Source organism: Nicotiana tabacum, chromosome 23 (assembly GCF_000715075.1).
Source record: "Nicotiana tabacum cultivar K326 chromosome 23, ASM71507v2, whole genome shotgun sequence".
NCBI lineage: Eukaryota > Viridiplantae > Streptophyta > Magnoliopsida > Solanales > Solanaceae > Nicotiana > Nicotiana tabacum.
This window is the reverse complement of record NC_134102.1, coordinates 106079989-106152077: the sequence shown is the minus strand read 5'-3', so window position 1 is coordinate 106152077 and position 72089 is coordinate 106079989. Positions and strand designations below refer to the sequence as shown.

The window sequence follows — 72089 nt, the reverse complement described above, 5'->3', positions numbered from 1 at the left end:
AGCAGGAGATGATAGTCTGTGCCTGCTGAATAATATGAGCAACCCCTATCTCAAAGGAGTTGCGAAGTATTATTTATGTTGCACGGGGTGATCCTTTAAGCTAAAAATCTTAGGACCCCCTTCTTTTCTTTATGTATTTGTTATTTACACTTAGTCATTCAACATAGATCAATGTAATTGTATCTTTGTAATCATTAAGATTTGTGCTGATTCTCACGTGTTCTAATAAGACTCTTCGGCTTCTAAATTTTCCTTTATTTATTTGATCACCTAGCCTAATTACGTAATCCACATAATTTAAAGTTTGGCCGGGACCCACAATTTTGGACCTCGAAGAGTGCCTAACACCTTCTCTTTGAGGTAATTTGAGCCCTTACCCGATCTTTGATGACATAGACTAGTCAAACAGAGTTATTTGCAAATAGGTGCCCTAACGCACCTCAAAATCATTAGGTGGCGACTCTTCTCTTTTAATACCCATTTAAGAGAGTTTTCACACGTCGAAACCCACTTTCCCGAGAAAACGGTGCGCGACAGCATGGCGACTCTACTAGGGATATACTTAGGCTTTTACCATAATGAACTTGACTTATGTGGATTACTTTCTTTGTCTTAAACTGCTATTACATGCACATCCCTTCCCTTATTCTCCTTTATTTGCTATGACATGTATGATCTCTCTTCATCTCCTTCATCTTGTCTAAGACTGCTATATTATGATTCTCCCATCCCTATTTCCCTACCTGCTTCATTAAGTTCTCGCACATTTTCATGTCTAAGACTGATGTCTCTCTTTTGTCTTTCTTTTCTTTTCTCCTCATGTTCATTTTACTATTCTATTTACTGCTTTTACGTACTTTTATCATGCAAATACTTGGCAACGTGTTATTATTTTTGCATAAAGCATGCTCCGCATCATACTCCACTCGTGCCAATTATCAACATAGTGGCACTTGATGAGTGTCTGCGCTTTCCTGAAATCACCCTTTTAAATCGGAAAAGCTTATTTACGGTAGACTAGTCGATCAGCGGTGCAGTCGACGGTCCCGTGCCTTTTGTCACGACCCAATTTTCCCTTTGTTGGGTATCGTGATGTCACCTAGTCTTAGGGACTAGGTAAGCCTAACAATAATTAAAACAAAAACATTATTTAAATAGAATCTCATAAAAATTCCCAAAACCGGTGGTACAGGTCATAAGCTCTACAGAGTGTTTGCTAGAAAACTTCTAAATACAATTATCCAGAATTAAGGATAAACAGTGCAAACGGAAACTGGAAGGTGACTCCGAAGCCTGCGAACGTAGCAGCAGGTTTACCTTGAGTCTCCACAGCAACAGTCCACACAGCTAGCTAACGAACAAGTACCTGGATCTGCAAAAAAAAATGTACAGGAGAGTAGCATGAGCACACCACAGCAGTGCCCAGTAAGTATCAAGACTAACCTTGGTGGAGTAGTGACGAGGAACAGTCAAGACACCCACTGGTTTAATAAACTGGACAGATATAAGCACATGAATAACAGAAGTATGATGTATACATAAAGACCATGCAATATGGCTCACAATACTGTAATGACATTAAAGCAAGAAAACAACAAGTATCAGCGGAATATCATGGAAATGACACAGACAAAGTAAATGGAACACAACCTAAATCCGGAATCACGAATACAGCAAGGACAAGTAATAACTCAGTAATTACAACCGCTTTTACATCAAGTTTTAGTCAACAACTCCACGAGGTACCAAACCTCGGACAATTCACAACTCACGGGTCTCAATACCTGAACCCTAACACTTGGCATCCTATGCCCTCATAACACCTCATGACCATACTGACGACTCACGTGCCAATAGAGCCATTCTCACATAGAAGACAAGTAAACAAGGGTGAGCATCTATGCTCAACAATATCAAGAACACTTCTTATCCGTTAAGAGTGCTTAACTATGTGTATGCTTGTGCAAGTGTCCTACCATAGTCCATATCAGCAAATAAGCATAAGGAAAAAGAATGGACATCACGTAGAATATTTTCTCACAGCTTTCACAAGATAAAGCTCACATAGGTATGTATACCACTTCACAAATATCAACAACAAGAATGCCCCCAGGCCACAAATCATCACAAATCAATCCCTGACACAGCCCACCTTGTCTCGCCACGTGTGCAATAATAACATAAATGCTCGCCTTGTCTCGCCACACGTGCATAATAATATTCTCATCTTGTCTCGCGACATGCGCAACCCACACATATATATATATATATATCCCACCTTGTCATGCCGCATGTGCAAATATCAATAGTAACAACAACAATGGCAATAATACAAAGTACGACAAGTAAATCAACTCAAGAACTTTTACATCACAGGAAAATATGGGACCAAATCACAAGGAACAACCACAGTAAAGAATGATAGGCGTAAAGAGAACAACTCATATAAAGGGAAACTAAGGTGTATCAACGATCCCACAATATACATTTCAACAACAGGGAAACTAACACGAGTCAAATAATTCCAAATAAAACAAGTCGACTAAGATATAGGATATCTAAAACTTCTTTTAAGGTTGAGGAATTTCTAAGGATTTTCCACAATTTAATTAAAGATAAGCAGCGAAAAGATAATCATAACCTCAATTTCATACTGAACAAATTATAAGATGATACAATAATAATTTCAAATAAGGATAAGCAGTTATGAAAAGATAGCATGCCAATAAGGGAGGTAAAATCTTCAGTTAAGTCAAATAAGAGTCAAATAGGCAATAAGAGCGAATCCTGAAAGCAATAAATTTTAATTAAAGCATGTAGAGGCGAAACTAGTAATTAGGAAATTAATCATATCAAGAACAACTTCATTCTCAGTGAATATAAGGACCTATGGATCCTAAAAGGCCAACTTTCCACAAATAAGTCTGTGCACGCACTCGTCACCTCGTGCACACGGGCTACAATCAACATAGAAAACTCAAATCCTAAGGGGGAAATCCTCCACACAAGGTTAGGTAAGATACTTACCTCGAACCAAGCTCAAACAGTCCATAAGAATGCCCTTTCCTCAATTATCCGACTCTGAATGGTCCAAATCTAACCAAACACAATTGCATATCATGAATACAATGATAATAGACTCATCTAATTAATGAAATCAATATTTTAACAAAAATTCTGAAATTTTCCCTAAAAAGTCGACCCGGGCCCATGTCTCAGAATCGGGTAAACATTACAAAATATGAACACCCATTCACTCACGAGTCCAACCATATAAGAAATACTAAAATCCGACCGCAAATTCCCTTTCAAAACTCGAAATCTTTATTGAAGAAGTTCTTCCAATTTTTCCCAATTTCAACCCCAAAAATCCGAAACTAAATGGAGAAAACAACTATAGATTAATGCAATACAACCAAAAACGAGTTAGGAATCATTACCCCAAAGCTTCCTCTGAAAATCCCTTGAAAAATCGCCAAATTTCGAGCTCTCAAATCCAAAAATGAAGAATGAAACCAAACCCTCAAATTTCTCTTTTCTGCCCAGGCGTGACCGCACCTGCGCATAATTAGCCACATCTGCGCGACTGCAGGTGCGCACGTCCAAACCGCACCTGCGCTTTCCTCTCGCTTCTGTGCGCCAAAATCCGCTTCTGCAGAGCCGCTGATGCGCACAATTTCTCCGTGCATGCGGAGACTGTCAAGTCCAGCACTTCTCGCACATGCGCCTCAATCTTCGCATCTGCGGGCATCACAGATGAGGAATTTTCCTTGCACCTGCGACCCCTGGCACTCCTCCACTTTTCCGCTTCTGCGCTTGCGTCTCCGTACGTGCGCTCTCGCACCTGCGGTCTCTTCACCGCTGGTGCGAAAATACCAGAAGCCTGAAGACTTAGCAGTAACACAAATCAAACTTTTAGTCTGTTAAGCACCCAAAACTCACCCGAGGCCCCCGAGACCTCAACCAAACATACCAACCTATCCTAAAACACCATACGAACTTAGTCGAGCCCTCAAATCACATCAACTAACGTTGAAACTACGCATCGCACCATGAATTAAACATATAAATTTCAAATTTTTCAACTTCTAAAACCCATGCCGAAACCTATCAAATCAACCCGGAATGACATCAAATTTTGCAGGCAAGTCCCAAATAACATAACGGAGTTGTTCCAACTCTCGGAATCACATTCTGACCCCGATATCAAAAAGTCCACTTCCGGTCCAAATCTCCAAAAATTCGACTTTCACCATTTCAAGCCTAAATCAGCTACAGACCTCGAATTTACAGTTCGGACACTCTCCTAAGTCCAAAATCACCCAACGGAGCTAATGGAATCGACGGAACTCCATTTCAGAGTCGTCTTCACATAGTTCCGACTATGGTCAAAATCCTAAGACTTAATCTTCCGTTTTAGGGACTAAGTGTCCCAAATCACTCCGAAACAACCGGTAACCGAATTCAACCATGCACACAAGTCAATACACATAATATGAAGCTGATCAGGGCCTTATGCCACTGAACGAGACTTAAATTCTCAAAACGACCGGCTGGGTCGTTACATTCTTCCCCTCTTAAACAAATGTTCACCCTCGAACGTGCTAAGAATCGCCTCGAAGTCTTGAAATCACTTAAAGTACATACCCAACACACACCCGTGGGTGACCCCACGTCACCCCAAATCCGCATAAGCCTGACGACACCATCTCAACTATAATTTATCCTTTCTGCCAACACCGATAAGCTTTAGAGTCAAAATAATTCTCACCTTTCATTTATCTTCAAAAGACCCGATTCTAAATCCATAACCGGTATCAATCTCAACTAGCTGTAACAACTCATGCCTACATCCACAAGATACGGCCACACAACAAGACACACTACATATAGGCCCATATCCGTTAGCAACTCGTTTCAAACCTCCACAACGCTGACAATGATGCAAGAAACATGAAGACCTCATAACTATACACCCGAATCAATAAGTCACCATTAACACCACCGGGCACACACCCCGCAAGCCAAAACTCAAGAAGCACATAACGAAATTGACTAAATATGTAAAGAGAAACACATAAGATAAATATCAAACAAGCCCGACAGGAACAACTTCCTAACAATGCCCTACTACGAATCAATTCAAAAGGAAAAATCAAAGTACATGAACAAATCATGAGGATCTCATCCTGGTATAACCCTCCACCGTGGCACGCAGCCCGGCTCAAACATATCAAATCACATGGAGTTGCGAGGGTCTCACCCTCAACTCTGAATCACAAGTCGAATACACATCATACCAATGGAAATCTTCCACTAACTCAATTCTGCCAAAAAAACAATCTCAATACTTGCTAAACTCTCACCCCGGTAGAGTATCAAATCACAAATTATAACCAATTTACTCAGGAATCACATCAAACCTGCCATAATGGACAACATAAATTCACTTCTAGTCTCGTAAATAATGAATAGAAACAAACGATAGACACGGGCTACCACTCATGGAGTCTCCCAACATGGGTAAACACCTAAACATAATACTAAGTCATAAACTCACCCATAGGTGGGACAACAAGTAGGGGAACTCGCCCCGATAAGCAGGACCGAATAAAAATACGAATGGTGCCTCTCTGTAACAAATAAAAAGCATACTTGTATGACATCATCTGGCATAGTGGCCTCTAGCCTACTATGTGAAACACATCAACGGGTCGGGCCTTCCCCTCTTGGGCGCCCTCTACTCGCCTGAATACTCTGCTGTGACACGCATGTCTGGAGTCTAGGACAATCTCTCACCATGTGGAAGGTATCTTCACACTCGAAGCAACCTCTCTGCTGACGTGGCTGTGGGAACTGTGCAGTACGGGTACTCTGAAACCCATGAGCAACGGAAACACTGTGCGAAGCCTGAAGTACAAACTGAACTAGCTGACCCACAAAACCTCTACCATGTCGTACCCTGCCTCCAAAATAAGGACCAGTAGATCTCTCTGGTCTACGAGGCCTCCTTACCTCCCTGTCCTCTCTCTCCTGATCTCGCATGTACTCTCTATTGTGGCCTCGCCTATCTTCTCTCTCTTGGTCCCACATGCCCTCTACTCGGCGGGCGATCCCTACCACCTGCTGAAACGAAACATCTGACTCTAACTCACGAGCCATGCTGAACCGAATATCATGTCTGAGTCCCTCAATGAATCTACAGACACGCTCTCTAACTATGGCGACCAAAGCAGGTGCATGCCTGGACAAATCACTTAATCTCACGGCATACTCTGACACTGACATAGTGCCCTGGCGCAGCTGCTCAAACTCCACGCGCCATGCATCTCGAAGGGACTGAGGTACAAACTCTCTAAGGAACATCTCTGAAAACCGAACCCATGTAAGTGAAGCTAACTCGGCCGGGCTACCCAACATATGCCCGCCACCACTGGTACGCCGCTCCCCTGAGCTGGAATATAGTAAAAGCAACCCCGCTCGTCTTCACAATACCCATAGTACGGAGAATGCGGTGACACTCCTACAGAAAACCATGTGCACTCTCTGAAGTCAAACCACTAAATGTAGAAGGGTCATATTTCTTGAACCTTGCAAGTCTAAGCTACTCTTTCTCAGGTGCTGCTACTCTGACCACGGGCTGAACTGGGACTAAAGGATGTGTCGCCATGACACCTGGAACCTGACCAATATGAACTCGCTGCTCTTGGGTGTGGGCGGGGGGAGTCTGGGTTCCTCCCCCGATCTGTGAAGTAGCTGGTGCAATCGGAATCAACCCCGCCTGAGCCAATGTACCAAACATGCTCTGGAACTATGCTAAAGTCTCCTGAAGTCCAGGGGTAATAACAGGCGCCTCCGGTATTTGATCCCTAACTGGAACTACTGGCGGCTTCTCAGCTGCTGCTCTAGTAGGTGCTCTGGCTGCGACATTTACTCCTCGTCGGCCTCTGCCTCTGCCTCTAGCGGTACTTGCTCCAGGAGCAGTGTCGTCTATAACTGTAGCTCGTGTCCTTACCATCTATGAGAGAATGGAATGATAAAAGTTCAAACTCCAAGATCAATAAGCTCGCACGATAGGAATGAAAGAATTGAGATTGTCCTAAAAGTTTCGTAGAATGATAAGTACAGACGTCTCTGTACCGATCCGCAAGACTCTACCAAACTCGCTTCTGACCCGTAGCACCTATGAACCTAGAGCTTTGATACCAATTTGTCAAGACCCAATTTTCCCTCCGTTGGGTATCGTGATGGCACCTAGTCTTAGGGACTAGGTAAGCCTAACAATAATTAAAACAACAATATTATTTAAATAGAATCTCTTAAAAATTCCCAAAATCGGTGGTACAAGTCATAAGCTCTACAGAGTGTTTGCTAGAAAACTTCTAAATACAATTGTCCAGAAGTAAGGATAAACAGTGCAAAACGAAAACTGGAAGGTGACTCTGAAGCCTGCGAACGCAGCAGCAGGTTTACCTTGAGTCTCCACAACAACAATCCACACAGCTAGCTAACGAACAAGTACCTGGATCTGCACACAAAAAATGTGCAGAAGAGTAACATGAGCACACCACAGCGGTGCCCAGTAAGTATCAAGACTAACCTCGGTGGAGTAGTGACGAGGAACAGTCAAGACACCTACTGGTCTAATAAACTGAACAGATTTAAGCACATGAATAATAGAAGTATGATGTATACATAAAGACTATGCAATATGGCTCACAATACAGTAATGGCATTAAAGCTAGAAAACAACAAGTATCAGCGGAATATCATAGAAATGACGCAGACAAAGTAAATGGAACACAACCTAAATCCGGAATCATGAATACAGCAAGGACAAGTGATAACTCAGTAATTACAACCGCTTTTACATCAGGTTTTAGTCAACAACTCCATAAGGTACCGAACCTTGGACAATTCACAATTCATGGGTCTCAATACATGAACCCTAACACTTGGCATCCTATGCCCTCATAACACTTCATGACCACACTGATGACTCGCGTGCCAATAGAGCCATTCTGACATAGAAGACAAGTAAACAAGGGTGAGCATCTATGCTCAACAATATCAAGAACACTTCTTATCTGATAAGAGTGCTTAACTACGTGTATGCTTGTTCAAGTGTCCTACCATATTCCATATTAGCGAATAAGCATAAGGAAAACGAACGGACAACACGTCGAATATTTTCTCACAGCTTTCACAAGATAAAGCTCACACAGGTATGTATACTACTACACAAATATCAACAACAAGAATGCCTCCATGCCACAAATCATCACAAATCAATCCCTGACACAGCCCACCTTGTCTCGCCACGTGTGCAATAGTAACATAAATGCCCGCCTTGTCTCGCCACACGTGCATAATAATGTTCCCACCTTGGCTCGCCACATGCGCAACCCACACATATATATATCCCACCTTGTCACGCCGCATGTGCAAATATCAATAGTAACAATAGCACGGCAAAAACCGCGTGCAACCCCATAACAACAACCGCACGGCAGAAACCTCGTGCATCACAATAATAACAACCGCACGGCAGAAACCTCGTGCATCACCACAACAAATACAACAACAATAATGGCAATAATACAAAGTACGACAAGTCAATCAACTCAAGAACTTTTACAACACAGGAAAATGTGGGACCAAATCACAAGGAACAACCACAGTAAAGAATGATAGGCGTAAAGAGAACAACTCAACAAAGGGAAACTAAGGTGTATCAACGATCCCACAATATACATTTCAACAACAGGGAAACTAACACGAGTCAAATAATTCCAAATAAAACAAGTCGACTAAGATATAGGATATCTAAAACTTCTTTTAAGGTTGAGGAATTCTAAGGATTTTCAACAATTTAATTAAGGATAAGCAGCGGAAAGATAATCATAACCTGAATTTCAGACTGGACAATAAGATGATACAATAATAATTTCAAATAAGGATAAGCAGTTATGAAAAGATAGCATGACAATAGGGGAGGTAAAATCTTCAGTTAAGTCAAATAGGCAATAAGAGCGAATCCTGAAAGCAATAAATTTTAATTAAAGCATGTAGAGGCGAAACTAGTAATTAGGAACTTAATCATATCAAGAACAACTTCATACTCAGTGAATATAAGGACCTAAGGATCCTAAAAGGCCAACTTTCCACAAATAAGTCCATGCACGCACTCGTCACCTCGTGCACACGGGCTACAATCAACATAGAAGACTCAAATCCTAAGGGGGAAATCCCCCACACAAGGTTAGGCAAGATACTTACCTCGAACCAAGCTCAAACAGTCCATAAGAATGCCCTTTCCTCAATTATCCGACTCTGAATGGTCAAAATCTAACCAAATACATTTGCATATCATGAATACAATGATAATAGACTCATCTAATTAATGAAACCAATATTTTAACAAAACTTCCGAAATTTGCCCTAAAATGTCGACCCGGGCCCATGTCTCGGAATCGGGTAAAAATAACAAAATATGAACACCCATTCACTCACGAGTTCAACCATATAAGAAATACTCAAATCCGACCACAAATTCCCTTTCAAAACTCGAATTCTTTATTGAAGAAGTTCTTCCAATTTTTTCCAATTTCAACCCCAAAAATCTGAAACTAAATGGAGAAAACAACTATAGATTAATGCAATACAACCAAAAATTATTTAGGAATCATTACCCCAAAGCTTCCTCTGAACATCCCTTGAAAAATCACCAAATTTCGAGCTCTCAAGTCCAAAAACGAAGAATGAAACCAAACCCTCGAATTTCTCTTTTCTGCCCAGGCGTGACCGCACCTGCGCATAATTAGCCGCATCTACACGACCGCAGGTGCGCACGTCCAAACCGCACCTGCGCTTTCTTCTCACTTCTGCATGCAAAAATCCGCTTCTGGGGAGCCGCTGATGCGCACAATTTCTCCGCACTTGCGGAGACTGTCAAGTCCAGCACTCCTCGCACCTGTGACCCCTGGCACTCCTCCACTTTTCCACTTATGCGCTTTCCTCTCCGCACATGTGCTCTTGCACCTGCGGTCTCTTCACCGCAGGTACGGATATACCAGAAGCTTGAAGACTTAGCAGTAACACAAATCAAACTTTTAGTCTGTTAAGCACCCGAAACTCACCCGAGGCCCCCGGGATCTCAACCAAACAAACCAACTAATCCTAAAACATCATACGAACATAGTCGAGCCCTCAAATCACATCAACTAACATTGAAACTACGCATCACACCATGAATCAAACTTATAAATTTCAAATCTTTCAACTTCTAAAACCCATGTCGAAACCTATTAAATCAACCCAGAATGATGTCAAATTTTGCAAGCAAATACCAAATAACATAACAGAGCTGTTCCAACTCTAGAAATCGCATTCTGACCCCGATATCAAAAAGTCCACTTCCGGTCTGAATCTTTAAAAATTCGACTTTCGCCATTTCAAGCCTAAATCAGCGACAGACCTCGGATTTACAGTCCGGACACACTCCTAAGTCCAAAATCACCCAACAGAGCTAATGGAATTGACGAAACTCGATTCAGGAGTCATCTTCACATAGTTCCGACTACGGTCAAAATCCTAAGACTTAAGCTTTCATTTTAGGGACTAAGTGTCCCAAATCACTCCGAAACAATCGGTAACCTAATTCAACCATGCACGCAAGTCAATACACATAATATGAAGCTGCTCAGGGCCTTATGCCGCCGAACGAGACTTAAATTCTCAAAACGACCAGCCGGCTCGTTACACCTTTCCCTCTCAAGTTGTCCACTTGGGAGTACCAGTCTAGACACTTCTAGAAACCCTACTCCAATTTGAAATGTACATGCATCATGCTAAACCTAGTACGGGTTGAAGTGTTGTTAATGTAACAACCCGCTAATATGAGCCTTGTCCAAAGTCCAACGGGATTTCCACAGTCCCAATGGACACTATCATATTATGTGCATTACTTTGAGAAAATGTGCCAACGTGTTTATCATTATTGTGTAAGTAGTCAAATCTGGAGGGGGAAAGGGCTAACCTTTGTTTGTTTGCAGAAAATGAAGCACGAAATCCCCAGGTTCGGTATGGTCCAGAATATCCCGCCTTTGCTACTTGACTGGTAGAAAGACCTTGCGCTTTGTGACAAGAATCATGTAAGGAGAGTACTTGGTGACCTGCCATCTTTGTTGAATACTCAACCAAATAGGGAGTTGGTCGAGGCCACCACTATGTTCTGGGACGAGAAAAGAGTTGTTTTCCGATTTGGCAATATAGAAATGAATCCTCTCCTAGAAGAAATAGGAGGTTTCGCCAAGTTGCCATGGGATAGTCCAGGATTACTGGTACCAGAGAATCGTACTCCCCGTGGTTTTCTGAAAATGTTGGGTTTTAAGAGGAAGGACGAAATGCTCTGTCTAAAGAAATTATACATCCCTTTTGAGTTTCTCTACGAGTGATATGGGCATAGCAAGTCATATCGTCTTCACCATGATGAACTAGCCATTACTTCTTTAGGATGGGTACACCACCGAGTTTATGTGTTCATTGTCTGCTTCTTGGGGTTGTTGATAATTCCAATGGAAGGAGGAAGGATCCATACTCGCTTAGTCATGATCGCCCAGGACCTTAATGGATGGAATCGAAGGACAAACTTATGCTATCATCCCAATGATCTTAGCTAAAATGTACCACGCTCTAGATTGGTGCAAGCAGGGATTCGGACACTTTGAGGGCTGTAATCTATTGCTACAAGTCTGGCTACTGGAACACTTTCAGATGGGCGAGTATCGTCAACAACTTCTATGAAGGCCACTAAATGACTACATAGCCAACCATCACCCAAAGAAAATGACATTTGTTCTAGACAGGTTTGCAAAGCCTGGAAATGCTGAAAGTTGGGTGCGTTTCTTCAGCAATCTGACAGACGAACAGGTGCATTGGATGTTCGAATGGTTTCCTAGTAATGAGTTCATCATCAGATCGAAGGGGACTACTCACTTGGTGCTGATTGGCCTGCGAGGTATCCACCCTTACGCTCCTATAAGGGTAATGAGACAAACTGGAAGAAAACAAGTCATACCTCGGGTTTACAATATGGTCCAGTACAAGGCAAATTTCAAGGGAGATGTCATTCCGTTCAAGTTCGAAACGTAACACATGTGGAACTAAAAGATCATTGTGGAAGGGGAAACTATTGAGCCAGATAGGTATCACGACGGTCATATATACTACTATCTGTCATGGCTAGAAGACGGCGTAGTGGGGGACATCAAGCCGGGAGTCAATCTGAAGGATAGGGTCATAGATAAAGTGGCTGAGGCACAGGTTAAGTACAAGAGGCTACGCAAAAGGGTGTTCGAGTCCGATGCTAAACATCTGGAGCAACACAAAGTAAACATGGAAGCAATAAGGGAATGGAAAGAGATTGCCACTAAGTCAACAGAAAGATTGGAATGCCTGGAACAAGGACTGATGGATCTAGAAGGGAAGATGAGAAAGAGACTCTCGGATTGTCAATGCATGGACGACGATGAAGGAGGAAATCTAGCAAAAGCTTACTTACTGTTGGATATGCGCGACCTGGGAAATCTGATTGATGGGGTCAAAAGAGCCAAGCATGGAGAAGGTCCTTCAGGGACCCGGTAGATTAGGAGATGATGTCCTTTACTGCTTTCTAGCTTAGATTGGATTTCGATGTAATAAGGCTAAGTACCATTAGTAACTTTATTATATTATTGTTGATTTAGTGAAAGTTTGTTTTGGCTCATTTTCGCATTAATGAAATGAAGCAAATGTTGGCACCAATTTTCTCCAAGTCTATGTGTCGCTTAGGCCTACCTCAGGCACAATGGGGTGCCCAAATTAGGACGTGAATTATTACATGACTTTGCGAAACATGTTTAAATATTGCGAACACTCTTTTATTTCACCTAACTGACTTGGTTATCTTTTGCTTTTTTTTCTTTCTTTTTGATTACTCCCGTTCCCAAAGGTTGGTTCGTGCATACTGGCATCATCAGCATATCACACTAGCTCCAGAGGCCCTCCACATCCTCCTCCACCGAGCGACCAGAAAAGCAAAAGCAAGGGTAAAGGAAAAATGGATGATTTAAGTGGTATCCGGAAAAACAACGTTGTTGTGGCAGAAAATGTTGAAACTTCAGGTGGTAGAAGTACTTTGGGGAAGAATGAGTTGGTCTTATGTTTGGAGCAGAAAATCTTGGAACTACAGGGCGAGCTTGAGCGGGTCCAAAATTTGGCAAACCTCTCCCTTACTCTCAATGTTCCCGACATCAAACAGCAAAACCCGACTACCCAGAACCAAACACCACCACAAAATGCACAAAATCATAATCCACCGCCCATAATTCCAAATCCTCCCGCACAACACCAGTATCATAATCCCGCACCTCCCCAGAACCTTAACCCACCACCAGTGCAAACCCCTCAATAACATCACCAACATCCAGCTCAATACCCGCAAACCATCATTTATCACACTCTCCAAAATGCACCACAACCTACTCCCGATCCCCAAAACTCGACCAACGGCCACCCGTATACCCAAGTTTCAGGAACTCATCAAAGCAATCCGAAATATGTGGAAACCTTACCCCACACCCTACAGAAAACCCTATACATACCTAAACCAACTGAGAAGGACCTGCTCATTAGAACATGGAAGAGGAAGTCAAGAAGCTCACAGGGAGAGTCCAGAGTGTTGAAGATGGGAAAGGCATTGAAGGTCTAAACTATGAGGACATGTGTATTCAGCCGGATGTGGAATTGTCGGAGGGTTACAAACCTCCCAAGTTCGAAATGTTCGATGGTATTGGTGATCTGAAGGTGCATCTGAGAACATACTGCAACAAGCTTGTAAGAGTGGGTAAAAATGAACAAATCCACATGAAACTGTTCATGCGAAGCCTTACCAGAAATGCTTTGTCTTGGTATATCAATCAAAACCCAAAGAAGTGGGTTAATTGGGTGAGTATGGAATCAGATTTCATGGATAGGTTCAGGTTCAACACAGAAATGCGCCAGACATTTTCTACATTCAAAACCTCAAGAAGAAGCCGACAGAAACCTTCTGCGAGTATGCTACTCGTTGGAGATTAGAGGCCGCAAAGGTAAGGCCAGCACTCGAAGAAGAACAAATGAACAAGTTCTTTGTTAGAGCACAAGATCTGCAATATTATGAACTATTGATGGTCATCAAAAATCATAAGTTCTCAGACATCATCAAGTTAGGGGAAAGAATAGAAGAAGGAATCAAGAGCGGGATGGTAACTAATTTTGAGGCCCTGCAAGCCAAAAATAAAGCCTTGCAATCAAGAGGTATCTCAAAGAAGAAAGAAGTGAGTGTCGTGATGGTAGCCCAGGGCCCTAAGTCTCCCCTCACACACCAAACACCTCCACCCACATATCAACCTTCACCACCAAAATACCAATACCCTGCCACCACCTACCATACCGACAACACTCAACATGCATATTACCATTCACCTCCACTCGCCTGCCAAAACTACCCAAAGCCACGTCCAAATTTTGACTGCAGACCACCTAGACAATACACCCCAATTGCTGAACCCATAGCCCAACTGTATGAGAGACTGAAGGATGCTGGTTACGTCACCCTTATTCCTGTTATTGTTGTGGAAAATCCCTCCCAGTGGATCAACGCCCAAAAAAATATGTGCTTATCATTCAGGCATGAAGGGTCATACCATTGAGGAGTGTCGCATGTTGAAATACAAGATTTATACGCTGATCGACACTTAGGTTATACAAGCAAAGGAAGTTGCACCAAATATTCGCAATAACCCTCTCTCGGATCACATAGGTGAGGGAGTGAACGTGATAGAAACTAATGAGGAGTGGGATCAGGAAAGGTCCATTGGATGTATTCGAGAGGGAGATGCTCCTAAAACATCTTCGGTCACCCTTACGCCAGTTTTGGTACAAACCCAAGCCCCATTTGAAGTTGAGGTAGCTACACCCTTCACTATAATGGTAGCTCCCACACCATCTTACAAGTCTGATTCCATCCCTTGGGATTATGTTGCGGAAGCAAGGAGAAAGGGATGACTAGGACTGGCAGAATTTACACACCTGAGAATCTGGGAGGAATGAGCAAGGAAGCTGCACCTAAGCCGCCTGTTGTTGAGACTGGCACGGACGATCTCTGGAGGAAGATACAAGCAAGGGAGTACTCTGTTGTTGAGCACCTGAACAAGGCTCCTGCTCAGATATACATCTTATCACTGTTGCAAAACTCAGATGCGCACAAGAATGCTTTGATAAAGGTGATAAGTAAAGCTTATGTACCCGCCAACATCACTAGTGGAGAGATGGCTAACATGGTCGAACTGGTACTGGAGAGTCACAAAATCACTTTCCATGAAGATGAGTTACCACCAGAAGGATTGAGTCACAATAGGGCGTTGCACATCACAGTGAAATTCGAGGATAAGTTCATCACCAGGGTCTTGATAGATGGAGGTTCGAGTCTGAACATATGCCCACTGACCACTCTAAAGAGATTGGGTAAAGGCATGCGCGAGATAAGAATGGGAAGCATGAATGTGAAGGCGTTCGATGGATCTCAGAGAGCCACTATCGGAGAAATCAACCTCGATCTACAGATGGGTCCAACTTGGTTTGATGTGAAGTTCCAAGTGCTAGATATATCTGCCACTTACAATCTATTGTTGGGACGGCCATGGATACATGCAGCCGGGGTAGTGGCTTCAACTCTGCACCAGGCTGTGAAGTTCAAGTGGAATCATCAGGAGGTGATCATTCATGGAGATGGAAGCAACCCCATCTACACCAATCAGACCGCTTTAGTCATCGAGAACAGGAGAAAGTTGGGTGGAGAAACATATCACCACATTGAACAAGTGGACGCAATTGAAAAGGATCGATGGTGGAGCAAGAAGATAGAAAGTATATTATTGTGGACAGGATATGAACCAAGCAAGGCTCTTGGTAAAAAGCTTCATGGGATCACCAAACCCGTACAACCACAGTATCATGGCACGAATATGAATATACATGGCAAGAATATCAGGATTGGACACCACCATGGCGTGCCCCTTATTATCTGCTGGAACAACCTGTACCACCTTTGCACCAGACATTCCATCAGGCTGACATGATGTGGGGATCTGAGGAAGATGAGGTTTTGGCTGGCATGAGGAAGTTGTTTCTAGATGAAGAAGACATGGGCTGCAGTGCAATTGTTGAGGAGGAGGAGGACGACCTTACTATTCAGACAATGGAAGAGGGAGCTGCTCTCAAAAACTGGACTGCTGCACCGTCCTGGGCTCGCCGAGTTCCTAGGTAGCCTGGCAAATTAGCATGAATTATTTTCAATAGTTTTGAGCATTTAATACATTTTCAGTATTTTGTTTTGAAATAATTACTCGAGACATCGAGTCATATTTGTTGACATTTTTAATGCATTACTGCTTTCCATATTTATTATTATCTTTCTACATTCTTTTTAGCATAATTATTACATATCCCGATGAGCCTACAACTGTGATATGTAATGAGACAATGCAGCATAAGGATAGTGATTTGGAAGATCTGGAAGATGATATAATACCTGAGGAAATTGTCAAAGAAGTAGAGAACTTTGAAAACAAACTGAAGTCTAATCTGGAAGAAACTGAGGCCATTAACTTAGGGGATTCAGAAACAGTCAAGGAAACTCGTATAAGCACTCATCTATCACAGTCAGAGAAAGAAGGGTATATCAGGTTCCTAAAGAAGTATGAGGATATCTTTGCATGGTGCTATGATGATATGACTTATTTGAGCACATCCATGGTAGCTCATAAGCTACCCATCAACCCCATGTGTCCACCGGTAAAGCAGAAGCTCAGAAAGTTCAAGTCAGATATGAGTTTGGAGATAAAAGAGGAGGTCACCAAGAAAATCAAAGCCAAGGTTCTCTGAGTGGTCAAATACCCAACGTGGTTAGCCAACATTGTGCTAGTTCCAAAGAAGGATGGGAAGGTTAGAGTATGTGTCGATTATCGAGATCTGAACAAAGCAAGTCCTAAGGATGATTTCCCGCTGCCTAACATACACATACTGATTGACAACTGCGCCAAGCATGAACTCCAATCCTTTGTGGATTGCTTCACAACATACCACTAGATTTGGATGGATGAGGAGGATGCCAAAAAGACCGTCTTTATCACACCATGGGGAATATATTGCTATAAAATGATGTCGTTCGGTTTGAAGAATGCTGGGGCCACCTACATGAGGGCCATGACGACTATCTTCCACGACATGATACACAAGTTGTTACATCCCATATTTTTGTACGTAAAAGTATGCCACAAATAAATTGATGAAAGCTCGGAATGAGATATTACATCCCGCATTTTCGTACGTTAAAGTTTTGTCGTAAGCTAATCGACGTAAATTCGGGAATGGAATTATTTTGAGATTATAAGAATTATGCTATTTAAAATAAATAATGAGTAAATTCGTGAATTTGAGATGATAAGCAAGTCGAAGAAAATGAATTTCGTCGAGGTTTGACATTTTGGGATAAAATACGGCCCGAGCTAAAATACCCGATATTTTTGGACTAGTACTATACAAGGTACCCCATGACCATGATACTAAGTTATATAATGTATATTAAAACTAAGTAGTATTTCAAGTAAGTTGAGATAATTCTTAACTATGTGGATAATTGGGGTAATTAATGATTTTTGGTGAAAAATTGGCTAATTAATTAAAATCTTTGGGATAAAGATTAACGTGGCAGCTTTTTCCTTAAACACCTTGTGACTCTTACATTTACTAAATAGGTGGCATGAATCCAAAATGAGTCTTGGATAAGGGATAGTTACGGTGGCAGTATTTAAATCAAGGAAATATAAGAGTTATTTCCTTTCGTTTGATTCACTTTTTGGAGGATAACATTTCAATCTCTCAAGAAAGAAATCCAACAAAGCTTAAACGTTATTTTCTTATTTCTTAAGAGAAGTTTCAGCCAAGCATAGAAACGTTACTATTCAAAATCACTTTCTAATCCAAGAAACATTAGCAACGTTAATTCCATTTCCAAATAGCAACGTTGTTGCAAAAGTTTTAAGGAAAGGTTTCGGCCAAGTTTTATTTGCATAAGCAACGTGATTGCTTCAAGCTTTTCATACGACTTGTTCCGTATTTTATCGCAATTAACGTATGTTAGAGGAATTATCAAGAGAATCGGCTCAGGTATGTTAAGGGTAAACTCTTCTTTCATTTTGGCATGATCTCGTAATTACACGAGTTTGATAACGAGGCATAAAGAAAAATTCATATCCCGAAATTTACGTATATTTTCCTAGTTTTGTAAGTTACAATATTATCTTTATTGGGACTTCCTATTTAATTGAGTATTATCTTGTTCTAGTCAAGAGAGCAGAGAACAAAGAGAATGTATATGCAATATTACAGTATTTTCATTATCATCGAGCTATAATCGATGGGCAGGCCCCTATTGGGCAACCTCTGATCAGATGGTAAGTTATATACCGAGCCTACTGTGGCCGAGCGCCTATGAGAGAGCCCAGTTAGCCGAGATACAGAGCCAAGTATGGCCGAGCGCCTATGAGCGAGCCTACTACGGCATAGCAGTTATATATATACCGAGTCTTATAAGGCCGGACAACTATTTTACTTACTATATTGAGAGAGTTGAGTCAGTATCAGCAAGTAAGCATATCTTCAGATTATCATTGACTTCCAGTTGCTTTCAGTTATTATATTATCAGTTCAGTTTCAGCTTTCAGTATAGTGCCTTACATACTCAGTACATTATTTCGTACTGACGTCCCTTTTCTGGGGGCGCTGCATTTCATGCGTGCAGGTTCAGACAGACAGACGGGTATACCTCCTCATTAAGTGTTGCCCGAGTTCAGCTTGATCGGTAAGCTCCATGCCTTTCGGAGTTGCCGGGTCTAGAGCTTTATGTACATATTGTGTATAAATGTATATATGTTATGAGTAGGTCGGGAAGCTATTCTGATCACAGTATATCCACCAGTAGAGGCTTGTAGACATATCCTGTCAGTTAGTGCAGCATGTTGGGCTTGTAGGCCTTGTATGTATATTTGGTTGGTTTGTCAGCTGTAGTAATTATGACGACCTTGTCTGCCCAGTTTTATATTGATATTTATTTAGCATTCGCAGTTGTCTTGCAATGTGGCCCATGGCCAAAGTATGACATCATATGTTCAGAGTCCCTTAGTCGCAAGTTGGTACGCAAGGATAGGTGAGGCACCGAGTGCCGGTCTCGCCCCCTGGTTCGGGGCGTGACATCCACGGCTCCCATCCTAGGGAGTCTACAAGTCGTGTCTAGTAGAGTCTTGTTTATGGGTGTGTCGTGCACCGCACTTATAAGCAGGAGGCTACAGGGCATTTAAGACTATCACTCTTTCTTCTTACTCTAGATCGTGTGGTAGAGCTCCGTTGTAAGAACTCAATTTCCTAAACTCTATCTTAGTCATAATACGATGATACCTACATCCAAAAAGATAGTTGGTAGAGATATAGCTGTGGAAGAGTTGAGTTAGAGAAACTCGAGTTTGCATTATTCCTATGATGGATAAATGTGAGGTCTTCAGCAGAACATTTGTATACCTTACGTGTAAGCTTCTTGATAAGGAGCCTTAAGGCAAGAATATCTATCCACTTCTATGGTGAAAGGCAATGAGAGGTTCAGAAGATAGATACAAGCTTCAACAAGTAAAAGGATCAAGATGAGAAGGGTACGAGGTACCCAGTTAATGAAGATTACCGGTATTTTCAACTCCGGCAGAAAGGTATAAGCATTGTGACTTACCTTCAACAGTAACAGACGTATGTAGAATTGGCCACACCCATCTCAGTTATACCTTATTGGGGGCTAACATGTGTAGTTTAAGAAAAGGACATGATATTAGGATCCGACTGGGGTTAGAGTAACCCAAAATGGTAAATGGATTGTTTGTGTTAGTTGGCATTTCATAAGGATATTACAAAGGTGCTAATAGATCTCCTTGTGAGGCACCCAGACAGTGCACTCTAGAATATTACAATTAGATTTGAATAATGCATGGAAGGGATAAATATTACCTTAGTGTGGCTCGCGTCCCTAGTAGAGCGAGAACGTTAAGCAACCCCAAGAGCCACTGGATGGAGCAAGGGGAGCTAAAAGCAAAAGAATGTCTTGTTCGAGTTTTCAGAATAAAGTGATAGACATGAATGTTAGCGCAAAACAAGAAAAGAGTTAATGAAGTATTATGAGTAAGATATGATACATGGATGACAACGGTGGATCAAAAAGATGACAGTATTACAAAGTCTATAGTCAATTGAAAGAAAAGACAAGAGGTGTCAGGCCTTGAGATAACAAAAGAGTATAGGCCATAAAGTCATATCCTCATTTCAAGAAATAAATTCGTAACTCCAACGCGACTACTGGAAGGAAAAGTTAAACTCCAGAACAATAGAAATCGGTATGGGCTGGTGAACAAGATAGACTAAACATGAATTAGGGACTGAGTGATTGGATAATAGTCAGCATCAAGAGAATTTCAGATTTCGTTCCGGCGATAATAGAGTGGACAACAGAAGAAGATTCATGAGAAATTTAGAGAATGGTCATTCAGGAAGACACTTCCCTAAAGCAAGCAAGGTGATTAAAGTTAAGCTTAAGGGACTGGATGTGCTAGTTACACTAAGTGTCACCCTTGCGACTGAGGAATTTCGTTATCCTTGGTACTGAATGATTACCATGAGGCAAGTAAGGATCATCGATGATGTGAAAATATGCCAAAGATGAGAGGGTAAAACATCTATACGTAGATCATCGTAGCACTAAACCTTAGTGCTCCCCTAAAGGGGGAATATGGTGTAATGTGGCATTAGGTTAGAATTAAGTGGTTCTAGTAATTATAAAAATGGTAAAGGAAGAATGTGATAATAATAAGAAAGGGATAAGATTGCACTTATTCAAGTCATGCAGATACGCTACAATTCCAGAACATTATGCAAACACGACGTCAAGGAGAGGAGGTAAGGGTTCCTGCCCGAGATATTATTGATAGATAAGGAGTCAGTGTGGAACGTAAGTTAAGATAAAAGAAAATGACCCATGAAAGATTACGCAGAATATTGATATGAGAATGAGCCAATGAGTAGTTAGTAGTTGATTCAGGAAGAGCCTAGTTATGGCTAGACAAGAGGATACATACAAATCAATATATCGTGCAAGATAAACGGAGTGAACCCAACATGGGGAATTCAGTCTCGCAGATATGACCTCAGAACCCTTGAGAAATATTCAGATAGAAGTTGGGGTAGTTAAAGGTGGCATATAAGTGTTACAGAAATAAAAGAGGATGCCACTGGAAACAGTCAAAAAAAATTTAGTTCAAAAGCAACCCTACAAGAACAAGGACGTGGAGATAACTAACTACGAAAAATTATAGGCGAGAAAGGATTCAAGATCATATGGGTTGTATGGACTTCCAATATGTGTGGGCACTAAGATAAACCAAGTATTCATGCAAAAAGTAGCAAAAAGACCAGGAAAGGTAATAACTTACGTTTAAAGAAAGCTGAGAAGGAATGAAAGGACTTATTCGATCAATGATCCAGAGTTGGTTACGTTATGAATGCACTTAAGCGTTCAGAGTATTTCCATGCAGCATATATGTCGACAATCATACAGCCGTAGAAGATTCTGGTTTAAGTTAAATGAAAGAATTGAGCCCAGGTCATAGACAAAGGATTGAGTTATTAAAAGATTGTATCATGGATATTCCATAGCGCCCACGAAAGGCTAAAAGAATAATAACTAACACCATGAGCCGCAGATCGGAAGATAGCTTAAGCCTACATAAAGGTTGATCAGAGGAAAGAGGAAACTAAAGAATTACATCACCCAAGTAAATCAAGAGTTTTATTATTGGACCCAGAAAATTATAGACATCATAATTGAGAACATTGCAGAATCACTCTTAATATCAGAGGTGCAAGAGAGATAGTACAGTAGCCATATTTTGTAATGGCTCTACGATAAAATCAGTTAAAAGAGTACCAGCCTTATAAGAAGTCAATATGAAACTCCCATCGGATTGTGTATGCACCAGAGGTGCAAGTGTTATAATAGAGCTCCAAGTTGTGGATGTGAATTATGAGGTTATGAAAGGGATAGAAGATGTGATGCAAGATTTTTAAGGAAATTAAGGTAAAGGTGAACAACGTACGAGATACTCAAATGCAGAAAGTTGTGAATTGTCCATACTGCGGAAAGAAAAGGCTAGAAGTGTTGGGATTCAATATCCAGGAATGATAGCGGCATCGTCAATGTCATATTTTCCAGCCAATGATTTCTAGGTACCGAGAGATCTAGCCAAGAGAGTAAAGAAGAGTTAGAGATAATGTGATGTCTCGCTTGATATTCCAGAATAATATAAGAAAATATATGGTGCAAACAAGTTGAAGGAAGGTTGCGAGTAGTATAAATAGATATGTATAGGTCGTAAGCTAAAGTATAGTAAAGCAACAAGGTTTTATGACAGGAGTAAGGATAAGAAAGGTCAAGTGAGAAGGTGACGAGAAATGGATAAGTCCTCTGGATTAAGCCCATGAAAATAAGAAGAGCTGATGGTTTCTCTAAGTTATACAAAGCTCAGTATAGCCTGAATAAACTCAAAGGAGGCTAAGGCTAATAGCATTTAGCAGAGGTGGAATGCTGCCCTGATAATAGAATGAGGGTGTAATTGTGATAGATAAAGGATGACGTTTGGTAATGATTTCATGAATTGTACAGGATTAAAATACCCATATAAGGTAAATCACATTGGGATGCTATGCAATACGATTATGGAATTATAGTATTATATCGCCCCCAGGTGGATCAGGAAAATCACTTCAAATGTTCCACGATGCAAGTTATCAGTGGTAGATTGTAGATCAATATTGAGGTGAATCAATAACGGATGGATAATCGGGTTTATGAAATAAGATATAGCAATATTCGTAAGTTTGACAAAGTACCGACCAGTATACCTATAGATTCCCAGAGGGACATCTTGTCAAGATCTATATATGTTTACAAAGTGAGGCCTAGAGATGGGCTAACAGCTGGAGGAAAAAGGAGAGAAGAGTCGCATAGGCGCACTTACAAGGTCAGAGTCGTACAGGCTGCATGATAGAAGGTAGCAACAGTTAGGAGATTGGAAGGATTCCGACCATAAGTCGTGGTGTGAGATAGAGGCCTAAAGAGGGGAATGCCCTGGCGTTTGGGATTCATTCACAGAACAGTTGCCTAGATGGCTAGAGGAGTACTAAAGTATTCGCAAGAGCTATGGGTTATGAGAATGATAAGTGCATCAGTCAATATTCGAGGACGAATGTTCCAAAGGGGGGAATAATGTTACATCCCATATTTTCGTACGTAAAAGTACGCCATAAATAAATTGATGAAAGCTCGGAATGAGATATTACATCCCGCATTTTCGTACATTAAAGTTTTGTCGTAAGCTAATCGACGTAAATTCGGGAATGGAATTATTTTGAGATTATAAGAATTATGCTATTTAAAATAAATAATGAGTAAATTCATGAATTTGAGATGATAAGCAAGTCGAAGAAAATGAATTTCGTCGAGGTTTGACATTTTGGGATAAAATACGGCCCGAGCTAAAATACCCGATATTTTTGGACTAGTACCATACAAGGTACCCCATGACCATGATACTAAGTTATATAATGTGTATTAAAACTAAGTAGTATTTCAAGTAAGTTGAGATAATTCTTAACTATGTGGATAATTGGGGTAATTAATGATTTTTGGTGGAAAATTGGCTAATTAATTAAAATCTTTGGGATAAAGATTAACGTGGCAGCTTTTTCCTTAAACACCTTGTGACTCTTACATTTACTAAATAGGTGGCATGAATCCAAAATGAGTCTTGGATAAGGGATAGTTACGGTGGCAGTATTTAAATCAAGGAAATATAAGAGTTATTTCCTTTCGTTTGATTCACTTTTTGGAGGATAACATTTCAATCTCTAAAGAAAGAAATCCAACAAAGCTTAAACGTTATTTTCTTATTTCTTAAGAGAAGTTTCAGCCAAGCATAGAAACGTTACTATTCAAAATCACTTTCTAATCCAAGAAACATTAGCAACGTTAATTCCATTTCCAAATAGCAACGTTGTTGAAAAAGTTTTAAGGAAAGGTTTCGGCCAAGTTTTCTTTGCATAAGCAACGTGATTGCTTCACGCTTTTCATACGACTTGTTCCGTATTTTATCGCAATTAACGCGTGTTAGAGGAATTGTCAAGAGAATCGGCTCAGGTATATTAAGGGTAAACTCTTCTTTCATTTTGGCATGATCTCGTAATTACACGAGTTTGATAACGAGGCATAAAGAAAAATTCATATCCCAAAATTTACGTATATTTTCCTAGTTTTGTAAGTTACAATATTATCTTTATTGGGACTTCCTATTTAATTGAGTATTGTCTTGTTCTAGTCAAGAGAGCAGAGAACAGAGAGCATGTATATGCAATATTACAGTATTTTCATTATCATCGAGCTATAATCGATGGGCAGGCCCCTATTGGGCAACCTCTGATCAGATGGTAAGTTATATACCGAGCCTACTGTGGCCGAGCGCCTATGAGCGAGCCCAGTTAGCCGAGATACAGAGCCTAGTATGGCTGAGCGCCTATGAGCGAGCCTACTACGGCATAGCAGTTATATATATACCGAGTCTTATAAGTCCGGACAACTATTTTACTTACTATATTGAGAGAGTTGAGTCAGTATCAGTAAGTAAGCATATCTTCAGATTATCATTGACTTCCAGTTGCTTTTAGTTATTATATTATCAGTTCAGTTTGAGCTTTCAGTATAGTGCCTTACATACTCGGTACATTATTTCGTACTGACGTCCATTTTCTTGGGGCGCTGCATTTCATGCGAGCAGGTTCAGACAGACAGACGGGTATACCTCCTCATTAAGTGTTGCCCGAGTTCAGCTTGATCGGTAAGCTCCATGCCTTTCAGAGTTTCCGGGTCTAGAGCTTTATGTACATATTGTGTATAAATGTATATATGTTATGAGTAGGTCGGGAAGCTGTTCTGATCACAGTATATCCACCAGTAGAGGCTTGTAGACATATTATGTCAGTTAGTGCAGCATGTTGGGCTTGTAGGCCTTGTATGTATATTTGGTTGGTTTCTCAGCTGTAGTAATTATGACGACCTTGTCGGCCCAGTTTTATATTGATATTTATTCAGCATTCGCAGTTGTCTTGCAATGTGGCCCATGGCCAAAGTATGACATCATATGTTCAGAGTCCCTTGGTCTCAAGTTGGTACGCAAGGATAGGTGAGGCACCGAGTGCCGGTCTCGCCCCCTGGTTCGGGGTGTGACACAAGTAAATAGAGGTGTACGTGGATGATGTTATCATCAAATCTAAAAGGAGTTTGGATCACATAGAAGACCTTAAGAAATTTTTTTATCTGCTTCGAAAATACAACTTGAAGTTGAACCCTGCAAAATATGCCTATGGAGTCCCTGCTGGAAAGTTGTTAGGCTTCATCGTGAGTCACCGAGGTATCGAGTTAGATCAAAAATCAAAGATATCTAGGACTTGCCACCGCCAAAGAACAAAAAAGATGTGATGAGTTTTCTAGGGCACCTCAATTATATCAGCCATTTTATAGCACAATCAATGGTGATATGTGCGCCAATCTTCATAATACTGAGGAAAGATGCTGCAACAAGATGGACTGAAGAATGCCAGAATGCCTTCGACAAAATCAAAAAGTATTTATCCAAACCCGTGTTGGTCCAGCCAGAACCAGGGAAACCCTTGCTGCTTTATCTGTCTGTGTTGGATGGGGCCTTTGGTTGTGTTCTAGGACAACATGATGAAACTGGAAGGAAGGAGAAGGCGTTATATTACCTGAGAAAGAAGTTCACGCCTTACGAAGCTCAGTATTCTTTATTGGAATGCACCTACTGTACTCTGACATGGACAGCCCAGAAGTTGAGACATTATTTCTATGCGTACACTACATATCTCATATCAACGATGGATCCTCTAAAATACATCTTTCAGAAACCCATGCCTACGGGTAAGTTAGCAAAGTGGAAGATATTACTGAGTGAGTTCGACATCGTCTATGTAACTCAGAAGGTAGTCAAAGGGCAAGCATTGGTGGATCACTTGGCAGAAAATCCCGTGGACGGAGAATACAAACCATTGAAAACATATTTTCCCGACGAGGAGGTATCATTTCTAGGAGAAGATATTACCGAGGCATACGATGTTTGGAGGATGTTCTTAGACAGAGCAGCAAACTTCAAAGGAGAGGGTATCGGAGTTGTCTTAGTATCAGAAACCGGTCAACACTATCCAGTATCGTCAAAACAGTTATAGAGCCTCAAGAAGAGTTTCAAAGCATATAATGACATATTGGTTCATAAAAATTCTCTGAGACATAGATATGCAGAGCAGGAATTTAAACGAGAAGAAACAAAAAATGAAATTGCAAGAGTCATAGCTACTTTACCAGTTACAGACGAACAAGTAAACAAGGGGAGTAATTTCAGCAACACTTCAATATCAATAGCAAAACGAGCAGTAGAACCCAAGAATCTCAGTGCGTCAGAGTTCCCAAGTGTTTCAAACGAACCCCGGGTAATGCTCACACTGAGAAAGGTTCGAGAATTGAATTTCGGTGGCCTTGGCTTTCAGCCAGCCAAAAGATTGAGCCTCAGAATAGTATAGGACAAGAAAGAATAAGAGAACAGTAATAGTTTTCTTTTGGGATTTTTCTCCATCTCCTAGGGGAATTGGGGGATGGGTTTATATAGTAATAGAAATTGAACAAACAAACAAGAAAATATAATCAATCAAACATAAATAAGGAAAGAAAAACATGCAGAATCGATTTAGAACCAAATTAGGATAAAAATCAGGCGAACCCTAGTTCTGCCCAGAATCTCAGATTGGCCGAAGATTCTTGGTAAATCAGACCCATATAATCTTGCCATGAGTGTATATAGACGAAAAATCATCTGAATCCTGAGGAGTGAGTCTGATTTCTCTTTATTCGAACGATTGGCGCTTGCCAAAAATGAGGAAAGTACTATGTAATACCATAATCTTGTAAAGAACAACGAGATAATCCATAAAAGGTAAGTGAATCATGGCAGGAATCCATGAATTAATCGGATTCGGAGAAAGTTGGTGAAGGCGGCTAGGGTTTTTGAAGGAGGGAGGAGGAGAGACGAGAGAAACGGGGGCGGCGGTCTGTAGGAGAATGGGGATTAGGGTTTGGGGTTGGGTTATTAAAAATGATAGGGTAGTTGTGAGCCGTTGATCTTGAGAGATCAACGGCTAAGATTAAAACTCGAGCGGGGCGGGTTAGTTCAATGGGTCGCGACCGGGCTAGATCAAAAAGGTCGTTTGGTTTGGGCTAAAGAGATTGGGCCAGGGATTTGGGTCTGTTTGGTCCAAAAATTAGCCCTTCATTGGGCTATAAAAATTAAATATACGAAATTTATGAATCAATAGTTTATAAAAGTGATTAATAAAAAATAAAAATAGTATTTATGCAGTAAAATGCTGGAAAATTATAGCTTAACATTATAAAAATATAAAATGTTATTCTAACATAAATAAAATAATAAATATAATTATGTATAGAATGTAGGCTATTCTTGCAGAAATTGTGTAAATAGTTAAAAATGCAAATGTAATCATATGCAATGAAGTAAAAATATTGTAAAACATATATGTGGGTGTAAATGATAAATTTGGATGATTAACTCATCACAAAATAATTTAAGGGGTAATTAATGCATATTCAAGTAATTAAAATGCATGAAAATCAATTTTAAAGTTTTAAAAATTATACAAATTATAGAAAATACATGTAAATTAAGTAATGATGCAAAATTATATTTTGAAAGTATATATACTATTAAAAAGAATATGAGGAAAAAATTGTGTATCAACAGCTGCCTCTCTTTATCCGAGAATGATGAAAAAGTTATCGGGTAAAGAAAATGATGACCAATTTTGTCTGAAGTGAGTGAGAAATGATTTATTTTGAAAAAACGGGGTCGAACCCTGGTTCTTGAGTTACCTACATATCCCTGGTGTTACAGGAATCAGGTTGTGTGTAGTTCTGGATCCAACGACGAACGAAACCGATGGAGTTATTATAAGATTGGTCGTGTGTTTCAAAAGATCTTTTGGATGTGATAGTGTCGTGAATACCGGATAATTTCAGGTGGCGCTATGAATGTGAATTTGAATGTTATGGGTGTATGAGGCAAATATTTGAACGGTTATAGAACAAAAGGAAATCAATTATTGATCATCGGTTACGTTTGATGTAGTCAAAGGATGTGAATGTTGTGAATGGAAACCAGAGCGAAAATGGCTCCTGTTTGTAGAACGGTTACCTTCTGAGTTACCTGCAAAACCCAAAACACGATGCACGTGAATATATGGGGTTACTGCATAAACTTAAACATGATGCAGATTCCCTTCTGACCATGAGAGTAGTCTTTCGGACGATGATGATGATGTCTTTAGACCATGATGTCCTGGGCCATGAAGCATATGATAAGGGATTCGCAGGCTATGGAATGGTGTCCTCGGGCCATGAGGATGGTGCCTCCGGATTATGACGCCTTTGAATAATGATATGCAATTTCGAGAGATCCTCAGGCCATGGCATGATGTCTTCGGGCTATGAGGATGATGCTCTCAGACTATGACGCCTTCGGATAATGTGTCAATGTTTCAGCCCATGAGATGCAAAGATGCGGCGATATCGATCATTTGATAGAGGAAACAGATAATGCTTAGTCATATGCGATAACAAGATGAGACAAGGTTTAGTTTTGTATGAGATGAGGGTCGTGCTTAGCTCGATGCAAAGAGCGGAGACAATGTTTAGTCTCATGGAAGGAAAGGCAATTCCTAGCCTTATGCGACAATGGAGGCAATGCTTAGCCTCGTGCTAGGAATGGAGACAATGCTTAGTCTCATGCAAGGAAAGGCAGTGCTTAGCCTTATGCAATAATGGAGGAAATGCTTAGCCTCGTGCAAGGAATGGAGACAGTGCTTAGTCTCGTGCAAGGAAAGGCAATGCTTAGCCTTATGCAATGTGAAGAAATGCTTAGTCTCATGCAACAAAAGGCAACGATTAGCCTTATGCAATAATGGAGGCAATGCTTAGCCCCATGCGAGAAATGGAGACAGTGTTTAGTCTCATGCAAAGAAAGGCAGTGCTTAGCCTTATGTAATGTGGAGGCAGTGCTTAGCGTCATGCAATGAAAGGCAACGCTTAGCCTTATGCAATGAGTAGAGACAATGTTTAGTCTCATGCAAAAGAAGGCAGTGCTTAGTCTTATGTAATGATGAGGGCAATGCTTAGCCCTATGCAAGAAAAACAATGATTGAATGCGAGAGAATAAAGCATTTCTTAGCTTGATGTGTTTGCGTTTGGTGACCTTTGTTGGTGTGAAGATAGTGATCTTGCTATGTGTATGTATTTGCGGACGTTCCTGTTATGTTCATTGTGTCTGCATCCAAAGAAAAATTATGAGTTTTGCGGGGGAAAGGTTGGTTCGTGCTCTTGATTCCTTGCTTTGCCTTTGCTTTCGTCTGAAGTCCTTGCTTGAGTCACCCCGAGTAACGTCTGGATGCTATAAAAACAAAATTTTTGAAAAATATGCGTTTGATAAATTATTTATGAAAATGTAGTTGTTTGAAATATGTGATAATGCACGAGAGTAAATAATTTATTGAATTGATGACTGTGACACGCTTTTGAGACATTGCAACCTCCTTGACTCGGAATTTTGAGGATCCTCCTCAAAATTCTGCCCCAGTTTAAGTGCATACTTCCTGCGATACATTCCTTGGCAATTCCAAACATGATGAGGTCGGGAAAACTCGATATACTGCCCCAGTTTCTAACCATAGGGGGAATGAAGATATTATTATGATGTGACCGAACCCACAGGGAGGGCTGTCTACGTATCTCCTCTTAAATGGGAATCAGGTCAAGCGTAGTTCAGTTACATCAAAGAGAAAATGCGTACATAATCTTAAACATAGTATCTCTTGACTGCGTCTGAATTGATAGGTTTTGGCCAAATCTTTCCATCCATTTCTGCAAGTATAAGTGCCCCTCCTGTTAATACTCGGTGAACCATGTAAGGGCCTTACCAGTTAGGGTGAGAATTTCCCCTTTGCTTCATCCTAATGTGGGAAGATCTGTTTCAACACCAATTGCCCCAGTGTGAATTTCCTTGACCTGACCTTTTTATTGAAAGCCCTTGCCATTCTGTTCTGGTAGAGTTGACCGTGACATACTGCGTTCATTCTTTTTCCATCAATGAGAGCTAGTTGTTCATACCGGCTCCGTACCCATTCTGCGTCGCTAAGCTCGGCTTCCTGTATGATTCTTAAGGAAGGGATTTCTACTTCGGCGGGAATAACGACTTCAGTACCATAAACCAGTAGATAGGGGGTTTCCCCAGTGGATGTACGAACTGTGATGCGATATTCGAGCAAAGCAAACAGTAGCTTCGCGTGCCATTATTTGTAATTGTCTACCATTTTCCTCAATATCTTTTTGATGTTCTTGTTGGTGTCTTCTACGGCTCCATTCATCTGTGGCTTGTATGCTGTAGAGTTCTGATGCTTGATCTTGAATGTTTCACACATAGCTTTCATCATGTTACTGTTGAGATTGGCGGCATTGTCAGTAATGATTAACTTAGGTAATCCAAATCGACAAACGATGCGATACCGAACAAAATCTGCTACGACCTTCTTAGTTACAGCCTTATAGGATGCAACTTCAACCCATTTTGTGAAGTATTCTATAGCCACCAGAATGAACCTATGTCCGTTTGAAGCAGCATGTTTAATTGGTCCGATAACATCCATACCCCAAGAAGAGAAGGGCCAGGGCAAACTTGTTGCATTGAGCTTGTTGGGCCGCACTCGTATCATATCAGCATGTATATGGCATTGGTGACACTTTTGAACATATTTGATGCAGTCTGTTTCCATAGTCATCCAGAAATATCCTTCTATTAATATCTTCTTGTCCAGAACGAAACCATTCATGTGGGGTCCGCAAGTTCCGTCATGTATTTCCTCGAGTAATCTTGACGCCTCCTTCACATCGATGTATCGCAACAATCCCAAATTAGGAGTCCTTCTATACAGAATTCCTCCACTTCGAAAGAAATAGTTGGCCAATCTTCGAAGCGTGTGCTTCTAAGTGTGTGTAGCGTGCTCTGAATATTCTCCCTTTTCTAAGTATTTTATGATGTCGTGGAACCACAGATTTTTGTCAATTTCTTCTTCAACGTACGCACAATAAGCTGGCTGCTTATGAAATCCTATTGGGATATGATCGATGAAATTATTGTCTAGGTGTTGTATCATGGAAGATAAAGTGGCTAATGCATCTGCAAACTCATTCTGAATCCTTGGAACATGCTTGAACTCTATCTTTGTGAATCTCTTGATCAGTTCTTGTACACAGTGCAGGTATGGCAATATTTTGGTGTTCTTCGTAGACCATTCTCCTAGAATCTGGTGCACCAATAGATCGGAATCTCCGATTACCAGCAACTCCTGAACGTTCATATCAATGGCCAACCTGAGTCGCAGGATGCAGGCCGCATATTCTGCCATATTGTTGGTGCACGGAAACCTGGTGCATATTTGTTGCCTTGATTCTTCCTTCTTAAGCCTACTTGCTAATGTATGTGCTCGAATGCTCATTACTGTTCCCTATTCTGAGTGTGGTTTCTTGCCTTGTTCTGTACTCTTGTGATGAGTCGAGTCATGCCCAGAACCTGTTCTAAATCTTGAGTCATTCATGCGCGACTTGATACTTTTCTAAGAATTAACTCCTGATCATGTTATTAGCCCAGGCATGCTTTCCCTGCTACTTGTGAACTAATGCCCACTCCCTGCCTTGTCATGTACCTTTGTGATGAATCCATGCATATGTTTCAGACCTTGTTAAGTCATTCATGTCCAACCTGCTAAGTTTTAATGTTGTATTGATTAGCTAGGGCATGCTTTCATGTCATTTAAGTTCTAATGTATGCTCTGACTTATGCAATCCTATTTGAGACCTTAGGGAAAACCTCATGTCTAGCCTCTTCCCTCATGTTAAAGTCTTCATGCCCAGTTGATTGGATTATTACAGACTATGTTCATTAGCCTGTTTTTATCATATTTTCACTAGACCCTCATGCTAGAAATCTTACTTGTTTCCGTCTATGATTTTGCAAGATTCCTCTGTCAAGATTGTGTTTAAGTTAACCTTAGATCATATTATATCCTTAAACTTTATTTGGGGTTGTCTGTTGATTTTGTGATGTTCCATCTTGTCTTCTGAACTTCTAGCATCTTATGTGTATAACTCTGTGTGATCTCATCTACCTGCTCTAGTTTAAACTACAGTTAGTTGCAGTCCTAAGAATTAAGTGTGTGGACTTCGAGTGGTTTGATTAATTTATGAACAACTTGTTACCTATAAGTCTGGCATTGCTGGGTAAATTGATTCCCCCTTTCAGACATGGTATGGGTTTAGGTTCGAGTCATGCAGCTGATACAGTCTAATATCCTAGGGTGTACCTACACCTGGGTTTACTATTTTTTGTGTGAAGAAGGAGATCACTGAAGACCTTGAAGTTGTTGGGTTATTCCTCTTTGGGCCTGCTCTGCTTATTGGGCTTGTACTCATTCAGCTTGTAATATTCGAGCATGTACTCTTCATTTTAGGCCTGTAATGATTTGTAAACAAGTAATTGGGGCGTTAGTGGAACTGGGGAATGGGTGTGCTTTATTCTTACATAAGGGGTAGAGAACATGCCTATAGGGTCTACGTGCTTTATTTGAGAATTGAATTAGAGCTCCTTTAAATAAACAACTTTAACATAGTAATCGGGTAGAAGGAGATGATAATCTGTGCCCGCTGAATAATATGAGCAACCCCTATCTCAAAGGAGTTGCGAAGTATTATTTATGTTGCACGGGGTGATCCTTTAGGCTAAAAAACGTAGGACCCCCCCCCCCCTTTCTTTTCTTAATGTATTTGTTATTTACACTTAATCATCTAACATAGATCAATGTAATTGTATCCTTGTAATCATTAAGATTTTTGCCGATTCTCACGTGTTCTAATAAGACTCTTCGGCTTCTAAATTTCCCTTTATTTATTTGGTCACCTAGCCTAATTACGTAATCCACATAATTTAAAGTTCGGCCGGGACCCATAGTTATGGACCTCCAAGAGTGCCTAACACCTTCTCTTTGAGGTAATTTGAGACCTTATCCGATCTTTGGTGACACAGACTAGTCAAACAGAGTTATTTGCAAATAGGTGCCCAAACGCACCTCAAAATCGTTAGGTGGCGACTCTTCTCTTTTAATACCCATTTAAAAGAGTTGTCACACGTTGAAACCCGCTTTTGCAAGAAAACGGGGCGCGACACTCGGGACCTCATCCGAATATACCAATAAGTCCCGTAACATATCATGTACTTACTCAAGGTCTCGAATTACATCGAACAACGTCGAAATTACAAATTGCACCTCGAATCGAACTTATAAATTTTCCAAATTCTATATCTTGTGCCAAAACGCGTCAAATCAATCCCGGAATGACTTCAAATTTTGCACACGAGTCATAGATGACATAATGGAGCTGTTCCAAATTTCCGGAATCCGATTCCGACCCTGATATCAATAAAGTCAATTTTCCAGTCAAACTTCCAATCCTTCAATTTCTTACTTTCGCCATTTCAAGCCATATTCAACAACGGACTTCAAAATAAATATCCAGACATACTCCTAAGTCCGAAATCACCATACGGAGCTATTGGAACCATCAAAACTCCATTCCGAGATCAAATACTAAAAAGTCAAACTTGGTCAACTCTTCGAATTTGAAGCTTCAAACATGAAATTCATTCTTCCAAACTAATTCCAAAACACCTGAAAAACCAAAACCGACGATTCACACACGTCATAATACATCATATGAATCTATGCAAGACTTCAAATAGTTGAAAGGAGCATAAATGTTCGTAACGACAAGTTGGGTCGTTACATACTCCCCCACTTAAACATATGTTCGTCCTCGAACATGCCAAGAGTTGTTCCTAAACCTTGAAATCACTATTCCACCTTACCGTGCATATACCCGGGGGTGATACCACATCACCCTTTTCCATATAGGCCTGACAATATAACATAATTGAAAATCATTAATTTAACTTTAGCCCATAAACCTTGGACCCCAATTTCTAACATCCAAAATTCTTTTCAAGACCTGAATCTCACATCTACACACTGTATAAGTCTGAACAATCTGTATTAAGCCTTAACTGTAATCCCAGATGTAATCACATTACATACTACACAACTCGCATACTCACAGCACCATTTTTTATCACAGTAACTACTCAAAACCAACCTGGTACTAGTATTAAACCCCATATCAAACAAAACCTCGTTCCCAAAACCTTCGTACACTGCCGATAATGAAAGAAACACGCCGAATCTAAGCCGACGTTCGATATTATCCTCCCAAATATACAGTAATAAAACTTGATAGTACCCATTCTAGGTCCAATGACCTTATATTATCAAACACAATTATTCCACACCAATATAACTCAAGCCACAAACTGCACAATCCGTGCACCCAAAAATAGGAAATGTCTTGAAGAAGAGAACTGTTTCGCAAGTTCAACAAGCACCACTACAACCGCAATGCTATGAGCTCATCATACATAGTAGCACCAAGACACACGAATCTAATAACGGTAACCGGCTCTCATAGAGCTCACATTTACATCAACCGCACGGACAACTTACGTGCTATAATATCAATATCTGGACCCGCACGGACAACTCACGTGCCAATAACATAAATGTATGTATTCACATGGATAACTCACGTGTTAATAATATAAATTGCCTGGCATGGTCACAGGCCTCCAGTCCAAGCATATCATACTGGGGCAATCAAACAAGTACACATGTATATGATAATTAAAATAAGATTCTTATGCTCCTGGACTGGTATAAATAACACGCCATAGAGTAGGCATGTGCAAAGTGTTCTATCACAATAATTCATGCAACTAGTGCCTCCACCGAGTTTAAATAAAATACTCACCTCAGACAGGCCGCAACCCCAAAACAATATGCTTCTGGGAACTCCCAGTCCCCAAATTCATAGAACATATGAATCACCGTAACTGATCCCAATTCCAGCACTCGAATGTCTAACACATCTCTCATGCACGATCATTCCATAAGGGATACATCCCTAATTCTTCTGTGCCACAAAGAAAAAATTTGAATATCAGTAGTCTATCAACCAGGTGAGTACCGTAATACTAACGAAACATCCATAAGTTACAATACAGTGTGCCTTCTGAATGTACACTCTTCTGAGGTAATACCACTAGTGCCAATATCTGAAATCGTCTGTACTCCATAAACTCATGACCTTCCTTTGAAACGGAATCGTGTACTTGCACATGTAAATCCCAAATCTCACAACACGCACCGCCTCTATTAGGCCATCCTGTGAAAATACGAGAATCTCATTAACACTCTGAGTCACCAGCCGAATACATACCCGGTTGTTTAGAAACCTTCTATTTGCTCTCATCCAGGTTGGAAATCACTATACACAACATGTTCCTTACGCCCGTGGAAAATATCCGTCTTAAACCTTGGTAGAAACCATCGGGAACTATTCGAAATCCATTTGCACATAACCAAGCTATCAGAACTGAATTCCTCTAACTCGACCAAGCCACGAAGGTCACAAAACCCAAGAATATTGCCAACAAAACCTCTGTAGAGCCTCACCACATCATAAGTACCCAAAGAACCGATCATATCCATTACCATGTTGATCCAACTTACTACCAGGCTATCATGTTTCTTCGATTCCTTTCCGAATTACCCAAGTAGACACTCTTCCTTGCCATACACCATGATCCTTACCCAAAGCTCACTACTAGAAATCCCAACATAAACCACACTGCCATAAGGCCCATAAGCTGTTGTGTTCCTTCTTAAGCACCACAACCGAGACACCCACTCTGAAAGGACCTTATGTGAATTAAAAATTATTCTTTGTACCTTTCTTATACTGAAATATAGAATCCATAGTCATACAGAATTACCGCAAGTCCCGGCACCATCCAGTGTAAATAACTGATTCTGGCGATATACAAATTCTGGAAAAAAATTCAATTGACACATATACATTTTGAATCCATTAGAACCCTTTCGAAAGTCATCCACTCTGCTCAAATCTAAATTGCACCGTCCAAACGGCCTGAAATACACGTGCCCCATTAGCACAATAACACTTAAAGAAGTAACCCTGCCTTAACACCACCGATCAAGTTCATACTCCGTGGGCACTACATCCTTCACAATAAACAACTCACTCATCCCATGATTTTCATATACTCATAAAGCGCAATATAACCCGTATTCAGGAATTTCCTTACTCGAGTCATCCTCGATCTCAACCTCTGCAAGTCATAACTAATCCACAAGTATGCCTCGGACCAAAACCAATACAACACATAATTGTGTAATCAAATCGTAGATAGCTAACTCCCCCACTTGACTCAAAGCCATAAATCAAAACACTCAATAACTCACAATACCCCTACTCTATTACTGTCATAATATCGCAGTGAGATTCAACTAAATTCTTCACAAGCTCATGCAACGCAACCCGTATAGTACCTCAATTCATCTTCTAAGCCCGTCTTCATTCTCATGATGGTCAGGTCGACTTCCTTGACCATTTCAAATTCAAATCTCAACATATAAAACCTGCTGGTAGAAAAGAAATTCTCCACACAATATTGTAAGGATCACACATCCGTAAATTACCCCGCAGGATATAACCCACCTGCTTAGCCTCAAATTGGCATCTTTCTCTACCCTTTCGTAGCCACCTTTACTATGCAATCATTTAATCTTCCTGAGTCTGAACTCATTAACAAGGCATGAGAATTTAATTTGTCCCACGATTTAACAATGTGAAAGATCCTTCAACATACTCATAACTCGAGACTTATACATCAAATCAATACGGAAATCAAGCACCCAATGGCCCTTTTTACATCTCGAGAAACTCTTCTCATCACATTCAAACCATCTGAACACATCCCGCAGTCGCATCATACTCATCATTTAGTCATTCCACCACTCATCGAGCCACAATTGCCACTCATAGGGACACTACCGGACATATGAGTCCGAATGTACAAGTTCTCACAACTGAAACTATCGAGTCTAAGCTACGGTCTAAACCTGGCCTTAAGTCCTCCAGACTGGCCCATCACCAAAACTCAAAAAACACATCTCGTACATCATTCATAGAATCACAAGCTGTCGATGCACAGCTGATACCGAACGTTCACATACGCGTACGAGTGAGTGGAATTGTCACGACCCAAATACCTAACCAGTCATGATGGCACCTATCGTGGAACTAGGCAAGCCGACATACTCAATATGCTTTCAATATATAACAGAAGTGAACTAAAGCAATTAAAGTAACTGAAGGTTTACATAATAACGGGGTAAAAACCCAAAACACAAGTGCAGAATGATAGCCCGACATCGGGGTGTCACTAAGTCATGAGCATCTAACAACCCATCTAGAAACAGAGTCACTACAGTCTGTGCCAAATGCCAATACAAGAGAGAAAATATTATAAGAAAGGAGAAACAAGGACTGCGGACGCCGGCAGCTACCTCGTAAGTCTCCGATAATTAGCTCGCGCACGAATTCAGCAACCGCCAGAACTGTGCACACCTGGATCTGCGCATGAAGTGCAGGGTGTAGCATGAGTACAACTAACTCAGCAAGTAACATAATTAAATAAGGAACTGAGAAGCAGTGACGAGCTATAAAAATATAGATCATTTAAAAAGTTTTCAGTAAAGAGTGAACATGCTTTCAAATCTGGTAGTATAAGTCAAATCAGTTCAAGCTCAAGTAAAACAGATATGAATCTTCCAGAAATTTCACAACAACAATAGATAACAACTAAGTGCAACAATAAATAAAAGCAAGTATAGCCCCTCAAGGCAGTAGTCACTCAACTCATCTCAACAACTCATACTCTCAGCTCTCAACCCTCAATACACACTCTCAATAGGCACCTGCGCTCACTAGGGGTGTATAAACTCCGGAGGGGCTCCTTCAACCCAAGCGCTATATTGTTGCGGCGTGCAGCCCGATCCAATATTATTGCGGCGTGCAACCCGATCCAATAATGTTGCGGCGTGCAACCCAATCAAATATTGTTGCGACGTGCAACCCGATCCAATATTGTTGCAGCGTGCAACCCGATCCAATATATATATATATATATATATATATATATATATATATATATATATATATATATATATATATATATATATATATATATATATATATATATATATATATATATATATATATATATATATATATATATATATATATATATATATATATATATCATAGCTCGCAGCTCGACACTCAGGCCCTATCTCAGTCAGTAACCTCTCCAACCCCTCGTGCTCACAGAATATCATAATAATTAGCCCAGACCGAGAATACAACAAGTATCAACAAGAAATGAGAGGGAACGGAGATATAACACACAAGTAAGACTGTGACTGGGTACAAGACAGCAATTAGCAGTCAATTCAATAAGTATATGACCGCTGCAGGTCCTAACAGTGATATCATATGGCCTAAGCATGGTTTCTAACATGAAAGGCAGTCAATTGCTCAAAGACAAGGAAAAATAAGTAATAACAATGGCTATTCGACTTTACAGTCTCACGGGACGGACCAAGTCACAATCCCTCACGATGAACACTCATATGCCCATCACCTAGCATGTACATCACCTCCAGATATTCACATCATACTAATTCTCGGGGTTTCATACCCTCAAAACCAGATTTAAGACTGTTACTTAACTCAACCGCGCAGAAATCCTACTCTGAAATGCCTTTGCCTCTCGAATCGGCCTCCAAATGCCCTGAATCTAGCCACAAACAGTACGAGATAATCAATATTGGCTAAAAGGATCAATTCCACAAGAAAACTACTAAAATATAGTCCAAAATCCGAAATCGGCTCAACCCGGCCCCCCGAGCCCATGTCTCGAAACACGACGAAAGTCACAAAACCCGAAATCCCATTCACTCACAAGTCTAACCATACCAAATTTATCAAAATCCGACCTCAAATGCCCCTCAAAAATTCACTCTCCAATTCCCAAGCCCTAATCTCCCAAATCTCACCTCAAACACTCACCAACTAGGTGTAAATATCAGTGGGGAAACACCATTATTGAAGATAAATAGGCACAAGGAACTTACCTCAGTGATTACTCCGAAATCTCTCTCAAAATCACCAAAATCTGAGCTAAAAAATGATGAAAATGGTGAAAAATCTCGAAGTCATCTATTTATAGGTTCTGCCCAGACTTCTCGCATCTGCGGCTCAATTTTCGTGCCGCATATGCAGGCAAAGCCTCGCTTCTACGGAAAATCACTAAAACACCGCCTCCACTCCTGCGATCAAGTGACTGCATCTGCGCTCTTCGCGGGTGCGGGAACTACATCGCACATGCGGTTCAAACTCGCACTTACGCCCCTAAATCCGCTTCTGCGACCATCGCAGGTGCGAGAATTCCATCACACCTGCGTCCTCTGCCCAGATCCTCCTTAGCCACATCTGAGGCTCCTCCTTCGCTTCTGCGGGCTCGCGCCTGCGGTTCCCACTCCGCAGGTGTGGTTACACCAGTAGCAGCAGCTTCAGCTGCAATTCCTCAACTCCCATCAAGCCGTTAACCACCCGAAATCACCCTAAGGCCTCCGGGACCTCAACCAATTATACCAACATGTCCTATAACCCGATACGAACTTAGTCAAACCTTCGAATCCCTCAAAACAATATCAAAACGCCAAATTACATCCGGATTCAAGCCTAAAGAACTTCTAAACTTCCGAATTCCACAATGATGCCGAAACCTACCAAACCACGTCCGATTGACCTCAAATTTTACACACAAGTAAAAAATGACACCACGAACCTATTCCAACTTTCGGAAATCCAATCCGAGCCCGATATCAAAATTTCCACTGCCGGCCAAAATCGCAAAAATTCCAACTTTCGCCAATTCAAGCCTATTTCTACTACGGACCTCCAAATCACATTCCGAATGTGCTCCTAAGTCCAAAATCACCTAACGGAGCTAACAGAACCATAAAAATTTAAATCCGAGGTCGTTTTCCCACAAGTCGACATCCAGTCGACTTTTCCAACTTAAGCTTCCAATTTAGAGACTAAGTGTTTCAATTCTCTCCAAAACCACTCCGGACCTAAACCAACCAACCCGGTAAGACATAATACAGCTGTAAAGCACAAAAGAAGTAGAAATGGGGGAAACGGGAAATGACCGGCCGGGTCATTACATCCTCCCCCTCTTAAATAAATGTTCGTCCTCGAACGGGTCTAGAAACATACCTGGAGTCTCAAATAGGTGTAGATATTTGCCCCGCATCTCCCACTCGGTCTACCAAGTGGCCTCCTCCATAGGCTGACCTCTCCACTGCACCTTCACTGAAGCTATATCCTTTGACCTCAACTTCCGAACCTGCCGTTCCAAAATGGCCACCGGCTCCACATCATAAGTCATATCACCATCCAACTAAACCGTGCTGAAATCCAAAACATGGGACGGATCGCCGATATACTTCTGGAGCATAGAAACATGAAATACTGGATGAACACTCGACAAGCTAGGTGGAAAGGCAAGCTTGTAAGCCACATCTTCGATCCTCTGAAGTACCTCAAAAGGCCCAATGAACCGAGGGCTCAACTTGCCCCTCTTCCCAAACCTCATAACACCCTTCATGGGTAATACCTTTAGCAGAACCGTCTCCTCAACCATGAAAGACACATCACGGACCTTCCTGTCAGCATAGCTCTTTTTCCTAGATTGCGCCGTGCGAAGGCGCTCCTGAATCAATTTCACCTTGTCTAAGGCATCCTGGACCAAGTATGTACCCAAGAGCCTAGCCTCACCCGGCTCAAATCATCCCACAGGAGATCTATACCGCCTCCCATATAAAGCCTCGTACGGAGCCATCTGAATGCTCGGCTGATAATTGTTGTTATATGCAAACTCCGCGAGCGGCAGAAACTGGTCCCATGAACCTCCAAAATCGATGACACAAGCACGTAACATGTCCTCCAATATCTGGATAGTGCGCTCGGACTGTCCGTCCATCTGAGGGTGAAAGGTTATGCTCAACTCAACTTGAGTACCCAACTCTCGTTGCACGGCCCTCCAAAACTGCGATGTAAATTGTGTGCCGCTATCTGAAATGATGGAAACTGGGACACCATGAAGGCGAACAATCTCTCGGATGTAAACCTCAGCCAACCGCTCTGAAGAATAAGTAGTACCAACTAGAATGAAGCGCGCGGACTTGGTCAACAAATCCACAATCACCTAAATAGCATCGAACTTCCTCGAAATCCGTGGGAGCCCAACTACAAAATCCATGGTGATCCGCTCCCACTTCCACTTTGGGATCTCTAACCTTTGAAGCAAGCCACCCGGTCTCTGATGCTCATATTTAACCTGCTGACAGTTGAGACACCGAGCCACAAACCCAACTATATCCTTCTTCATCCTCCTCCACCAATAGTGCTGTTTCAAATCCTGGTACATCTTCTCGGCACCCGGATGAATGAAATACCGCGAGTTGTGGGCCTCCTCAAGAATCAACTCCCGAAGCCCATCCACATTGGGCACACATATCCGGCCCTGCATCCTCAACACGCCATCATCACCAATAGTCACATGTCTAGCATCACCTCGCCGAACCCTGTCCTGGAGGACAATCAGATGGGGATCATTATACTGACGCTCCCTGATACAATCATAAATAGAAGACCTAGAGACCACACAAGCCAATACCCGACTCGGCTCCAAAATATCCAATCTGACAAGCTGGCTAGCTAAGGCCTGAACATCCAATGCCAAGGGTCTCTCTGCTGCTAGAAGATATGCTAAACTCCCCAAACTCTCCGCCCGGTAACTCAGGGTATCGACCACCACATTGGCCTTCCCGGGATGGTACAAAATGGTAATATCATAGTTCTTGAGAAGCTCCAACCACCTTCACTGACGCAAGTTAAGATCCTTCTATTTGAACATATGCTGCAAACTCCGGTGATCAGTGTAGATCTCACAATGAACCCCGTACAGATAGTGCCGCCAAATCTTCAAGGCGTGATTAATAGCTGCTAACTCAAGATCATGGACAGGATAGTTCTTCTCATGGGTCTTCAACTGGCATGAAACATAAGCAATCACTCTACCCTCCTGCATCGGAACACATCCAATTCCTATCCGCGAGGCATCACAATACACTGTGTAAGAACCAGAAGCTGATGGAAGAACTAGAACTGGGGCTGTGGTCAAAGCAATCTTGAGCTTCTGAAAGCTCTCCTCGCACTCATCCGACCACCTGAATGGAGCACCCTTTTGGGTCAATTTGGTTAAGGGCGATGCAATAGATGAAAAACCCTCCACGAAACGATGGTAATAGCCCGCCAAACCAAGAAAGCTCATAATCTCCGTGGCTGAGGACGGTCTGGGCCAACTCTACACCACCTCTATCTTCTTCGGATCCACCTGAATACCCTCGCTGGACACCACGTGCCCCAAGAACGCCACAGAACCGAGCCAAAACTCACACTTGGAGAACTTTGCATAAAGCTTATCCTCCCTTAATCTCTTTAACACAATCCTCAGATGTTGGGCATGCTCCTCCTGGCTACGAGAGTATACCAGGATATCATCAATGAATACAATAACGAACGAGTCCAAATAAGGCTGAAACACACTGTTCATCAAATGCATGAACGATGCTGGGGCGTTAGTCAGCCCAAAAGACATCACAAGGAGATCATAATGGCCATATTGGGTCCTGAAAGCTTGCTTAAGAATATCCGACTCCCGAATCTTCAACTAGTGACACCCTGACCTCAAATTAATCTTGGAGAATACCCTCGCCCCCTGAAGCTGGTCAAATAGATCATCAATGCGTGGCAAAGGATACTTGTTCTTGACTGTGACCTTGTTCAACTGCCTATAGTCAATGCACATCCTCATAGAACCATCCTTCTTCTTTACAAATAGAATCGGTGCACCCCAAGGTGACACGCTAGGCCGAATAAACCGCTTATCAAGGAGTTCCTGAAGTTGTTCCTTCAATTCTTTCAACCCCGTCGGCGCCATACGATACGGTGGAATAGAAATGGGCTGAGTGCCCGGCACCATATCAATACCGAAGTTAATATTCCTGTCAGGCGGCATGCCCGGCAGGTCTGTAGAAAGCATATCCGGAAAATCACGCACCACTGGAATAGAATCAATGGCAAGAGTCTTTGCACTAACATCCTTCACAAAAGCCAAATAGGATAGACAACCCTTCTCAACCATCCATTAAGCCTTCAAGTATGAAATCACACTACTGGGAACATAGTCTATAGAATCGCTCCACTCAACCCTCGGCAACCCCGGCATCGCCAACGTCACAGTCTTAGCATGACAATCTAGAATAGCATGAAATGGAGACAACCAATCCATTCCCAATATCACATCAAAATCGACCATACTGAGCAGCGAAAGATCCACTCTGGTCTCCAGACCCCCAATAATCACCACACATGACCGATATACGCGGTCCACAATAATAGTATCACCCACAGGAGTAGATACATGAATAAATGAGACTAAATACTCATGGGGAATATATAGAAAATGAGTGAAATATGAGGAAACATATGAATAAGTGGAACCAGGGTCAAATAATACAGAGGCATCACTGTGGAAAACTGAGACAATACCTGTAATCACAGCATCTAAAGAAATGGCATCTGGTCTGGCAGGGAGGGCATAGAAATGGGCCTGGCCACCCCCTGATCTGCCTCCCCCTCTAGAGCGACCCCTAGCTGACTGGGCTCCATCCCGAGCTGGCTGAGCGGGTGGTGGAGGGGCTGGTGCTGATGACATAGACTGTCTCCTCTGCGGAGCAGGACCTCCCACTATACGGGGACACTCTCTAGTCATGTGACCAAACTCCCCACACTCATAGCAACTCTCTGGTGTATGGGAGGGAGCCCCGGGCACCGAGATAACTGGCAGAAGGACCTGGCATAGACGAACCCTGACCCGATGAAGTATGGGAGGAACTCTGCACTGGGAGGGCACCGAGAGATGAACGGCCCTACTGATAACTATGAGAACCATGGCCAGATGATGCACCATGGTGAACTGGACGAGTCGTCTGAGCATGTCTGAAAGGACGGCCTCTACCGTGCTAGAACTGATCCCCAGAAGGAGCACTGCTAAATCCACCCTGTCCACGAGGCCTCTTGGCCTCCCTCTCAACCCTCATCTTGACTGCGAACCATCTCAATCTGACGAGCAATGTTGACAACCTCATCAAAAGTAGCACCAGACACTCTTTCTCTGGTCATAAGCAATCGCAGCTGAAAAGTGAGGCCATCTATAAACCTCCTGATCCTCTCCCTATCTATGGGAACCAACCAGATAGCATGACGGGCCAACTTCGAGAATCGCATCTCATACTGCGTCACAGACATATCACCCTGACAAAGCTGCTCAAACTGTATGCGCAGCTCCTCTCTACGGGACTGAGGCATGAACTTCTCCAGAAAGATAATAGAGAACTGCTGCCAGGTAAGGGGTGTTGCGTCGACTGGCCTACGCCTCTCGTAAGCCTCCCACCAACTGAATGTAGCCCCAGAGAACTGAAAGGTAGTGAATGAGACCCCATTGATCTCCAGAATACCTGATGTACGGAGTATCCTCTGACACCTGTCCAAGAAATCATGTATGGAGGCTGGAGTCTCCCAAACCTCTCCAATCTACGTTGCTCATCCTCAGGCATAGTAGGAACCACATAGTCCTGAGCAGCTGCAATCGGCTAGGCTGGTGGTGCCCCCAGTGTATGGAATCCCTGTACCACCTGCACTGGTGTGCGGGCGGCGGGAGTCTGAGCGCCTCCCCCGGCCTGAGAAGTGGTTGCTGCGGCCGGAATAGAGACCGCCTGAGCAAGACTGGTACACGCGGTCAAAATCTGAGCTAAGGCCTCTTGAATGCCAGGAATCACAATAGGCACAGGTGGTGCCTGAGCTAGTGCATCCACTACTGGAATCTGGTCCTGATCTGGGGCAACTGGTAGATCTGCAGGTACTGCCCCAGCTGCTGTGTGGGCTGCACCTCTGCCCCTATCGCGGCCTCTACCGCGACCTTGGCCTCTCGCGGCCCTGGCTGGTGGTACTGGTGGCTGTCTTTCCTGCCCCGTAGTACAAGTCCTCACCATTTGTGAGAGAATGAAACAACAGATGTTTAGTCACTAGAATCAACAGATTTGCACGACAAGAATTCAAGAATGTGGGGTTTCCTAAGGGTACTATAGCCTCTCAAAGATAAGTACAGACGTCTTCGTACTGATCCTCAAGTCTCTACTAAACCTGCTCATGACTCGTGAGACCTATGTAACCTAGGCTTTCACACCAACTTGTCACGACCCAAATACCTAACCAGTCGTGATGGCGCCTATCGTGGAACTAGGCAAGCCGACATTCTCAATATGCTTTCAATATATAACATAAGTGAGCTAAAGAACTTAAAATAACTGAAGGTTTACATAATAACGGGGTAAAAACCCAAAACACAAGTACAGAATGATAGACCGACATCGGGGTGTCACTAAGTCATGAGCATCTAACAACCCATCTAGAAACAGAGTCTACTACAGTCTGTGTCAAATGCCAATATAAGAGAGAAAAGATAATAAGAAAGGAGAAACAAGGACTGCCGACGCCGGTAGCTACCTCGTAAGTCTCCGATAATCAGCTCGCGCACGAACTCAGCTACCGCCAGAACCGTACACACCTGGGACTAAACATGAAGTGCAGGGTGTAGCATGAATACAACCAACTCAGCAAGTAACAAAATTAAATAAGGAACTGAGAAGCAGTGACGAGCTATAAAAATATAGATCATTTAAAAAGTTTTCAGTAAAGAGTAAACATGCTTTCAAATCCGGTGGTATAAGTGAAATCAGTTCGAGCTCAAGTAAAACAGATATGAATCTTCCAAAAATTTCATAACAACAGCAGATAACAACTAAGTGCAATAATAAATAAAAGCAAGTACATCCTCACAAGGCAGCAGTCACTCAACAGCTCATACTCTCGACTCTCAGCCCTCAATACACACTCTCAATAGGCACCTGCGCTCACTAAGGGGTACAGACTCCGGAGGTGCTCCTTCAGTCCAAGCGCTATATTGTTGCGGCGTACAGCCCGATCCAATATTGTTACGGCATGCAACCCGATCCAATAATGTTGTGACGTGCAACCCAATCCAATATTGTTGTGGCGTGTAACCCGATCCAATAATAATATATATATAGCCCGAAGGCTTGTTGCGGCGGGCAACCCGATCCATATACCTCATAGCTTGCAGCTCGTCACTCAGGCCCTATCTCAGTCACTAACCTCTCCAGCCCCTCGGGCTCACAGAATATCATAATAATTAGCCCAAATCAGGAATACAACAAGTATCAACAAGAAATGAGAGGGAACGGAGATATAACACACAAGTAAGACTGTGACTGAGTACAAGACAGCAATTAGCAGTCAATTCAACAAGTATACGACTGCTACGGGTCCCAACAGTAATATCATATGGCCTAAGTATGGTTTCTAACATGAAAGGCAGTCAATTGCTCAAAGACAAGGAAAAACAAGTAATAACAATGGTTATTCGACTTTAGAGTCTCACAGGACGGACCAAGTCACAATCCCTCACGGTGCATGCTCACACGCCCGTCACCTAGCATGTGCGTCACCTCCAAATATTCACATCATACCAATTCTCGGGGTTTCATACCCTCAAAACCAGATTTAAGGTTGTTACTTACCTCAACCACGCAGAAATCCTACTCTGAAATGCCTTTGCCTCTCGAATCGGCCTCCAAAAGCCTTGAATCTAGCTACAAACAGTACGAGATAATCAATATTAGCTAAAAGGATCAATTCCACAAGAAAACTACTAAAATATAGTCCAAAATTCGAAATCGGCTCAACCCGGCCCCTCGGGCCCACGTCTCAAAACCCGACGAAAGTCATAAAACCCGAAAGTCCATTCACTCACGAGTCTAACCATACCAAATTTATCAAAATACGACCTCAATTGCCCCTCCAAAACCCCAAAATTCACTCTCCAATTCCCAAGCCCTAATCTCCCAAATCTCACCTCAAATACTCACCAACTAGGTGTAAATATCAGTGGGAAAACACCATTATTGAAGATAAATAGGCACAAGGAACTTACCTCAGTGATTACTCTGAAATCTCTCTCAAAATCCCCAAAATCCGAGCTCAAAAATGATGAAAATGGTGAAAAATCTCGAAGTCTTCTATTTATAGGTTCTTCCCAGACTTCTCGCACCTGCGGCTCCATTTCCGCATCTGCGGAGCCGCATCAGCGGGCAAAGCCCCGCTTCTACGGAAAATCACTAAAACACTGCCTCTGCTCCTGCGATCAAGTGACCGCATCTGCGCTCTTTGCGGGTGCGGGAACTACATCGCACCTGCGGTCCAAACTCGCACCTGTGCCCCTAAATCCGCTTCTGCGACCATCGCAGGTGCGGGAATTCCATCGCACTTGCACCCTCTGCCCAGATCCTCCTTAGCCGCATCTACGTCTCCTCCTTCACTTTTACGGGCTAGCACCTATGCTTCCCACTCCGCAGGTGCGGTTACACCAGTAGCTGCAACTTCAGCTGCAATTCCTCAACTCCCATCAAGCCGTTAACCACCCGCAATCAGCCCGAGGCCTCCGGGATCTCAACCAATTATACCAACAAGTCCTATAACCCGATATGAACTTAGTCGAACCTTCGAATCCCTCAAAACAACATCAAAATGTCAAATTACACCCGGATTCAAGCCTAAAGAACTTCTAAACTTCCGAATTCCACAACGATGCCGAAACCTACCAAACCATGTCCGGTTGACCTCAAATTTTACACACAAGTCAAAAATGACACCACGAACCTATTCCAACTTCCGGAAATCCAATCCGACCTGGATATCAAAATTTTCACTACCTGCCAAAATCGCCAAAATTCTAACTTTTGCCAATTCAAGCCTATTTCTACTACGGACCTCCAAATCACATTCCGGACGCGCTCCTAAGTCCGAAATTAACTAACGGAGCTAACAAAACCATAAAAATTCAAATCCGAGGTCGTTTTCCCATAAGTCGACATCAGGTCGACTTTTTCCAACTTAAGCTTCCAATTAAGAGAATAAGTGTCTCAATTCACTCCAAAACCACTCCGGACCCGAACCAACCAACCCAGTAAGACATAATACAGCTGTAAAGCACAAAAGAATTAGAAATGGGGGAAACGGGGCTATAACTCTCGAAACAATTGGCCGGGTCGTTACAGGGATGAATTCAAAGAGATATGCTTCAAGCCGAATCAATGTCGCACGATAAATAAAGAAAGACGAGAAGTTTATCCTAAAATGCCCTATAGCCTCTCGAAGATAAGTATGGACGTCATCATACCGATCCATATGACTCTACTAGACACTTGCTTATGACTTGTAGTACCTATGAACCTAGAGCTCTTATACCAACTTGTCACGACTCAAAATCCAACTAGCCGTGATGGCACCTAACCTCACCCGCTAGGTAAGCCAAATAACAACAATCCGATTCAATTAATATTTAAGTGACTCTAATACACTCCCCAAGGACTAGTAGTACAAATCATGAGCTTCTAAGGTTAGAATTTACAAAACTGGTGTGAAATAAAAAAATACATCATCTGTTTGAAATATACATGAATAGATTTTAAAATTCTAAAGCTACCTAGAACACGAGGCAGTTGTGACTGGATCGCAGGTACATCTTCAATGCTAGCTCCCGCCATGTACAGCAACATCAACATCCAAAATCTGCACGCAAGGTGCAGAAGTATAGTATGAGTACAACCGACCTCATGTACTCAATAAGTAACAAACCTAACCTTAGGTTGAAAGTAGTGACGAGCTTGTACCAAGGTCAGAGTCCACACCAATATCCAATAACATCTCATAACAATATAATTTTAAGTAGCACTAAATAATAACTCAACAATAAAATGCTTAACTCATATACAATTTCGAAAAATAAACATTTTCTTTTCAAGTATAAAAGAAAAACTCAAATCCTTTACCGAAAATCAATGAAAATATGAGTAAGTCTGAAATCTGTGATTTTTCTCAAAAAAAAAAAACTTTAACGACAGATAATAAATTTCATTATCAAATGGCATGAGGAAAAATATTTCTCTATGCCTACATATCAAGTATGCATGTCTAATGCAATGCAGCACAATGATCAACTCATGTACTCCCACTCTCAGAGTACTCATTCTCACTGTCTCACATTTCCACTCATCACGCTCAGTATTCAGAACACTTAGTCACTCGGCATTGTACAGGGCAGATCCAGCCCAAATATAAATATATAATAACTAACATTCAGTCACTCAATACTGTATAGGGCCAATACAGCCCAGGGAAGATATATCTCTCAATATAAATAATTAGGCAAGATTCACGCCCAGGGAAAATCCATCCCAAAAATATAAATGATTCGGGCAAGATCCATGCCCAGCGAAAATCCATCCCAAAAATATCAATGATTCGGGCAAGATCCATACCAAAAATATAAATGATTCGGGCAAGATCCATTCCCAGGGAAGATCCATCCCTCAATATAAAATCAACCGCGCTCACTGTGTGGGGTGCATACTCCGGAGGGGCTCCTTCAGCCCAAGCGCTATAATAAGCCAGATCCAGGCATAAATAAATAAAAATATGTTGTGGCGTGCAACCCGATCCCATAAATATCACTCATCAAAATAGAGGGCAACAAGATTTTCAGCAATATCAACAACAGCCCCAAAGAGCTCATCAACAAAGCCTTGAAGACATGATGTACAAATTCATTAAAGCTACAGACGAGAAAGTTGAAAGTCAAAATTCAACAATCAAGAATTTGAAAATTCAGATGAGCCAATTAGCAACCCTCATGTCTGGACAAATAAAAGGTTCTCTACCAAGTAACACTGAGAAAAATTCAAAGGAACATCTCCAAGCCATCTCTCTGTGGTCTGGTAAAACTCTTGATAATCCATATGCAGATAGACAAGGAAAGCCACAAGAAATGGAACAGGTAAATGAAGGTGAGAATAAAAGAGACTCCGAACTTCTAAAAGAACAAAAAAATAAAGGAAAAAAAGGTACAAGAAAATGAATTGATGACGAATCCTCACTCTGTACCCCTCCCCTTTCCCCAAATGCTAAAAAGAGAAAAGCTTGACAAACAGTTCTCAAACTTTCTAGAAATTTTAAAATAGCTTTACATTAACATACCTTTTACAAATGCTTTGAAGCAAATGTCAGCATATGCTAAATTTTTTAAAGATATTTTGTCAAGTAAAAGAAAATTGGAAGAAGTTTCAGTGGTTAAGCTTACAGAAAAATGTAGTGCTATACTTCAAAATAAGCTTCAACAGAAACTTGGTGATCCGCGCAGTTTTACAATTCCTTGTACTTTGGGAGGTTGTAACGACCCGGCAAGTCATTTTAAAAGTTGTAGCCCCGTTCCCCTATTTACTGCTCATTCTGTACTTTATAACTGTTATGTGACTTGCCGGGGTAGGCGATTTGGGTCCGGAGAGATTTCAGAATGAATTGAGACACTTAGTCTCAAGGTTGAAAGCTTAAGTTGAAAAGGTTGACTAGATATTGACTTATGTAAAAATGACCTCAGAATAGAATTTTAATGATTCCAATAGCTCCGTATGGTGATTTTGGACTTAGGAGCATGTCCGAAAAATTATTTGGAGGTCCGTAGTTAAATTTGGCTTGAAATGGCTAAAATAGAAATTTAAGTTTGGAAGTTTGATCGAAGAGCTGACTTTTTTTATATCAGGGGGTCGAAATCCGATTCTGAAAATTTGAATAGGTCCGTTATGTCATTTATGATTTGTGTGCAAAATTTGGGGTCAATGGGACTTGATTTAATACGTTTCGGCACGAGTTTTATAAATTTGAAACTTGAAAACTCTTAAGTGCGATTCGAAGTGCAATTCGTAATTTCAATGTTGTTTGATGTAATTTGAAACTCCGAGTAGGTCCTGTTATGTTACTGGGCTTATTGGTATATTCGGACGGGGTCCCGAGTACACCGAGTGCGATCTGGATCAAAATCGGATCCATTTTTGGACTTAGGCAAATTCTGAAATTTGCAGCTTTTGGTGTCATCGCACCTGTAGAGGAACTGACCGCAGGTGCGGACTCGCACAAGAGAGCTGTGGATCGCATAAGTGGACAAAGGGATACCCAGTTGGAGTCGCAGAAGCGGAAAGAGCTCCGCAGAAGAGAAGCCGCTTCTGCGATGGAATGAACCGCAGAAGCGTAGGTTGCGCAGAAGCGGGAGGCGAGGTCGCACCTGCGGTTGCGCAGAAGCGGACCATTGTCCGTAGGTGCGAAGGAAGCTGTCCAGTGCTGCTTCGCAGAAGCGGAAATGTGGTCGCAAATGCGACTCCGCAGAAGCGACAATTGGTCCGCAAATGCGAAAATACCTGGATAAAACATATAATTCGGGGGTTGGCAATTTTTACTCATTTTTGGATTTTAAGAGATCAGGTGAGGCGATTTTCAGGCGATTTTTCAAGAAAAATATCGGGGTAAGTGTTCTTAACTCAATATTGGTCAAATTACCCGAATCTATGGTTGTTTTTAACATTTAATTGGTGATTTGAGTTGAAAAATTGTGAAAACCTTCTTAGTTTAGATTGAAGATTTGAGGGTCGAGTTGAGGTCGGAATTTAGTAATTTTGGTATGGTTGGACTCGTGGTTGAATGGGCGTTCATATTTTGTAACTTTTATCAGGTTCCGAGACATGACCCCCACGGGCAATGTTTCAGTTAAATTTTGGATTTTGTTTTAAAATTTATATTTTCATATGGAATAAATTCCAATAATTTGTATTGATTGAATTGAATTAATTGTGACTAGACACGAGGCTTTCGGAGGCCAATTCACGAGGCAAAGGCATAGCGGAGTAAAGAATTATCCGGTTCGAGGTAAGTGACTTGTCTATCCTTGTGTGGGGGAAATTCCCCTTAGGACTGATATTGATATAAAAATTTTGATGTGTTGAAAGTCGTGTACACGAGGTGACGAGTGTGTGCACGGGTTAAATGTGAAAGATTATGTCTTTAAATTGTGTGGATCATTGTTGCATATTAACTAAATTATTTTATTATGTTATATTCATCATCATTAATATATTTTTATATTTTAAATTTGCCTGACCTGTTCCTACTAAGTGATTTTACCTGTTTAGTTGAAACTCTGTTTCTTTTGTTCTGTGCATTATTTGAAGGTTGGATTTCTTCATTTAAATATTATTAAAATGAAGTATTTTACATTTAAAATTTTGATATTAAGGCAAGGTGTTTAATTTGTGAAATATTATTTTTGCTGAGTTATTCATTCCTAAATATTTTGTGAGATTTTGTACTCATTGTGATTGAGTTGTGAGTTCCTTATTGTGGAAAATATTATTGCTGTTGATTTATTTTGGCAAGTTGAATTATTTGGACACTTGAGGTGCAAATTGTGATATATTATGATATTGATACGCATGCGGTGGTATAAGGTCTGGGTGTTGAAACGCATGTGGTGAGATAAGGATGGCTTGATACGCGTGGCTAGTAAGGGAACTACTAAAAGTCATGCGGTGTGATAAGGGTGGCTAAAATGCGATATGCTATTTCGAGAAAAATATTTTCTTTAAAATTAAATGTGAAGGCTCCCGTGGTGATATCTGCCAGTGTCCGCAGATTCCGGAGTCCCCTTCTATCTTATTATGTTGTCTTTCTTATTTTCTTTAGACTCTAATATATAGAGACATTGAGGATAAGTTATTAGAAGCTTGTGACTTATTTCTACCGTATTTTGGGAGTTGTAATTGTTAAATTTACAGTTCTTATTTATTCAGTTATTAAGGATTAAATTTCAGTTTATATTCAGTTATTCCGTATTGATAGGCTTACCTAGTCTTAGAGACTAGGTGCCATCATGACATCCTGCGGAGGGAATTTGGGGACGTGACAAGTTAGTATCAGAGCTCTAGGTTCATAGGTATTATGAGTCACAAGCAGGTTTAGTAGATTCTTGCGGATCGGTACGGAGACGTCTGTACTTATCTTCAAGAGGCTATGGAACTGTTAGGAAAATGTTCACTTCTTTGATTCTTTATTGTGCGCAATTGTTGACTTCGAAATTATAAATTCTTGTCTTTCTATTCTCTCCCAGATGGTGAGGACACACACAGCTGGATCCGATTATCAGACACCCAAGCAGAGGTCGAGGAAGACCACGTGGTGCAGCCAGGGTACCTGCACGAGCTGCTGCAGAGGAACCACCAGTAGCTCCAGTTGGAGAGCAGGCACCTGAGACGCCTGTTACTACCCCTGCACTCCAGGAGACTCTTTACCAGTTTTTGAGCATGTTTGGCACTCTAGCTCAGGCAGGGTTGATTCCACTTGCTCCTACCACATCTCAGGCCGGGGGAGGACCCGCCGCCCGTACTCCAAAGCCACGGGCCCAGGTTGACCATGCTCCATAGGTTATACCAGTGCAGCCAGTTGTCCCAGTTATGCCCGAGGCTAGGGCAGCAGTTTCGGAGGGGGAGCAACTCAGGCTCGAGAGGTACAAGAAGTAACACCCTCCCACCTTCAGAGGATGCTCAGGGTTTTCTTGAGGAATGTCAGCGTATCCTCCGTACTATGGGTATTGTGGATTCCAATTGGGTTTCTTTCACGACATTCCATCTTAGAGGAGAGGCCTACCAGTGGTGGCAGGCATACGAGTTGGATAGTCTGGCTGAGGCAGCTTCACTCATTTGGACTCAGTTTTCAGATATATTCTTGAGGGAATATGTTCCTCAGAGTCTCAGAGATGCATGACGCGCGAAGTTTCAGTATTAAAGTAGCACACAGCCTGTTTGGATTAAGCTGAAAACAACTTAATTAAATTCCAAATTAATATTCATCCAGCTTCTTTCTAGCTTTCTTTTATCTCTTAGTTATTTGTGTTTTTCGTCAAATTGTGTGAAAAAAAGGAAGCTATAGTTTTTACGATTAAGGAGTTGTTGTAAACCTCAAAAAATAGTTTACGGGTGCACATCCGACCTATATTGTAAGACAAAGGCGAGCGAATCATCTCTACATCCCACACAGCCTTGCGATGAGTAGAGAGCTAACTGTTCTTTTTGCCGTTCACTAAAGAATATTGCAGTTTTCCAAGGGGTTTCTTAACTGAGTGTCCCACCAATTTTAGTTTCAATCTTGTACACGAATGATAAGACAGAACATTGCGCATCTAATAAGTGGTTGAGTGGTGGACTATGAAGACTAGTACTGACTTAAACAAACATGATAATCCGTCAATAAAAAATCAAAAGATAAATACTTAGGAATAACAATGAAAAAACGTTGTTGATGAAATTGCAGTCTCAGAACTGTACAATGCCAGTCTCACAGCCCTCTTTCCATATGCCATAGCCACATATCAATGCAACTCCTATATTTAAGAAAAAAGACGTAGGATCTTAGCATTGAGCAGAGCGAATTCCATAAAAAATTAGTACTGTGTTTTGGAAAACATAGGATCTTTGCAATGTGGTTAGGGGATTGCACCAAATGCTATAATTCCATAAGTTTTGACATCTGGTATGAAAGATTAACTAGTGAAAATCCTGCATATGTCTGCAAAGAGGAGGCACTGATCAAAACCAAAATCCACTTTGAACTGTAAAATCAATTGATTAGTAACCCCTACTTAAAGATAGAAAATTGATGTAAGTACCTTAATTTTTATGTCAAAAGAGAGAACTGTGAACCCAATGATAAGACGCTCACTTCTCCATAGCTACACCAAACTGGTTAGTATACTGGCAATAGAGGACTTAAAAGAACTGAGTTTGTATCACTAGGATCTAAACACTGCTTATCCTATTCAAAGAGAAGATAGCTTAGGCACAAGATGTCCCATATCGGCTAACACAAAGGAAAACCAAGAGCTGGAGGGATATAAAATCATAGGGAGGAGCATCAAGGGAACATACTTACCTGGACGGGGTCAATGGGCGATCAATAAGAGCCATGGCCTAGGTTGGTGACCTCCATTGCACTTTGGAGGGGTGCCCGCCTAAGGTCGGCCCAAGTGGTCGAGCCTATGTCATAATTTGTGGCAGCGGGAGCCTGTGTTCGCGCGGCCCCTACCCAATTCTTAAACAAACTTTTTTTGCTCAAGCTACTACTATTATGTTGAATGGCCCAGAGTTGAGCCATCTACGTTTTTTCGCATTGGGCATTACATCAGATTGGCTAAGGGAAATGAAGAGGCTGTAATTATGTTTTATTTTTCTGATATAATGTGAGCAAATGTATTACCTCAATTAATTCATTATTTTACTCGTTCTAGAAAGTAGAATGTTTATTTATTCTCGATTCCAGCTTCAGTAAGATAAAAGTTAGTATTAGTTAAATGGGCAGTGCTGATTTTTTGTAACATTTCAAAAATAAGAGTACTTTCCCCCTGAATAAGAGAGTATTGGATATGATGTCTAATTTCACACAATTCTACTTGGGGATGGGGAATTATAGTAAATCTATCTGCTCCAAATTGTGATGTTGTAACAAAAAAAAGTCAGAACTCATACTGAATTATTAGAATGTAATTAGCTACAATCTTAAAATAAAACCATATTTGAGAGATTTGTTATTAATAATGTAACTCAGAAAGAGTTAATAAGTGGCCGAGTATATTCAGATGGTGGAGTGCAGTTCCACTGCTTTCAAAATTTTCATATTTCAAATTTTCTGATCAAATATGACAATACAAAAGCCGTTTACCGTTCAGTTCTGTTTATACTTAGGTTGAGTTTCCACATAGCAGAATGCCGTTCTTCAAGAATATTGATATCAATAGCAGACATCGAGTCAAATAAATGGTTTAGTTTACTGTTGGACGATGAAAACCAGCATTGATTTGAAACAAGATAATTTTAGCACTCACTATTTACATAGGTAAGACACTATGACATCCATCACGATCATATCCTACCATTGATTGTGGCCAGGATTTGACTAGAAATTCTGACGATCAGCATAACTTGCTATAATTTTGGCGATAGGAATGAGAGGCTTTAAAATTCTGGCGCCGTACTTTTTCCCATCTGACTAGACCATCTGCAACAAAACAGATGAATTGATGATTGTGTTGTAACTCAAGACAATAAAGTTTCCCCATCATAACTAACTTCCTGTCCCAATGTTTTACTCAACTTCTTGTGCACTAAACTCTCCTGGTGGCGAGTTTCCTTATATCCAATACTTTTGTCTATCAGAACATCCCTAATCTGATAAAGCCCTTCTTTCATGACCTCAAGCTTCTTAACCTCCAAAGTTAATTTTGTCTCTTCACTCAAGCAATTAATAATGTCGAGAAACATTTCAAGAACATCTTCCCACTTGTTAGAAGTGGGTGACTCCGCGCCTTTGGCAGGTGCAAGGCGCATCCATGAAGTGGATTCAGGGTCATAAGAAGTGGCACTTTCTAAAAACTTTTGACAAGTTGCAACTATTTGCTGCGCCATTTTAATTTCTTTACTCGGACACCTACTATTTAGAAAATCTATCTCAAATTTCAGTCGAGTTAATATCTCCCCGAGTGCCCTGTCCATATCGGGTACTTTGTGACCTGTGCACATACTGATTGCCTGACAAGCTTCTTTTGTTGAGCAGACGCATTCAAGAAGTTTGACACTTTTGTGAGGGAATCAATGGTAATCGATTTCCTCTCGCTAGCTTTACTGAAATACACGGGCTGGTCGTATTGTGAATCAGCTAATGCTTCCATCACATTCTTCTTCATCCTTTCTTGCATTGACGGACACCCAACAAAGGTCCTAGCCAATGATTTAAAAGTATACATCTTTTGTTCCAAGCTCTCATCATTAACTCGCGCGGTCATTAACATTGACTAGCTTACCATCAACTAAGTCCACATTCTTTAGCAAGTGGCTCAATTTTGTTAATTTTGAGAAAACTTTCTCATACCATTCAGAAAGCAAAGACTCCTCATGGAATTCTTCTGGGCCGTGATTGTATAGGGTGAAATATGTATGACACGTGGTCATCTAAAGGAAAGACACGTGGAACCCAAGACGGGGATGGCCGAAGACCGAACATAGTTATTTCGCTTGTCACCGGAAGGGATAACGTTCATAAAGGTATATTAAATGCTCTGCGCCCGGTAGCATTTAATAAGAAATATTCTGCAGCATTAAGAGTGACGACCCATTACAGAGAATTTGGCATTTAGGTTCACTGTTACATCTTCATCAATGACCCTCATAATTGACATTAAAGAAGGGCGCGATACTAGGACCTCCTTCCCTAGACACAGCTATAAATAGTGAGCCCGGTTATCATTGTAAAGGACACGAATTTTCTGGCTAAACTTACGCTACATTCTATACAAAATTTAATACAATCTTACTTTCCCGCTTTTTGATCTCATCATTGTTGTGCCTGGAAACCTTATTCCCTGAACTGTCATCTCTGCTGTTTTATCTACATTTTAAGGTTAAGTATTGTACATTTCTTCAATTATTATATTATTTTAGGATCAAATTAGTTCACTTGTCTAGAAATCACGTATAAATTCAACTGTACCGTTTTACGGGTAAACAGTTTGGCGTCCACTGTGGGGCCTAGACAGTTGTGCAATTAAATTGATCCTTGCCTTTTTTTACTAACGTGATTTGATTATTTTGTCTTAGAAAAAATCACAAAAAGGCAGATAACACTGTTAACAACACGCACAACCCTAAAATTCAAGGGGATCAGCCTCATTTCGAGGATTCAATCAGTGACACCCGCAATGAGGGGAATGACGCCACGTCGGTGCCTGACAGGCAGTACCCTCGACAGGTTCGGGAGACAACTCCCGATGATGCTGATGAGGAGCATGTCGTGGTTGTGGTGAGGGTCCTGCAAGAGTAACATGCGATCATTCTAGGCTATCTCACACGGCAGGATAAGGTTATGACGGAGCTAAAGCAGGCACTATCGGGGGCTTCGAATAATGCAAACAGACGAGATCCAATTCCTCCCGGTGTACATCCAACCTATATTGAAAGACAAAGGCAACATCCAACTTCTAGCGCGAATAATATGTACATCCCACACAGCCTTGCGATGAGCAGAGAGCTGACTATTCTTTTGCCTTTTACTAGTGATAATACAGAACATTGCGCATCTAATAAGTGGTTGAGTGGTGGACTATGAAGACTAGTGCTGACTTAAACAAACATGATAATCAGTCAATTTTACATGGTTTAAAAATGACAACTTTGAGAAATTATCAAAAGGATAAGATAGAAGCAGAATATCATAATCAGAATAGCTTATTACATCTGGGGATCGAAAGCTAAATACTTTTGTCTTAATCAGAACTTGGAAAAGCTAATGTAGCTAAAACAAATTTCTTAGTGGTACAAAATAAGTAGATCTTTTTACTAAAACAACCCATCTTTTGACTTTTCAACCCAATTATAAGACAATCACTTCTACAGCTACACCAAACTGGTTAGTAAACTGGCAGATAGAGGACTTAAAAGAACAGAGTTTGTACTACAAGACGACATTTTTCATTGTAGTAGTAAACACTAGGATCTAAAGACTGCTTATCCAATTCACAATTGAGAGGTCTTGCTGAAAATTATAACAGCCCCTTGCTGGACGGGGTCAATGGGCGATCAACAAGACCCATGGCCTAGGTTGGTGACCTCCATTGCACTTTGGAGGGGTGCCCACCTAAGGTCGGCCCAAGTGGTCGAGCCTACGTCATAATTTGTGGCAGCGGGGGCCTGCGCTCGCGCGGCCCCTACCCAAGTCTTCAACAAAAGTTTTCCACTCAAGGCATGACTATTGTGTAGTTGTGAATTCGTTGAGTTCCCCTTACAAATCTATGCCAATATTTGTAATTTTATTGTACTTGTTAGATAAATGAGAAAGTTTCTGTGGAACTCCAATTTGTTAATTTAGATTTCGCATGACATAAATAACTCTAGTTGTTGTAGTAGTTGTTTGCCTTTGTATATTTGGGTGTGAGGACTGGGGATGGATGTAACGACCCGACTGGTCATTTTGAATATTATAATCTCATTTTTCCATTTACTGATCAATTTATGCTTTAGTCTCATAATTAAAAATTTTAAGTTAGAAAAGTTACCGTATGTAGACTTATGTGTAAACAAGCTCGGATTTGCATTTTGATGATTTCAATAGCTCCGTATGGTGATTTTGAATATAGGAGCGTGTCCGGAAATTATTTGGAGGTCCGTAGTGGAATTAAGCTTGAAATGCCGAAAGTTAAAATTTTGGAAAGTTTGACCGGGAGGTTGACTTTCTGATATCGGGGTCAGAATCCGATTCTGAAAATTGAAATACCTCCGTTATATCATTTATGACTTGTGTGTAAAATTTGAGGTCAATCGGATGTGATTTGATAGGTTCCGGAGTCATTTGTAGAAACTTAAAATTTCAAAGTTCATTAGGTTTGAATTGGGGGTGTAATCCATAGTTTTAGCGTTGTTTGAGGTGATTTAAGGGTCCGACTAAATTCGTATGGTGTTTTAGGACTTGATGGTATGTTTGGTTGAGGTCCCGGGGGGCTCGGGTGAGTTCCGGAGGGGTTAACGGGTCATTTTTGGCCTTGGTGAGATTGCTGATATTTGTTGCTGCATTTTTTTTATTTTCTCTTTCGCGTTCGCGAGTGGGCCTTCGCGTTCGCGAAGAGTGTTTTCTGAGTGTGAGGTTTTGTTCTTCGCGTTCGTGAAGGGGAGGACGCAAACGCGAAGGTATGGTCTGTGTGTGCATCGTGAACGCGTGAGTGGTGTCGCGTTCGCGAAGAGGAGTGAGACTATTGGGAACCCCAGGTCCTTGTTCTACGCATTCGCGAGGTGGTGGTCGCGTTCGCGAAGGTCTAAATTGGTAAAGCTTCGCGTTCGCGAAGCCTCGGTCGCGTTCGCGAAGGGTTAAATTGTGGGCAGTCGAGTTGTGCTTCGCGAACGCGAGGGACCTGTCGCGTTCGCGAAGAAGAGAGGTCTGGACCGAAAGTTTAAGTTCAGAAAATTCATTTTTAACGATTTGGAGCTTGGATTGAGGCGATTTTTGGGAGATTTTCAGAGGAAAAAATGAGGTAAGTATTCTTAACTCAATATTGGTTAAATTACCCGAATCCATGGTTGTTTTTATCATTTAATTGGTGAATTAAAATGGAAAAGTTTGAAAACCCTCTTGGATAAATTTGAGGATTTGAGGGCCGAATTTTTTTCAGAATTTAGTAATTTTGGTATGGTTAGACTCGTGGTAGAATGGGGGTTCATATTTTGTAACTTTTGTCGAGTTCCGAGATGTGGGCCCCATGGGCAATTTTTGGAGCTAAATTTCGAATTTTTATGGAAAATTAGTATTTTCTTATGGAATTAATTCCAATAAATTTTATTGACTGAAATAAATTATTTGTGACTAGATTCGAGGCTTTTGGAGACCAATTCTCGTGGTAAGGGCATAGCGGAATAAAGAATTACGCGGTTTGAAGTAAGTAAGAGTGATAAATCTTGTGCTGAGGGTATGAAACCCCGGATTTTAGTATCATGTGATTATTTTGGAGGTGACGCACATGTTAGGTGATGGGCGTGTGGGCGTGCACTGAGGGGATTATGACTTGGTCCGTCCCGGGAAACTGTAAAGTTAAAATAATTTATTGTTAGCTATATGCTCTCTATATGTTGTGGAACTTTGACTGTAAGGCATGTTAGAAACCATGTTTAGGCTATATGTTGGTACTGTTGGGACCCACAGAGGTCGTGTACATGTTGAATTATCTGCTAAATTGTTGTTTGGTACTCAGTCACAGTTTACTTATTTATTTTATCTCAGTCTCTATTGTTCATTATTGATGCATCATATCATTGTTGTTTGGGCTGATTTCATGATTATTGAGAGCCCGAGAGACTGGAAAGATTTATTATTGAGTGAGGCCGAGAGCCTGATTGTGAGATATTGATACTATAGCACGTGAGTTGGCCGTGCGGATCCAGATATTGATACTATAGCACGTGAGTTGTCCGTGCAGCACGTGAATTGGCCGTGCGGATCCAGATATTGATACTATAGCAAGTGAGTTGTCCGTGCAGCACGTGAGTTGTTCGTGCGGATCCAGATATTGATACTATGGCACGTGAGTTGTCCGTGCAGCACGTGAGTTGGTCGTGCAGCACGTGAGTTGGTCGTGCAGATTATAGCGCTTGGGCTGTAGGAGCCCCTCCGGAGTCTGTACATACCCCTAGTGAGCGCGAGTACCCATTGAGTGTGAGTGCTGAGGGCTGAGAGCCGAGTGGTTGAGCTGTTGTGATGAGTTGAGTGACTGTTGCATGAGAGGCTGTACTTGTTTTGCATTTGTTGTTGCACTTGGTTGCTATCTGTCATTGTTGTGAAATCTCTGAAAGATTTTATATCCGGATTATATGAAATTGAACTGTATAAAATTGATTTGACTTAAACTGCCGGATTTGAAAGCATGTCTATTCTTTGCTGGAATTACTGAAAGTGAACTATAACTGTGTAGCTCGTCATTATCTTCAGTTCCTTAGTTATTATTGTTACTTGCTGAGTTGGCTGTACTCACACTATACCCTGCACTTCGTGTGCAGATCCAGGTGTTCTCGGATATAGCGGGTGTTAATCATTTCGCGCAGTTGATCTTCAGGAGATTCTGAGGTAGCTGCCGTGTTCCGCAGACCTTGTCTCTCCTTCTCTATCTCCTTGTTTACTGTATTTGGTCTCAGACTATTATAGACCGTATTTTCCAGACTTGTATTCATATTAGATGCTTATGTACTCAGTGACACCAGATTTTGGGAGTATTTATATTTGTACTTGTGAGATTTCTTCTGCTGAATTTAATCATTATGTTTTCAAATTTAAAAGATATGTGGTTTATTGAGATTGTCGGCTTGTCTAGTATTGAGATAGGCGCCATCACGACGGGTTAGGTTTTGGGTCGTGACAATGGAAATACCTGGTCTACTGCTGAATTTATTTATTTTTTAAATTTATTATAATTAATTTTAGCCTTTTCCTTCCCATTATTCTCGTCTTCGAGAGAATCTCATGTTTTTTTTTTTTGGACCAAACAGTTATGACACAACCCAACTCTATGTCTTGTTCATGGGTATGGTGAAATTCTACTCGGAGAAAATGCTTTTCATTAAACTATGATGTCAATAAGACACATTACACATCAAATATATGGTTAACTATGAAGAGTGAAGACTAGTACACGATTTTTGTACACACTTATCATACATGCAACCTCCCTAATTGCCTATAAATAGGTTGTGGATTAGCCATCATACTAACCTAAATTCTCAACCAAGAATTCATCTTGCTAATCATTACTTTCTTCCTACAATCATTACCTATTATTATTAATTCTTCTCTCCAATTTTCTGAACATGCTGGATTTATTATTTGATTTTGCTCATTCTTGTATCCTCTAAATAAATAGAGGTAGACTTGTTTAATTCTGGAGAAACATTTCACATTGCTGAAATAGTTTTTAGGACAGTGGCCAGCACGACTCAAGCCAATTCGTGTATCTGCTCACAAATAATATTATTACAGTATTATTGTTATTTCCTCATGTCATTTCCCTACAATTTCTATCTATAGAGTGTAAAGATACAATTAAACAACTTTTGCTAGATTTTATGAGCTTCAGAGAGGTAATATTTCTATGGTAGTTCATAGAATTAGTAATCTAGAATTAATAATTACAGTGGTTAAAACAATCTTGCCGACGACATCATATATCCATGCGACTTTAAGTCGAGGATGAGAGCCTCATAAAAGCCAATTCCAGCACCGAAATTTCGCTCTTTATATAATGAAATGTTGGAATAACTTTCGTTATATTTTATGCTTTATCTTAAAATTATTTGTGTCTGTATATATCTTTCCTATTATTTGTTTTATTTTTAACTTTGGGTATTATATTGTATTTGGAATGAATTTATATGATCGCGCGTAGCGCGAGCAAGTTAACTAGTTTCCTATAAAACCATTAAGAAACAAATCAACAAAAAAACTTGCACACCTAATATTATAATCAAAATATAAGTATGATTTATAGCGTATTTGGCCGTACTTCTAAAGCAGCTTATTTTGATAAGTGATTTTCTCAAAAGTGCCTTTTAAAAAAGTATTTTTGGTGAGAGTAGTTTGTGTTTGACTAATCAATTTGAAAAACACTTTTGAGCAACAATTAATATTTATGCCAAGCTTTTAAAAAGTATTTCGAAGCGTATCTTTCTCAAAAAGTACTTTTACGGAGAAGTTATTTTTTTCTGCTTTTCAAAAATTACTTATGCTTCTAATCATAAGCTTTTTTTCTCTTCTAAAGGCTTTGCCAAATACCTTAACTTTGAGGAAAAAAAAGTCACTTTTGACCCAAAAAAAAACAAGAAGAAAGAAGAAGCATGTTTGGCCAACAAGAAGCATGAACGAACATGCTATGAGAGTGAATAGGTTAAAAACGCCAAAAATTATTACCATTTTGAGAGTTTCATACCTAAATTATTGGGTATTTCACATAACTCCCCTGAACTATGAGCTCATATTAAAATACCCTGGAGGAATATGATCTACTATGTGAACATCACTCTCCAAAAACTCTTCCAAAGAGTTTCAAGTGGCAGTACACGTGGAATAAAAGTTTGAGTGAATAGGTTAAAATTCCTTTAAACTATCACTTTTTTGCAAGCTTCATACCTAAACTACTGCGTATTCGCAAAACCCATGTTAGAAATGGTTAGGTGGACTCTTTTTTAAGCTCTCACGCGCCTCTCAGCAAGTTATCTCAATTTGTTTTACCTCATATTCAATCAGGGAGTTTTTAATCTAAAGAGAGTAATAGTCCATGAGGTAACGTGAACACCAAATAATTTAGGTATGAAACTCGCAAAATGGTGATTGTTTAGAGGAGTTTTAACCATTCACTCTATGATTAGTACTAATTGATTCTTTTACGTCCATATACCAAGAATCAAATGTTATACTTTGTGACCTTTGCACATATCGATTGCCTGACAAGCTTCTTTTGTTGAGCAGATACATTCAAGAAGTTTGACACTTTTGTGAGGGAATCAATGGTAATCGATTCCCTCTCTCTAGCTTTACATTAATACATGGGCTGGTCGCTTTGTGCATCAGCTAATGCTTCCATCACATTTTTCTTCATCATTTCTTGCATTGACGGACACCCAACAAAGGTCTTAGCCAATGATTTAAAAGTATACATCTTTTGTTCCAAGCTCTCATCATTAACTCTTGCGCGGTCATTAATATTGACTAGCTTATCGTCAACTAAGTCCACATGCTTTTTATCTGTTTCTTAGATATTCATGTTGTCAGCATAATTAAGATCTTCGTCAATCTTCCCTTTTCGCTTATGATTTAGCACATCTTTGAACTGCATTTGAAAGATGTGAAGAAATTGTCTACTCAGAAGTTGTCAATTGTTTGACAAGAAAATGTAGAAACATGATTGCTATCTAACCTACAAAATGTGTTAGTAAGATGTGTTCAAATTTTTGCTTGCTGTTCTGGAGATCGGCCAGAAGAAATGAGGGTGCACATCCAACCTATATTGAAAGACAAAGGCAACTTCCAACTTCTAGCGCGAATAATCTGTACATCTCACACAGCCTTGCCATGAGCATGAAGTAACTCCACCTTATTCACCTGAGTCAAATGGAGTAGCTGAAAGGAAAAATAGAACATTGAAAGAGATAATAAACTCCATGTTAGTTAGTTTTAATTCTCCTGATAATTTGAGGGGTGAAGCTATATTATCTGCTTGTCACTTACAAAATAGAATACCACATAGAAGAACTGGCAAAACCCCGTATGAATTGTAGAAGAGTTATAAACCTAACTTGAAATATTTAAAAGTGTGGGGGTGCCTTGCTAAAGTTCTTTTTCTGAACCTAAAAAGAGAAAAATAGGTTCTAAAACTGCAGATTGCATGCTTATTAGATATGTTGAACATAGTGCTGCATATAGATTTCTTATTTTAAAAAGTGATGTGCTTGACTGCAATAATATAATTGAGACAAAGAATGCAGAGTTCTTTGAACATATTTTTCCACCGTCTGATAAAATTTCACGTACACATATTGAAACAAATAATGAGATAACCTCTAATGAGGAACTGAGAAGGAGCAAAAGGCCTAGGAAATAATATTTTTCTTATGGAAATAATTTTTAAACTTTTCTTGTCGATAATGAACCATCAAATTATTTTGAAGCTATATCTTCTTCAGACTAGAATTTCTAGGGAGACAATAAAAGTTGAAATCGACTCCATTTTAAAAAATAAAATATGGATTTTAACAAATTAACCTCCTGGTGCAAATTCTATTGGTTGTAAATGGATTCTCAAAAAGAAATATAATCTTGATGGTTCTTTAGATAAATATAAAACTCGGTTAATAGCAAAATATTTTCTCAAAAATAAAATATAGATTATTTTGATACATTTGCACCAATGACTAGAATTTCTTCTATTTCGAGTTTTAATTGCCTCAACTTCAATCCGTAAGCTTTTTATTCATCAAATGGATGTCAAAATAGCTTTTTTAAATGGTGATTTTGAAGAAGAAATTTATATGATTCAACCTGAAGGTTGTGTCATTCATGGTCAAGAAAATAAAGTTTGTAAATTAATTAATCTCTTTATGGCCTTAAACAAGCTCCTAAGTAGTGGTATGAGAAATTTGAACAAGTCTTACTGAGAGACGGTTTTTCTTCAGTTGAATTGGATAAATGTGTTTATACTAAAGTGGTAGACAATGATTATGTGATAATATGTTTATAAACCAAGTTTTAACTAAACAGGTAAAACAATTAGCAGGAAAAAGTCAAGCAACTTTAAAATATAAACACTAAATCAATGATGAAGAATATATCAGAATAAAATAGTTTAATTAATGCGCAACAATGATCTACATAATTTAAAAACATAATCTTTCATAGTTAGCCCGTGTACACACTCATCATCTCGTGTACACGACTTTCAACACATTATAATTTATCACTTCAATACCAATCCTAGGAAAAATTTCCCTCACATAAGGTTAGACAAGTCACTTACCTCGACTTACTCCAATTTAACCAAGTAGTATGCTTTTTTTTCGATTTTCTGACTCCGATCGACTCGTATCTAGTCATAATTAATTTGATACAGTCAACAAAAATTATAGGAATCAATTTCATAAGAAAATACTATATTTTTCAATAAAATCCGAAATTAGCTCAAAACTTGCCTGTGGGACCCACGTCTCGGAATCCGGTGAAACTAATAAAATCCGACAACCCATTCAATTACGAGTCCAACCATACCAGTTTCACTCAAATCCGACTCCGAATCGACACAGAAATCTCAAAAATTCATCTTTATGAGATTTCTAAAAAAAATTCTAAATTTCCATCTCAATATACTAATTAAATGGTGAAAACAATAATATATTCGTGTATATTGACCAAATCCGAGTTAGAATCACTTACCCAAATATTTTTCCTTGAAATTCTGTCAAAAATCACTTCTACTCAAGCTCAAGTTCGTCAAAAATGGCAAATGGGACGAAATCCCCAGTTTTATAAACTTACAGATCTGTCCGAGCTGGACCTCGATCATGGACCTTCGATCCTGGGGCTCGATCATGGCCCCCTCGGTCATTGCCCTCGGTCATGGACCTCGGTCATGGCCTTCGATCATGGCCCTCGGCCCTGGGGCTCGATCACAGCCATCGATCCTGGCTATCGATCATGGCTTCGATCTTTATGGCCTTCGTTCACTGGCCTTGGTCATAGCCCTCGATCCTGGGTCTTCGATCACTGGCCTTCGAGCTTGCCTTCGATCATGGCCCTCGAGCCTTGCCTTCGATCATGGCTCTCGAGCCTGCCTTCGACTATGGCTCTCGAGCCTTGACTTCAATCCTCGGTTCGATTTCTGGGCTCGACTTCTGGCCTTCGATTTTTTTTTTTTGGGCTCGACTTCTAGGCTCGATTTCACAGTAGAAGAAAATTTGCAGCAGCTTTTGCAGCAACTATTTAAGTCCCATTTTTGATCCGTTAATCATCTGAAACTCACCCGAGGCCCTCGGGACCTCAACCAAATACACCAACAAGTCCTAAAATATCATACAAATTTATTTGAAACCTCAAATCACACCAAACAATGCTAAAATCACGAATAATGCTCCAATTCAAGCTTAATGAAACTTAGAATTTCCAACTTCTACATTCGATGTCGAAATCTATCAAATCAAGTCTGATTGACCTCAAATTTTGCACACAAGTCATAAATGACATAACGGAGCTGTAAAAATTTTCAGAACTGGATTCCGATCCCAATATCAAAAAGTCAACTCCCCAATTAAACTTCCAAACTTAAATTCCTATTTTAGCCATTTCAAGCCTAATTTCACTACGGACTTCCAAATAAAATTCTGATCATGCTCTTAAGTCCAAAATGATCATATGGAACTGTTGAAATCATCAAAATTCTATTCTGGGGTCGTTTGTACATAATTCGACATCCTGTCACTATTTGAACTTAAACTTTTAATTTTTTTTATCAAAATTCCATATCTCGGGCTAGGGACCTCAGAATTTGATTCCGGGCATACGTCCAAGTCCCAAATCACAATGCGGACTTATCGGAACTGTCAAAACATTGATCGAAGTCCGTTTGCTCAAAATGTTGACCAAAGTCATCTCAGTTGAGTTTTAAAGCTCTAATTCACATTTTAATCCATTTTTCACCTAAAAACTTTTTAAAAAATTTTACGAACTGTGCATGCAAGTCGAGGAATGATAAATAGTGCTTTTCAAGGTCTTAGAATATAGAATTAATTATTAAATTTAAAGATGATATTTTAGGTCATCACAAATCCTTTAATGGTTATGTATTCACCCTTGGAGGTGGTGCAATATCGTGGAAATTAGCTAAACATACGATCATTGCTAGATCGACTATCGAATCAGAGTTTATAGCTCTGGAGTTAGCTGGTTCTGAGGCTGAGTGGCTAAGAAACTTCTTAGCCAATATCCCTTTAATAAAGGACGTATTGCCTCATGTGTCTAGGCATTGAGATTGTCAAGCGGCAATAGCTATTGCAAAGAATAAATCCTATAATTGTAAAAGTAGACACATGAAATTAAGACATGATGTCATAAAGTAGTTGCTGAGAGATGGAATAATTTTTATTGATTATGTGAAGTCAAAAGTTAATTTGGCAGATCCTCTGACTAAACCTGTGGGAAGAAAATTAATTCTTCAAACCTCAAAAGAGATGGGGTTAATGCCGACATGTTGTCAATAGAGATGGTAACCCAACCTATGTGATTGGAGATCCCATGAAGTAGGTTCATATGGGTAATAACAAGTCAATATTGGCACTGAAGTACTAAAAGAGAGTGCTTGACTGCTACTAATTGAGAGGCTGAGTTATAACTCTTAATGAATTCATATTCCTTATGGATGGTGTATTTAAAAGCAGTATACACTTGATGAATTCACCTATATGAGAGTGGAGTGGGCTGCTCCTATGAGATTTTGGCCTAGTCTCTAGAGCTCTCATGAATAACTAGGCACGTACATGGCCTAGTGGCGCAAAACCGCGTTGAACATCAAAATTATGAGGGTCAAAATGTGATTGATAAAATCTCTGACTTACAATAAGAATTATTGGTTTATAGAAATATTATATTTCACCAATAATTCTGTGAGTTAAGTTTTATTGGTCTAAGTTTAGTTCATAGTCCTGAAGACACCAGACCCATTACATTTGGACCATGCAAATCCAGCAAGTCAATTCTTCCATTTTTTTTATCCTTCTCCTATAAATTTTGAAAATATGTGGGGATTGTAGGAGTATTTTCAAAATTTTAAAATAGCCATGTGTCTTTTTATTTTATAAGTGTTATATCTATTTTCATGTGGCTTCTTGTATGAAGCCTTAAAGCCAAGTGTTGAAGGGATTTGACAAGTGGCTATACAAATCTACCATGTGTCCTCATGCATGAAAGACTAGGTACACTTGTTAATATTGAAGCCAAGTGGACTAATATATTTCGACAAGTGTTAAAAAACTCCCCACACTTGTCATACATGCAACCTCCCTAACTGCCTATAAATAGGTTGTGGATTAGCCATCATACTAACCCAAATTCTCAACCAAGAATTCATCTTGCTAATCATTACTTTCTTCCTACAATCATTACTTATTATTATTAATTCTTCTCTCCAATTTTCTGAAACTGCTGGATTTATTATTTGATTTTGCTCATTCTTGTATCCTCTAAATAAATAGAGGTAGACTTGTTTAATTCTAGAAAAATATTTCACATTGCTGAAATAGTTTTTAGGATAGTGGCCAGCACGACTCAAGTCAATTCGTATATCTGCTCAAAAATAAGATTATTACAGTATTATCGTTATTTCCTCGTGTCATTTCCCTACAATTTCTATCTATATAGTGTAAAGATACAATTAAACAACTTCTGCTAGATTTTGTGAGCTTCAGAGAGGTATTTCTATGGTAGTTCATAGAATTAGTAATCTAGAATTAATAATTACAGTGGTTAACAAGTTTATGAAAGTATATTTTAAAACAATCTTGCCGACGACATCATATCCATGAGACTTTAAGGCCTCATTTGTTTGCACTTAATGGAGGTTTGAATCTTAATCATTCAGATCTCAAACGTTAAGTGCGTTTGTTTTTAAAGTCTGAATCTTAATTATTCAGATCTTAATCATTAAGTGTGTTTATTTTTTTTACTTCACAACCACTTAATGGGTCTGAATAGGTCTGTATGATTAAGATCTATAACAGAGACTTAATTTCATTAAGATGCTATCATCTATATTCTTTATTAACTGCAGCATCGCCTACCATTATCAACTACCACCATGCCGCTACCACCACCACCACACCACCATCATCATTACATAGCCGCCACCATTATTGACTATCACCACCCACCATCTCTGCCACTGCCGCCACCATCATTCTCAACCACAATCAACACTCATTCACCTCAACTACCACAACTAACTACCCCATCAACATCAACAACTAGAGCCGGCACTACCCATCATTATAACCTACCACCACCCACCACCACCTTCCTCAATCACAACTACCGCCACCACCTGCCATTATTAACTATCACCACCCACTACCACCATCTTGAATCATAATCGCCACCATTACCAATCACCATTAGCTACTACCCTGAACCACCACCATCAACCAAAACTACCTCCAACCACCGCCTCTAGTCGGCATTCACCTATTAGCCATCACCACCAACAACTATCATATTTTAAAAAACTATATATTTTATTGATTGAATATTAGATTAATTAGTATTTCATTTGAATTTTATGTTTATTAATTTTCAAATAAAGATAAATATTATACATTCAGATGTTAAAAATCAAACAGTCTTAATCATTTAGTATTCAAATCTTAATACACATCTTAATATTCAGTTGTGTATTCAGATTCAGATGTCTTAATCTTAATACACATCTTGATATTCATATGTGTATTTAGATTCAGACGTCTTAATCTTTAAAAAAAACAAATGAGGCCTAAGTCGAGGATGAGAGCCTCATAAAAGCCAATTCCAGCACCGAACGTTACATTTTTTTTTTTGCTAGAAACATTACATATTTTTCTCTTTATCTATATTATTATAAAATTATGAATACAATGTCGGTTTACAAAAATAACCTTATAATTTTAAGCATAATAGCTCATAATAAAAGGACATAATCTGTGATGACCCAAAATGTCATCTTTAAATTTAATGATTAATTATGTGATCTAAGCACTATTTACCATTACTCGACTTGCGTGTGCAGTCCGTAAAAAATTTTCGGAAAGTTTTCAGGTGAAAAATGGATTAAAATGTGAATTAGATGTTTAAAACATAACTGAGTTGACTTTGATAACATTTTGAGCAAACGGACTCAGATCAGTGTTTTGACAGTTCCGGTAGGTCCGTATCGTGAATTGGGACTTGGGCGTATGCCCGGAACCAAATTCCGAGGTCCCTAGCCCGAGATATGGAATTTTGATGAAAAATTTAAAGTTTGAGTTCAAATAGTGACCGGATGTCGAATTATGTGCAAATGACCCCGGAATAGAATTCTAATAATTCCAACAGCTTCGTATGATTATTTTGTACTTAGGAGCGTGATCGAAATTTTTTTTGAAAGTCCGTAGTGAAATTAGGCTTGAAATGGCTAAAATAGGAATTCAAAGTTTGAAAGTTTGACCGGGGAGTTGCCTTTTTGATATCGGGGTCGGAATCCAGTTCTGAAAAATTTTGCAGCTCCTTTATGTCATTTGTGACTTGGGTGCAAAATTTGAGGTCAATCGGACTTGATTTGATAGGTTCCGGTGTTGGTTGTAGAAATTAGAAATTTCAAAGTTCATTAGGCTCAAATTGGGGTGAAATTCATGGTTTTAGCATTGTTTGAGGTGATTTGAGGATTAAACTAAGTTCGTATGATGTTTTAGGACTTGTTGGTATATTTGGTTGA

General features: G+C 40.4%; 2 non-coding genes across 2 annotated transcripts; both read left to right on the top strand.

The window, feature by feature from the left end:
• The first annotated feature begins 55454 nt into the window (after positions 1–55454).
• LOC142177906 (U1 spliceosomal RNA) lies at positions 55455–55615 on the top strand. Its single transcript, XR_012706437.1, has one exon. It is a non-coding gene; the product is annotated as a U1 spliceosomal RNA (small nuclear RNA).
• A 3513-nt stretch (positions 55616–59128) lies between these two features.
• Positions 59129–59289, top strand: LOC142177909 (U1 spliceosomal RNA). Its single transcript, XR_012706440.1, has one exon. It is a non-coding gene; the product is annotated as a U1 spliceosomal RNA (small nuclear RNA).
• Positions 59290–72089: the final 12800 nt, after the last annotated feature.